The sequence below is a fragment of the Phocoena sinus genome, chromosome 5 (assembly GCF_008692025.1).
Source record: "Phocoena sinus isolate mPhoSin1 chromosome 5, mPhoSin1.pri, whole genome shotgun sequence".
NCBI classification, from domain to species: domain Eukaryota; kingdom Metazoa; phylum Chordata; class Mammalia; order Artiodactyla; family Phocoenidae; genus Phocoena; species Phocoena sinus.
In genome coordinates, this window is record NC_045767.1 from 11404829 (window position 1) to 11476917 (window position 72089).

Sequence of the window (72089 nt, forward strand, 5' to 3'; positions counted from 1 at the left end):
TTTTACAAATAAAATAAGACAGAGTTATGAACTTTCTATTTTATTCTCAGTGCAATAATCCCTGCAGAACTTGGTCTACAGTAAAGACCAAGTCTCTGAATACAATGGGGTGGAGTATCCTATGTCTCCTGCAATTTCCTCAGGCCTCCAGACACTCTTCTGTTTTTGAAATTAAGCAATTAATTTTTCAGAATCTCACTGAATTCTTATTTCATAAAAGGAATTATATGGTGACTCTGTTCATTTTACTCCACTTGCAAATTAGGTGTTAATTGGAGGATGTCTCAGAATATTTTCTAGTGATTTTCTATAGCATTGAATTTCAAAGGTATTCAAGAAATTAGAGGGACTTCCCTGGTGGCACAGTGGTTAAGAATCTTCCTGCCAATGCAGGGGACACAGGTTCAGTCCCTGGTCCTGGAAGATCCCATGTGCCACGGAGCAACTAAGCCCGTGCGCCACAACTACTTAAGCCCACGTGCCTAGAGCCCATGCTCCACAACAAGAGAAGCCACCGCAGTGAGAAGCCCGTGCACCACAACAAAGAGTAGCCCCCGCTCACCACAACTAGAGAAAGCCCACGTGCAGCAACAAAGACCCAGTGCAGCCAAAAATAAAAATAAATAAAAAATAAATAAAATAAAAGAAGAAATTGGAGGTGTGAGAAATTAGAAATATAATAAAAGAACATTTAAAAAAAACTTGCCATAACATTATTGCCCAACTCTCCCTGAACTCCCAATATAATGGAGTTTTCTCATTACACTGGATTATTAGTTTATACAGAGACTTCAAATGCTACAAATCTCTGAGTTGTTTTTATATAATTGGAAACATAATAGTTATTCAGAGCAATTTAGAAATAATCAATGTTGCACCCTGTGACATTCCTGTTCACATTTACAAATTTAGATTTGCTATCTCAAAAGTGAAATATCTCATTTATTTCCTCTAAAAAATTCACTTTGTCTTTAAATATGGTACCACTGAATGAATGGCAACATTCTCCTATGGTCTTCTGGTGAAATATACTAAACTTGACCACTATGTTATCATTTACTGTCTAAAATGTTAAAACCAATAACAAAAATATTAAAAAGAAATAAAAGAAAATGCATGCATTGAAACATATAATGCAAATAGCCAGCTTTCTGAATTTTTTCATAATATTTTACAAACATTCTTTCACTTATTCTTCTCAGGTTTAGGAAAAATTCATAATCTTTGATCCTGTTCTCTTAGAAATAGGCTCTGAGATAGAGACTTGCTTGTAGGAAGTTTATTGGTGTGTGTGTCTGGAAACAGCCCTTGTGAAGAAATAAAGAAATCTGAATTGGGCATAAGGAGAAGTTGAACAGCAATGAAGTTGCCAAAACAAAAAAACCCTCAGTCTATCCAGTGCAGAACTCTGGAACTAGGATGGTGCTTCTGAATTGTCTGTAATCGTGTCATGGAGAATAACATTTGTATCATTCAACTGGATGAGTGCCCACCATGGGGAAGGGCAAAACTTGGATGAGACAACTCTGGCTTAAAGAAATGCATGAGAAGTTACACAGTCACAAGCAGTTACCATCTGGGGCAATGCGTACCTTGGTCTTAAAGTTAGGACTTGACAGCTGACCATACTATACCTAGCTTCATCTGCTTTCTAATCAGAATTTAAAAGTCCAATTTTTGATCTCCTTTTAAATTGTATCATTCTAAGTATTAAAATGTCTTTTACGTTAAACGTAAGAAAACAATGTGACTTGTTGATATTTGTCTTAACAATTTTCTTTCAACTTTGAAACAGGTTCAGAATTAGAGCCATAGAGGAGGTAAAAAGCAAAGACAGAGTAGGAATTCAGTGCAAGACTGATCTGTTTAGGTCCCATTCCTCAGTTCTTCTTATATCTCCAGTATCAGAGGTTTTGGTATGTAACACCCCATCTCAAGGATGCCAAACAAGGTAGACTTTCATGTCAATGATTTGTGGGCAAAAGCTGCTATTTCAATTTCCAACATTGGGTCTGAATAGATCTATTATAAACCTTAGAATGAAAGAAGTACTCATTCCACAACCACCCACCTGTGCAGATGACATTATTCTTTCTCTTCTGTAAGACTTTGTCTTACCTCTGATATTTTCTTTTGTCATTTATTCTGCTGTTCTTTCAATATAGGGTTCACAGTTTCATAAAACTTTTCAGCTTTATTGCAACTTGACTGATTTTCTTCCTCCTTGAAAGCATCATCTGCATCTTCCTTCACCACTCCTCTTTGCCTCGGAAGAGTCATCATTACTTTTCTCAAGAACTAAGGCAGTCATCCTTCCTTTCCATGCTCTCCTCTACTGTGTTCCCTTCTATTTTGCTTCAACAATTATACCTGCTTTTTTACATCTCAAATAGATCAACCAGATACCATCTTTCCCTTTATATACAATCACGATTAAGTCTCCTTCATCCTACTACATGTTTTTAAAGTCATTTCTTAAGCTATCATCTTTTCAGGATACTGTTCCCTTTAATTTTCTTACTTTGACTGTCAAGTTCCCAGAAAACATAATTTTCACTTGATACCTGTTTTAACCCACCAAATAACTCTTCTACTTAATGCAATTATACATGATAAATTGTATTTCATTTTCTTAAAACTACTATTTCAAGTTTAGTCAAAGGATCAATCCAACGGTCTCTTTCCAGACACTATTTGAAAGCTCTATTTGAAAACTTTTCCAGGGATGAGATACTCACTATATCAAGAAGAAGCCCCATTTCACCATTTATTAAGCCACAATATGCCCTTCTCTGAGGCATATTGCCTCAGAGAAAGGCATATTGCCTCAGAGAAAGGCATATTGCCTCAGAGAAAGGCATATTGCCTCAGAGAAAGGCATATTGCCCTTGTCTGAGCAGGAGTTACAATGCTCTGTGGAGATATATAAACCACAATTACTCCTTTGCCTCCTGTCCTTGATAAAGGATCACTCTCTTATGCCATCTTGATTGTTTAAAACAATATAAGCACCTTAAATAATTTTAGGGATTTTACGAGTCCATCTCTTTCTAGGATTCTTCTATGAATCTACTCTACTGATCGTGTCGATTCAGTTTTAAGCATTGTACCAGACCAGAGTGTCTCAATCTTGGTACTATTAACATTTTAGGTTGCATAATTCTTTTTTATGGGTGTCTGTCCTGGGTATAGCAGGATGTTTAGGCAGCATTTTCGGCCTCTACCGACTAGATGACAGCAGCGTCCTGTCTCCAACCAAGTTGTGAAGCCCAAAAATGTCTCCAGATATTGCAGTATTTCCTCCCGGGAGCAAAATGTCCCTCTCTTAAGAACCACTATAGAGACAAGTAAAGAGAGGCTATAGAAGTCAGAGAAGGATTTATATACAATAATATTAACAATTTTTAGGACATTTGCCATGTGCCAATTACTATTGTAATACATTTATAATTTAACTGCCTTTATTTAATCTTTACACACACACACACACAAAAACACTATTAGGTAAATACTATGAAAATCCACATTTCACACATGAGGAAACTGAGGTGCAGACTGAGTATGTAACTTACTTAATATGTCATAGCTTATAAGAGGTAGAGCCTGGTTTTAAACCCATTTTGTCAGACCTCAGCACCCATGCTGTTAACCAACATAACAACTTGCCTCTAACCCAAATTCCACATAAAAGCCAAAAAGAAAGAGAATCTAAAAAAGAGTATATAGGATTGCTAGAAGGACAGACTTTTTCAAACTCGAAGGCAATTTAAAGTAAAACAAGAAAGAGGACAGGAGAGAGAAAGAGACGATAAAATGTTTGGTTAAAAGGATAAGAAGTAAAAGAGGCATAGATACACATCTCTAAGGAGTTAGAGAAGGAAGGGAAGAAAATTGGGCCACATCCAAATAAACATCAAAGTTAAAGCTACAATGTAAGAGGGTAATTTTTTTACTTTTTAAAATATCGTAGTTGTCTTTATTACAAATCCATTATTTCTGATCAATAATTTTCTCAAGAATACTGCTTTTTTGTGAATACAGATTGGAATTAGTGGTATGGAGAATGATAAGGGAACCACAGAATTATGTAGCTATATTTACAATTAGGAATCTAGCAAATGCTACTGTGTAAAGCATATATTTTTTATGGTGTCATGGAGTTATGTTTTGCATAATTTTACTAATGTTATAAGTGAATTAGGTTCTCATGAACATAAACTGGAAAGCAACATTATTGTTTGGGGTTATACTAAGTTTACAGTATTTTTTATTGTAGGAATTATCACAAGTTCGTAGCTGCAAGATGCAAGAAAAAAATATACTAAGATATCAGCAGTAGAACATTGTACAGAAAGGTCCCACAGTCCAATTCCCAGAGAATACAACAAGCAGGGGTGGCAATATGCAACCAGTCAGATGGAGAAGGCAACAATGTGCTAGAATGAAGTAAGGTCTTAGAAAGACTCAGCTGATTGCACTAGACAAAAGACTGGTAAGTCTGTGTACAGTTGTTCAAAGTGTCGAGAATATTTTAAATTGGGTTTAGAAGGAGAATAAAGGTAAACTCTGGCTCCGCTAAACCAGATGAAAGCTCACATCAGGCTGTCCCATCCAGTGCACACTCTACACAATTGCTGAGGGTGATGACACACCTAACCAAGGGAGAAAAGGTTTGCAGATGGACTTAAAAATAATAGAAAGTATTGCTCTGCTGCTCATTACAGGGTAGAGTACAATAGTTAAGATAAGAACTGTCTTTCAAAGCCAAGTCACAGTTTTATGCACCGAAATACTAATCTTCCAAGGTATGAATGAACATGTTTTATAAATATCCTTGTTCTAGTCTCAAAATACAGGCTACTGTATATTTCACTAGTAAGGAAAAAACTCATCAAGAATCCCACTAATTTTTTTTAAAACTCTCTTTTGACCATCTAAATATTTTTGTGTGTCCTTCATATAGTATCAGTGGGGACAGTGGTTTCTGGGATTGTATGAAGATAAGTGAGGAAAACAAAGCATGAAATATTGATGCTAGCTCATGAAATGGTTGAGAATAGTTTACTGTTAAATATCGTTGAGGTCATAGTTGGTAGCAAAGACCAAAATGGGTGATTTAGCTTATTTATGATAGTTGCTACCTATTTATAATAAAATATAAAGATTTTAATGATAGACACCTCAACATTAAACACTTATAACCACATAAAATAAGTATTGGTATTCGATTTCTGTATTATTATACTCATATTAACATAGTGACAAAAAATTATAGTTTGCAAGTATAAAATAGTAATTATATTTTGAAAAAAGCTAAACTTGATGTGTTCTAACAAATGCCTAAGAACATAGTTCTTTAAACTAACTAACTATTTATTTGTCATTGCCATAATCTCAGTGTACTTAATTTGAAAAATGTGCCGTAGCTTAGGGCTTCATTTCCAAATTGTGGTGATATTTTGATTCAAAATTATCTCCTTTCCTGTTTATTACAAGGTAGTTTTTAACAGATGACCTCTGGAAAGTTTTACAAAAACAATTTCAGTGTACAATTTTCAATTGACCTCCAGGAATACATTCTCAAATGGAATTTGAGATTGGATTGTAGATTCTGTCACATAGCCAGGTGAATTATATGTGAAAAAAAATGCCTCTGTGTGCCTATAAAATATGCATTTGTATCTGTAAATGGATTGTCAAGAGAATTTTACCCATTACCATTTTCTGTGATACTTTTTTTTTTTAAGAATTAAGTCCAGACGCTTTATTTATTGATTTATTTTTGGCCGCGTGGCATATGGGATCTTAGTTCCCCAACCAGGGATCAAACCCGCGCTCCTTGCAGTGGAGGCAAGGAGTCTTAACCACTGGACTGCCAGGGAAGCCCCTCTGTGATTTTAACAAGAAAAAATATATATACAAGATAAAGACAATGTCGGTTCAAGTTGGGTCAACTTTTTCAGTCAATGCAAAAACCTAGGGCATAATTTAACCCTACATTGTGTGAATATTTCTTCTTTTTTAATTTGGAAGATATGATTCCACGTCACATTTTTCTGTATTCCAGAAACTCAATTAAAAATTATATTCACATCTTCAAATTTCCTCCTTTTTTGAGACCATTTTAGTTGCAAAGTTTACAAAGTAACAGGCTGGATTAGAATTTGATGTTTGTCTTTCTCCTTCAGCATGACCTTTAAAATATCTTCTGAAAGGAAAGGAAGAACTATTCCCTGCAAAATGGGTTGCCTTGTCTTATATGACCACAAAGCAAAATCACTGTCATTGGTGAATTTAGAAGTTGTTCATTGATATTGCATTGAGAAGAGCCTATTGGTTTCTAAACACATTTCTATAGCTGTTTAAAGAGGATATGTCAGTAGAAACATGAAACCACTGTGACTTCTGAAAATATTGATAGTCTATGTTCTCAGTATGGAGCAAAGGAGTAACATTTAAAAAAAATCAGAACCAACATACATACTAAACTTTCAATCAAGCAAAAGTCATTTTTCAAGATCTCATTCTAGAATGTAAGTTCACAACAGCAGAGAAGGTATACCTTGTTCACTGCTGTATCTTCAGATTCTGGAAGATGTGCCTGTCAAATGCTAAAAACACAAAAAACATATGTTGCTTTATTTATAAGTGTTTATTTATAAAAACTCAGCTAAGCCACCAAATTAAAAGGTCTCTAAGGAAATTATCTTAAACACAGAAACAGCATAGGGATTAGTAAATAACTTTACCAGTGATATAATTGGAGTATTTTATAATTTTGTGGACTTATTTCTCAAAACTTAAATCCAGTTGCATGAGAAGAAGAAAGATAAAATGTCCACTGGTTTTGAAGAAGGAAAACACGTAACAAACAAGAAAATATAAACTTCAAATCCAGCCCTGCACTTGCCAGTTTAAATCACTTCATTAATCGTCCCCTTTGAATGTATAACAGCTTTTAAGTTATTAAAAATATTTTGGGGAGATGTTACTCCTCCATCCTTTCTTCAGGCTTCTCCCCAACTTCCTCTTTTTATTCACATAACACAATCCAGCCATTTTAACATTCACCCTATTCCCTGTCTAAGCGTGGGGTTCTCTCTTGCCAGGATACTCTGTTGTCTACTCCTATCTAATTTGCATATATATATACTTTTGCTGGGCTTGAAGCCTCCAAACTTGGTTTAAGTCCTTCTCTAAGTGTGGCCGCCAGCCACCACTGTCCTATCACTTATTCACCATATTAAAATTACCTGGTTAGTCCTGTATTTTCTGACCTTGACTATAAACTCCAGGAATATATATTTCATGGGAATGTCTCTTGGAAATATCTGGTGCCTAGTTGGTTTTTGGTACATAGCAGGTGTTCTGTAACTTTTTATGTAATCCTTTCATTAATGTATATATAATTAAAGAATTGAACAAATTCCAAGCAAATGATTGCTTTGCTGAACTGTTGCTCTTATAGTGAAAAGAATGATCTTACATTTTCATTTATCGCCTAGCATATACTACATAACCACATACAATATACTTCAAAAACACATTTTTTTAGACAAGTGTGAGGGGATCAACATCTGTATGATAAACTCCTTTATAGAAGGGGTTTTGGACAATTTTAGTAGCAAACTTAGCCAACAAATGTAATAATTGGAATGAACGATATAAGGCAGGGGTCCCCAATCCCCAGGCCGCGGACCGGTACCCATCTGTGGCCTGTTAGGAACCAGGCCACACAGCAGGAGGTGAGTGGCGGTCGAGCGAGCAAATCTTCAGCTCCCCATCGCCCCCCATCGCCCGCCATCGCCCCCCATCGCCCGCCAACGCTCACCATCGCTTGCATTACCACCTGAACCATCCCCCACCCACCCCCCGTACGGGGAAAAATTGTCTTCCATGAAACTCGTCCCTGGTGCCAGAAAGGTTGGGGACCTCTGTATAAGGTGTTTATTTCAACCTTACAAATATTTTTAAGTAATGAAAAATATATTTCCTCAATCCTGTTTAAATTCACAATGTTATCCTCCTGTTTTGAACGCCTTTTTTAAAGGGACTATATTCATGTTACATAAAGAAGCGATTTGTGTCTACAATATATTTCTCAGTAACTCAGCTCTCCCAGAAAACTTTTGAAAATGGAATGTATCAAGTTAATAAAATCAGCTTTACTTGTGGTATAATGTACAGAAGATAAATTTCATATACTGTTCAATGAGTTTTAACAAATGAATACACTTTAACACCAGGATACTAAAGGGTTAATATATTTTCATCACCACATCTGTTGTGCCCCTTCTTGCTTGATCCTACTCTTTAGACAAATACAGATTTACTTTCTATTTACTATCAGTTAAATTACTATTCGAATTTCATATAAATGGAATCACAAAATATGTATTATTTGTATAGCATTTTTCATTCAGCGTGATGCTTTTGAGATTCATATATGTAGTTCTCTTTATCAGTATATTCCTTTATACTGCAAAGTGGCATTCCATTGTTTATCCATTTCCCAGATGAGAGGCATATGGGTCATAGCCAATCTGGGACTATTATGAAAAAGCTGCTAAAAATATTTATGTCTCTATGTAGACATTCCTGTTTATTGTTTAGTTGAGTAAATACCTAGGAATAAAATTGCTGGGCTACACGGTAAAGAGAAACTAACAGTTTACTGAAATGATTGTATTATCTATATTCCCACCAGCAGCGTTCGTCCGTATCCCGGCCAGCACTTGGTGCTGTGAGGCCTTTATAACACAGCTATTCTAATTGCTATGTCAGAGGCATCTCAGTGTGCTCTCAGGTGCGTGCCCCTGATTAACAGTAGCATTCAGCATCTTTTCATGGGATTTGTGGCCATTTGAATATCTTCTTTTGTGAAGTTCTGCTCAAATATTTTCCCCACTTAAAAATTTTGATTACCTTGTCTTCTTTGTGAGTTGTAAAAGCTCTTCACACATTCTGGATAAAGTTTTCCTTCACACTTATGTATAATAAGTCTTTTTTCTCTTGTCATTTTCTTAATGGTGTTTTTAGGGGAGCAGACGTTTAATTTTCATAAAGTCCAATTAACCAGTTGTTTATGGTTTATGCATTTTGTGTCTTATTTAAGAACTACCCCAAGGTCACAAATATTTTCTCACCTCTTCGTGACTGGAAGAGTTTTTATATTGATTTCTGTGACCCATTGTAAGGTGATGTTCATGCATGGTGTACGTTAAGGTGTAGGGCTCAGAACAGGCCTCCACAAAATCTGCTAATTTGGAATGAGGGTTATTTTGAGCTAAAGGCAATGGAGACCCTGTGGACTCAAGAGAAATGACTGTTCCTCCTTTAAATACCTTGAAGAATTTAAACTAGGGATTTATTTTTAGAAAAAGTGTTATTACCAGAGATAAATTTTATCTAAGTGGCCCCATCTATATGGCAGGGCAAACATCTAATTTCCAAACATCTGCTCTTCTTATTGTCCTGTGAATGAACCCCCTGCCCAGAGGACCCTAGAAGGATAGAGGAAAGTTTTCTTCCTTTTTAACAAGGGTCAAGATTCACTGTTTGTTTTTCTTAATTTATTCATTGAATAACCTTGGAACATTTGTCAAATTTAATTATATATATTTGTTTGAGTTTCATTCTGGACTATTTTCTTCCACTAATCCATGTGTCTATCCTTATATCCATAGTACATTGTCTTGATTATTGTAGTTTTAGAGTAAATATTGATATTAGGTAGTAAAAGTTATTAAATCTTGTATTATTTTGGCTGTTCTAAGACCTTTGAATCCCTATGTATATTTTAGAATCAGATTATCAATTTCTACCAAAAAAGTCTGTTCAAGTTTTGACTGAGCTTGACTTATAGTCATATTAATTTGGAGAAAACTAGTACCTTAAAAATACTGAGTCTTCCAATCAGTTAACCTGGTTTATTTCTGTATTTATTTTGGTCATTTAATTTCAGTTTTTTCTGCAATTTGGGAGGGGTGGAGATTTCTAAGAGTAACACACAGACACACAAACACACACACACTTATCATTGAGCTTTTAATGGTGCCTTTTTTTCTATTTTAAATAGCAATGTTTCTTTTAATTTCAATTTCTAACTTTTTTACTAGTGTGTAAAGTTACAATTGATTTTGAATCTCGGCCCCTGTATCCTGTACCATTGTTAAAGTCACATATTACTTTTAGTAGAATTTTCTATTTGGACATTCTATGCATACATGACCATGTTGCCTGTGAACAAGACAAATTTGCATCTCTTCAGTATGTAGGATTTTATTATTTGCCTTGCCATTTTACATAATATAGAATCTCCTGTACGCCGTTGAATAGAATTAGTCAAAACAGCTTGTGCATTTCCTGATTTTAAGAGAAAAGAAAACAGTTAAAAAATTAGTCTTTAATAAGTACAATGTTATTTATAATTTTTAATAGATGCCTTGTATCAGGATGAGAAAGCTACTTTCTATATCAAACTTTTGAGTTTTTCTTTTCTTTATTATTAGAAATGGTTTGTATATTTCATCAAATTATTTCTCTCCAGGTAGTACAGTGATTTTTAAATGTAAGTCTATGTTTATTCTATCATCATAGTGACTTACATTTATTTTCAGATGTTGATCCAACATTTTTTGCATTCCACTTAGTCTTGGTGCATTTACCTTTTAACATTTTCTTAGATTTGATTTGCTAGTATTTACTAAGGATTATTTCATCTATATTGAGGAGGGATATTGGTTTATAGTTTTGTCTTCTTATAATGTTTTTCTCTCTAGTTTTAATGTCAGGGTAAAGGCTTCATAAAACAACGTGTTCCACTAAAGAATGTTCCCTCCATTCTATATTATAATGGAGTTTTACAGAATTGAAATTATTTATTTCGGTGAACAGTTTAGACCTAGAATTTTCTTTGTGTGAAGGAGTTTTTTTTTAACAGTTCGGATTAAAATCGATATAAGGATATGGAGATTGTAATATTTTGTGAATCGGTTTTGATGACTTGTGCCTTCCAAGGAATCCATCCATTTCATCCAAATTATCAAATTTATATACATAAACTGGCTCAACATTCTCTTACTTTCTTTTAATCTTTTTAAGATTGTTACATATTTATCCAGATTAAGAAGCTGAGGTGGGGTTTGGCATTTCAGGATATTTATTAGAAGTGAACATCTATGGAAGGAAAGGGAGAGGGAATCAGGATTGAAAAGGGAGAAGTTGGATTGTCATCTCTATTCCGAGGTGGATGTTCTTTGGTGGGAATCAACGTGTGGTTCAAAGATCTTCACACTTTATTCCAAATTCCATACATCTGTCTATTTGCCTCTACTTGGGATCTTCTTGTCTCCCATATTTCATTTTTCTGTTTCTGGGCCCCTGACCATCCAACCAAACTGTTTAACTCAGCTCATGAATCCACATATCTTCTAATCTTGGTTCACTTCCTGTTCCACGTAAAATGGATGACTAGATGTACCACAGGAAGCTTCACCCCTGAGGAGATTGTCCTACCCTGTACTTTTCAAAGGTACTGCCTGGTGGTGTCCGGGTACAGTTGCTTACACCTTCAGTCTGCATCCACATACTTGCCTACCTTTCTGTAAACCAAGCCTAGGCTTTTTCCTTCTCTATCAGCTGTCAGAAACGACGAACCATCTGGTCATTTGGGGAGAAGCAGCCATCCAGTGAGCTGTTGCCTTCTTAGAGGTTGCCCAATTAGTGCCCACAGTCTGGAACATTCTCCCATATCAGCAGTCCCCAACATTTTTGGCACCCGGGACTGGTTTCATGGAAGACAATTTTTCCATGGATGGTGGGGAGAGATGGGATGGTTCAGGCAGTAATGCGAGCGATGGGGCAGATGAAGCTTTGCTCACTCGCCGGCCCATGCTCACCTCCTGCTGTGCAGCCTGGTTCCTAACAGGCCACAGACCGGTACCGGTCCACTTACCGGGGGTTGGCAACCCCTGTCCTTTATGGAAGCCAGTGCAGAGCTGTAACTTGGCCCCAAATTCTTCTTCCTTACTAGAAAAAATCTTTTCTTCGGTCCTGGGTACTCAGTGAACTTTCTTGTATTACTTGAGCATATGCATCATATGGTAGCTGGTCAGCCCCACCAGTATATCTGCCCAGCAAACCCCCACCCAGAGCCATGAAACAGGGTCTCTGCCTGCAGCACCAGAGGGGTGCACACGGTCCATCACCCTCATCAGCTATTGAGAGAGACCTGCTGGCCGGGGAAACTGGTGCACATTATAGATGCTGATCGTGCTGTGTCTTCTCCTTTCTGTGAGTAAGGCCATTATTCTAACCAGTGCCTTGTGTATTGAGTCCTTCTTGGTGACTCCGAACCCATACACATGCAGTGGGTGCAGCTTTATAGGCTCCTAATTCCGGTGGTTGGTATTGTTATGATCTTTGCTACTCTCCATACAGTGGGAAGTGTTTTCCTGCTCCATAGGCATGGATGTGAGGGAGGATTTGGGTGATACTGAAACACTAGTGATGGCAAAGTTTCAGGGAATCAAGCTCACACACCTTGATTTGTCACCTGCTGATTATAGATGTGCAATGGCCAACATGTTATGGATTTCTTCTGAGTCTGCCTGATCTTATGATTTGAGGCCAGGACAGAATCCAGTCTGTGATTGTCATTTCCAGATACATAGTCACTTGATGTCCAGGTTTAAGTGCTTAATGTCTTCCAGATCAGCTGGGAGTTGTTTTTCAAGTAGTATTTAATCCTGTGCTACAGATGGTCTAGATGTACTTCAGATCCTCAAAAGCCAATGTTTTGATTCTCCTCCTGGGACTTGCCATAACCTACATGCAGCAGTTTTTCCAGTTACTGATACCTCTAATAATAAAGTCTACTGAGTCAGTATTTCCAAAGGGACAGAGCTGCTTATATCACACACTGAGCACTTTCCTGCTTCAGAACCCACTGGATAATGTATTTTATTGGGCTTATAATCTGGAGTGTGTCCAAGTGTGTGATAAGTATGTCCAAGTGTTCAGTAAATTGCCTCTGGAACTCAAAAGGCCCAGCAGGTATTTTGCTTTCTTCTTCATAGTGAGAGGGCAAGATTCAATCATTTTTGCCCCATCTGGGGTGATATCAATCCACCAAAAATATGCTTTACAAGATTAATAGTGTCAGCTCTAAAGATTAAGAAACTGATAATTTGGCCAAAAACTTCTGATGTCACTTTATACTTACAGTTAAGATTAAAATACACCTAAAATGTATCTTACAAAATATCTATCTTTCATAAATATAAAATTATTTTACTTATACTTTTCTTATGTTTTTATGTGTTTTTTTTTTTTTTTTTTTTTTTTTTTTTTTTATTTTTGCGGTACGCGGGCCTCTCACTGCCGTGGCCTCCCCCGTTGCGGAGCACAGGCTCCGGACGCGCAGGCTCAGCAGCCATGGCGCACAAGCCTAGCCGCTCTGTGGCATGTGGCATCCCCCCAGACCGGGGCACGAACCCGTGTCCCCTGCATCGGCAGGCGGACTCTCAACCACTGTGCCACTAAGGAAGCCCCCTTATGTTTTTATTTATGCAATGATATTTGACCCTATATGTTATGAGAAATAAATGGATATTATTCTGAAAGGGCAAACTATTTTCTGGTAGGCTACTTTTATAAGATAGTTGTTGACTCATGGATTTAAAATGCCTGTTGATGATACAATATATAAATTTTGAATATATTTTGTTAAATATAATCTGATATGATTAATAGTTTTGAGTAAACAGATATTAAAATTAGAGCTTTAAAATATAAATGAACATATTTCACATACGGTAAAGACCCAAAATGGTTTTACATAAATTAAACTTAGTGTGAAAAGCTTCCGGATTTGATAGGTGACTTCTCCAATCAGAAGTTAGTTGAGAAAGAGGCTATCTCAGCTCTGGTGGAGCAGTGTTGCTGACCATTCCCTTGTCCAGTGCCAGCTGCACTCTACATACTTCTAGGGAAACAAATGGAGATCATTCTTTCCCATCAGTGTACTAAACAATGTATCAGATGTAGTGCAATTGACATTGGACACCATCTGTTAAAAAAATCATAACTCCCTGAGCAAATTCCTCCCTGCCAAGAGCAACTGCAGACTTCGTTTTTGAAATAATTATAGCATTGTGTGGTCCGATGAACAAGCAACTGGAAAACATTTTCCAAAATCTTGCTTCAGGTCAGTTTTCCTTAAGATAGGAAAGAAAACAACACATAAATATCCAATAGGATTTTTGCTGTACAAAAGTAACCATTGATTTAGAAGAGCCACATTACGCTATTTAAGCAGAAACCTACTTTATTCTTTGTACTCATTATCTATTCAAACTCACTGCTTATTCTAGGATATTTAAAAGTTCTTAGCCTTCTCTAGTCCCTAGAACCCATTACAGATAGATAGTTATTTATTATATAAAATGTCCAATCATATGCAATCTTCCCAAATCATTTAAAATAAAATCTTGCTTACTACCAGCTGGTGGCTTACACTGGGACATGGGGAGATAGTCATCTTCATCACTACCCTTTCCCTATCTTTCTAGCTGTGCGTCCTAACAATCACTCCTTAGGCAAGTATTCCATAGGAAGAAAAGAAAAGAAAAAAAAAAAAACTATTAGCAAACTTTGGGAAATGTGGCATAAAATATTCCCCTTTCGAAAATTATTGATGAGTCTTCTAACAAGAGCATGGAGAAATGTCAATTTCATTTAACTATGTGCATTTCCATCCCTTTTAAGATATATCCAATGGTCAACATCTTATGGGAAAATACCCCTCTGCTTTGAGTTTGACTTCTCTGTGTTTCTTTATAAATTTTTCCAGTCACATTCAGTGACAGACAGATCTTTCTATAATTGTTCTTGCACTAATTATCTATACTTGTAGATAATTGATTCCTATTTAATTAGGAATCAATTTACTACAATATTGTATTGTTCTTTAATAGGCTTTTATTTTCTTTATTGCTCTTCAACTACTGGCCTATATACTTCTTTAAAAAGAGTTTCACTCAAAGAAATTGTCTCAAAATTATTTCATAATTTCTTTATTTCCTCTAATTTGCTTTTTTCTCACCATTTGTTTGAGTTTTTAATTTTTCTTGTTACAAGCTATTTCTGACAAATGTTATATTTCTTGGTATCTGTCTATGATTAGGAATGAGGGATTGGGGACTTCCCTGGTGGTCCAGTGGTTAAGACTCTGCGCTTCCACTGCAGGGGGCGTGGGTTTGATCCCTGGTCCGGCAACTAAGATCCCGCATGCCATACAGAGTGGCCAGAAAAAAAAAAAGAAAAAGAATGAGGGACTGATATATATATATATACACACACACACATATATATGTGTATATATATGCGTATATATCAAAACTCAAAGGGTATGTATTGGACTTGTTGACTTTGAGTTTTCCTGGAGTGATTTCAATGGATTGCTTTGGGGTTACACCAAGATAAGAGGCCAGTATCTAACTGTTTGCTCTTGAATTTTTCAGAAGAGTCTTTTAGCATCCTTCTCAAAGTGTTCTGGAGAGTAAATAGAGGAAGACTGTTCAGGTTTCTACATTCATACCATTAATTTACGTCTTCTCCCAATTTTTAGTAAATTACTCATGCCTTCAACTCTTTATATTTCACCAGTTCAAACACTGTCCATTTTACCCTCTCTAGAGAATAACTGTCCAGATCTCTTTCTTGGTGGAAGAAAGGTACCTGTCCAACGGTTTAGATTTAGAGAGGGAATCTAGGTATATAACCACTTCTCATGTTTTCATCCAGTCTTCCTTATTTTACCTTTATTCCTTTTACTTTGCATTGAAGCAGAACATGGTACACCCAGTTTGGGGGAATTTTTAAGAATTCTGTCATTAGAACTTGTTTGTTTCTCCATTGATGTATTATATCCAGGTTTCTTGAGTTTGGAAGTCAGATACCAGACTCTCATATAATTTCATGGTAAAAAAAAAATTCCTACAGTTTTCATGGATTTAGTGGGTATTTTGGAATATAAAATTAGATGCATTATTTAATCTGATAATTTCCCAGGGGATCAGAATGTAATATTTTAATGTGCAAATATGTCATCCTCTATATAGCCAGTCCCATAGTATTGGACATTTTATTGTTATTATTATTAAAAATTGTACAGACATTTCTGTGTGCATGTTTTGTCCTTCCTAGAATTAATTCCCTAAAAAAAGGATTACTGTGTTAAATATCATGATTATTTTAAAGATTGTTAATACATATCATCAGATGGCTTTTCAAATAATTTAACCAATTAACATTTTTCCCTATAAATGTTAGTACAGAATCCGTTAGCCCTATTCAATTATTTTTTCAATACATGTAAAGGATTGAAACTCTGACCTGCTGTTAAGTTAGACATAAACATGTGACTTACTTTGACCCAGTTAAATGTATGTTTAAATGCCTTGCAGTAATTCTAGACTGTATCTTTGAGACCCAGTGTGTAATCCAGCATACTCTCTTCGTATTATCTAGGTGATTGTGAAAGCAGTTGTCAAATTAGAGCTCCCACTGACATTGTGCACGACTAGGATTCAATTAGCAAAGAGCCCTGCTAATGTAGCGTAAATGGCAAATAATCATTAATTAATTTGTTGAGATTGTTTTCTATAGCGACAAAACCTAGCCTATCCTGACTGATTCAGTATGAATATGTGTTTTCCAAATATTTGCCTAGAATTTAGTCTTATTTTGTAGTTTCTTAAAATTGCCACAGTAACTTTTTAATAAAAAATACTATATAACAGATATAGGCCACGTTTGATTTCAGGTTCCAATATAGCCTTTAAAAAGTATGCATATACTATTTCTCAGTAAAGCATAACTGCTATTTGGATGTTAAATATTTCCTGCCATTGTATGCTTTATCTACAAAATATAGCATGACATGAATTTTTGAGAGAATGTGACATTCAAAAGCATTGTAGTTTGTAAAAATTCTTCTAAAACAATGTTAACATAAGGTTAATGATAAAAGAACTGATTGTTCTTTTGTCAGTAGTCGATCTTCAAAACAAGATATCTTAGAAAACTTCAGCAATGCTCATATATAAACTGTATTTTTATCTTCCATTGGAAAAAGAGTGGCTACTAAGATGTAAGCAGAAAACTAGGTTAGGATAATACAGATGGAAGGTGATCCCTTTAACATCGGACACTTTCTCCTTTCTACCACTTGGACATTAGGTGTGATCACAGGAGCTGCCATAGCTCCTGTGAAGAGCTATGGAGAATGAAGAAGAATACACAGGATTACAGAAACATAGTGAGAAGTGTGGAGCAAGAGAGATAAAGATAGCATAGGGCTCTCATGTACCAGAAGTTCCTATGGTAATCCTGGACATCTCACATTCAGTATACTTCTGAGAAAGCTAAAAGATAACCTCTACATTTTAAGTCACTATTTTATTTTTGTCTTTTTGTTATATGTGGCCAAAATTAATCCAAGTTGACGTACATATTTATTCATAATAAAAAACATGTTTTAAAGTAATCTTTTTTTTTTTTTTTTTTTTTTTTTGTGGTACGCGGGCCTCTCACTGTTGTGGCCTCTCCCATTGCGGAGCACAGGCTCCGGACGTATAGGCTCAGCGGCCATGGCTCACGGGCCCAGCTGCTCCGCGGCATGTGGGATCCTCCTGGACTGGAGCACGAACCCGCGTCCCCTGCATCGGCAGGAGGACTCCCAACCACTGCGCCACCAGGGAAGCCCCTAAAGTAATCTTTTTAATTAAAATTTCTGTAATATAATTTAACGTATGTTTATGCATTTTTCATTCTCTTGTAAATCATGAGCAAATCACTTGTGTGTGTATATATATACACATATACACATACACATATATGTCATATTCTGTTAATTTCTAGATATATCAATTATAAATATTTTAATATTTATTTTTTCCATTAATTCTTTTTTTTTAAGATTTTTTTTTTTTGATGTGGACCATTTTTAAGGTGTTTATTGAATTTGTTACAGTAATCCTTCTGTTTTATGTTTTGGTTTTTTTAGCCGCGAGGCATGTGGAATCTTAGCTCCCCGACCGGGGATCAAACCTGCACCCCCTGAACTGGAAGGTGAAGTCTTAACCACTGGACCACCAGGGAAGTTCCTCCATTAGTTCTTTTATCAGGCTTAATTTCTTCCACCTGTTGAGTTTCTGTTATCTTATTTTCTAATACTTAGTGATTCTTGAATATGTGGTCAGCTTTGAAGCTGGATTCAATCATCTGCTCTTCTGTTTGTTATCCTAATTGGGCATGCAAGAGGCATGCGAGTTTAAGAGGGATACTGTTTTAGTTTTCTATTTCTGCTATAACAAATCACTATAAATTTAACAGTGGCAAATAGCATAAATTTATTATCTCACAAATCTGTAACTCTGAAATCCAGTGGGCTTGGGAGGTTTCTTTGCTCTGAGTCTCACAAATCAATGTGTAAGCAGTTCTGTGTTTTTTTCTGGAAGTCCACAGGAGAATCTGTTTTAAGACCCTTCAGATTATTGCCAGAATTCAGTACCGATCTGTTGTAAGATTGAGGTCCCTGATATATTGCTGGCTGTTGGCCAAGGGGCATTCTCAGCTTCTAGATACCATTTGCATTCTATGGCTTATAGAACTCTTTCTCCGTCTTCAAAGTAGGCAATGGTGGATCAAGCCCTTCTCACTCACACAATGAATGTCTTTGACCCCTACTTCTGCTTCATCTCTCCTGCCTCTTCTGCTGCTGCATCTCTGAATAACTCTTCCACCTTTCTCTTCCCTTTTCAAGGTCCATGTGATTACATTGGGCTCACCTGGATATTACAGGATAATTTCCCAATTTTAAGATCAAGTGATTAGTAATCTTACCTCCATCTACGAAGTCCATTCGCACCACAGTACATTAATGTTTGATTGAATAACCAGGCTAGAGGAATCTTGGGGGACATCGTTATCATTCTGCCTACGACACATACTATCCACTTATCGTTTGAAGGTGCCTCAGCAGCTGCCCTTCTGATTATAATGCTTCTCTTTGCTCTATGATCAGACACATGGAGCACTGCTCTTACTCCCAGACCAAAGCTCTCCCTTTCTTGGCACACTTCCTGGAGGCAGATCCCTGCAAGTTGCTCTCTGACTCAAAGCGGTTGGATGCATAAACCTTTGGACTGCTGCTGCCTCTGCACATCAATTAATCATCCTAAATTGTCCCTGGATCATCACCTGCTACTCACTCCACCAACTTAAGCATGTTATAGGTCAGTGCTTCTTCTCTTAAGCTGGAATTTTTTTTTTTTTTTTTTTTTTTTTTTTGGCGGTACACAGGCCTCTCACTGCTGTGGCCTCTCCCGTTGCGGAGCACAGGCTCCGGACGCGCAGGCTCAGCGGCCATGGCTCACGGGCCCAGCCACTCCGCGGCATGTGGGATCTTCCCGGACCGGGGCACAAACCCATGTCCCCTGCATCGGCAGGTGGACTCTCAACACTGCGTCACCAGGGAAGCCCCTAAGCTGCAATTTTTATTTCAAATATGAGTCAACCGGTTTGCTTGCATAGTGGATTGCTCATGATTTTTTGATCCTCCATCAATCTCTTTTCTCATTTCTGGTGTGGCTGTAATTATATATGTATGTTTTCTGTAAGTTCCAAAATTTGGTGTAGAGTTGGATATAGCAGTAGGTACTACATATACCATCTAGAAATTGAAGTTCAATCTATAAAAAGCTAATAAAAATTGTTATATTATGAATTATGGAAATCTCCCTCCTTATATATTTTAAAATATGTGTGTATGCATACAGGCATATATTCATAAGCAACATTTCCTAGTTTTATAGTACCTTAAAATAGCAAACAAGAAGCATTTATTTCATGAAATATGTCACGATTGCCACCTTATGTTTTTTTTTTCAATGAATAATTTTTATTGACCTAGGTAGTTGAATTTCAACTGATTTCCTTTCCATTGTTGCCACCTTATGTTTTAAGTTATCTTTTTATTTATGTTTTATATAGAGTGATTAGCTCTAATTGCCATTTTACAAGACTGATATTCATTTACAAAACCCCAATCATTCATTCAGTGTTTGTGTGTGTGTGTGTGTATATATATATATATATATATATCTTCATTTTTAGATAAAATATAAATAGAAGTTGTAATATTTTGTTCCTGCAGTTTAGCAGATTTTTATAAATGCATGCGTATTTGAGTCTAAACTGGTTTCGGAAAATCTGGCCATGAAGTAGAGTCATTGCTATTCATTCTCTGCTTTCAGTCCAACCTAGGTCAGTGAAGACATCTGGTGTTTTAACGTCTGGCAGCTGCTCAGTAGGCTATGACATATGAAATAGTTTGGTGGTCTGACTTCACTTTTCAATGAATCATTGTCAGGTAGTGATTAGCAGCCTATGAGGAACTTGGCAAACAGTAAGGGCTGTTCCATATTGGAATTCTTTTCTATCCATACACACTCTGCTTTTCATATCAGCAGTAAAGTTTATTGGCAGGAATCTCTGTCTGTGTCACCCTTTCCTACCGTTCAATAAATTAAAGACTTTAACTGCCCGTGCAGATAATATATCTCAAGAGGTTCAAGTATTTGAAGTATAAAAAAACTAATTATATAGTGCTAAGAATATATAAAATTACAGTAGATGTTTTAGAAGTGATTAATAATGGCATTTCTCTATTTTCATAAAAAAGAAAAATATTTTCCTAGCTTAAACACTTACAATAATTAAGCATTAAGTAAATATTTATTGTTGGTTGATTGATTGTTAACTACTTTCACTGGATTCAAATAATTTTCTAGTTTAATAAAAATAATTATACCAGTTATGCATATGGTCAGAACTTTAGTACTGCAGTGGAACACTTAGAATGAGTCCTCTTCCCCCAGCTTTACTGAGATACAATTGACATATAACATTGTTTAAGTCAAAGGTGTACAAAGGGATGATTTGATACACTATATATTGCAAAATGATTACAAAAATAAGGTTAGTTAATACCTCATCATCTCATAATTACTATCTGTGTGTGTGTGGTGAGAACATTTAAAATCTACTGTCATAGCAACTTTTCCATGAGTTTGGCTTTTTAAAAATTCCATATATAAGTGATCACACAGTATCTGTCTCTGTCTGACTTATTTCACCTAGCATAATGTCCTCAAGGTCCATCCCTGTTGTTGAAAATGGCAGGATTTCCTACCTTTTTATGGCTGAATAATATTCCATTGTATATACGTATATATCATATTTTCTGTATCTATTCATCTGTTGATGGTCACTTAGATAGACAGCTTCCATGTCTTGACTATTGTGAATGAGGTTGCTGTGTACATGGTGATGCAGAATAAAGATGATTGCAAATATACAGACAGGAAAGTATACGCGATACAACTGGAAATCTTGGTTCAAAGCATATCTTTGAAAAATAGTGCTTGATCTGAAGCAAACTAACTATATTATTTTTGAGTTTGAGTTTTCTTACTTTTTAAAAGAATTTATTAATTAAAAAGCTATATTATCATAAATACTTCAGTGAACTAATATTTATGGTGTCTGGTACATAAATGCTTAAATGCCTTTGTTCAACAAATAATTATTAACTATTTACTACCATTGCAAGCCAGTTATTTTGTTCTGTTCTTTTGATCCAATAAATGGGGTATTGTGCATTTTCTCTCAGAAGCCTACAGTCATGAACATGGTCCCTGTAGTGGAAAATATTCTTTGCCAACTATTTTGTAAGAATTTTTCTTATGACACGGGTGCAGAACGTTAAACTTTCTATCTACATTTTGATAAACAGATTAAATCCTATTTGATCTGTATGTTATATGATCACCTCTAACATGCAATATACTAGTGATCCTAAGAAAGTTGTGGGTATTTAATGTATAAATTCATAAACAAACTCATTATGTTTTAGAATATTGTAAGATAATACATCTTTTGTGAACTTGATTAAATGAATTCAAATTTATATTATTTTTTCATTATATTTATGGTAACACTCACAAAATGACAAAATATATTTACAAAGAAAAATCCATATAAAGACAATACTAAGTCAAGCAGAAGTGTACATAAGAAAGGGGTAAAGTTGACTTTTTCTAATAAAAGTACATAATTTAAGAAGATAAAAATAGCAAAAGTCTAACAGAATTAAAAAAAAATTTAGAGTTTAGAATTATAATAGACTATTAAAAACAGGTCTTCATACAGTTTTATATTATAATGATGGAAGCATGCCCTAAGTCCCAATGTGGCTTGAGATAATAGATAATGATTAAGCGTCATTATTAGCAAGACACTTAAAAATTGTGTCCAACATATGAAGAGTAAATTCTGTAATTACGATACTTTTCAACAAGTCAGTCTATGTTTAACACAATTTTCTGTAAAAATACCCTTAATGGTAGAGATGGTTCTTCTGAAATTTCTTATTTAAAAGTGAAATTCTAATACCCCATACCATCAAAGTAACACTTGTTCTTCTTGCAATGGTAAAGTAGCTCAAATAAAACCTACAAAACAATGTGGGATTGAGATAGAGTTAATTCTGTTGTCAGAAATGTTGTCAGAGGATGCTTGGAAAACATTGCTGAAGATCTGAAAACAAACATGCTTTATAACATATTTCAACGTTCGGGAAGATTGCTGTAAAATCGTATGAAAGTACGCAGGTTTCTACTATGTCTTATATTGTGGTTTTTGCAATATTCTGTTTCAAAAATGAGATGTAAGAAAAAGGACTACTTTTTGAACCAGTGAAGAAAGATATACTAGCCAGATATAATGAAATTAATATGTCTTAAAAAGCATGTCTTATATTAAGAAAAACTACATAATTTTAACCACAAAAGGAATAGCCATTTTGCTAGTCTTTAAAAATTCTGAAAAAAGGTCACAGGGTTTTGGCTGAACTGTTAAAATAAACTGATTGATTCTTTAAACAAGAACTGATGTACTGCCCACCACCTTTCAAGGAACTGGAAGTCTGGGATACAGCAGTGGACAAAGGAGACAGAAATTCCTACCTTCATGGGACTTAACACCACGTAGGGGAGACAGAAAATATGCCATTAAATAAACAACATGTGGAGTATGTCAGAGATTAATGAGTGCCATAGAATAAAAGTAAGCAAGAACAAGGGATAGAGAGCACTAGTGGGGGTGAGGGCAGATGTATACTCTTTCTTAAGTCGTGAGATATATATATATATATATAATTTATTTATTTATTTTTCCTTTCATTTTTTTTTTTTTGAGAATGTAGCACTTGAACAAAGACCCAAAAGAAGTGAAAGAATTAAACCCGAGTACATGACTGTTTTCCAGGAAAAGGGAACACCAAATTCAAAGGCTGTGGCCGTGTTCTGTGCAGGGCATGTTTGAGTAATGGCACGAAGCCAGTGTAGCCTTAGAAAATCTGCTGGGGAAAGAGATACCATAGGAGGGACTCTAGGGTTCAGAATGTGTAGTGCCTTTAGACCCTTCTACAAACTTTGATTTTATTTTGAGTGATACAGTCTTTTGAAGGGTTTTTTTCTCTTGAACAGAAGAGAAGCGTCACCCTACTCAGTTTTTCAAGGGCTGTCGATATGGTGATACAGTGTTGAGAATAGACTTTAGGAGGAAAGTTTGGGGAGTAGGGAGACTCAGGAGTAATCTACACAGGACATAAAGCCAGCTTGGGCCACAGCAATAGTGGCAAAAATGGTAAGATTCTAGATTACAAATATGTTTTGGAAGACTTTTCTTACAGATTGTGGCTTATGAGACAGTAAAAGGAGTCAAGAATGAATCCTTTTGGTTTTGGGGTTTTTTTTTTGAAGAATAAGCTAGATAATCTACAGTAGCAAACAAACACCCAAATTGTTATAACTATGATGTGGTTAATTTTAAAAAGGAAAATTTTCAACATATAGTATATTCTCTACTTTTTTATGAAATGTGAAGTTTGTGAATATATCTTCTAACATAAATTTCACTGTTTATGTTATGGAAAACATGTGAAGTTAAATTATACATTTATTGTGTACTGCTTTTGCACAAAGACAATAGATCCAAACTTACTAACTTCTGAAAATATGTCAGTGATTTGTATACTACCCATGGTTACTTTTGAAAAAAAACAATCTTACATATAACCTGTTTCTTCAAAGTGAAATGATGTTTTTACAATTAATGAAAAAGGTAACTGCTTTTGTCAAGTTATCTTCATCCTATGGAAAACACCTTTTGAACATTAATATTTGGAATATTTCCATTGTTATGTAATTTTGCTGTTGGAACCAATGTTACTATATCACCTATTAAAACTCTTCCCACATTACAAAAAAAGGAAACAATTTCCTAACATACACATACACATATATGTATATAAATGTGCATATATATATATTTATGTATGAAATACATTCTTTTTGGTGGATAGGCACAAATGATCCATATTTGAGAGTATAAAAATGTACTTGCTGAATTAGAAAAAAAATCACCCAAATTGATTGATAAAATTGGAAAATAAAAATCATGTGTTTTTTTTTTTAAAAACAGAGTCAAGGACATACCTTTTAAATTTGGGGATATATATATATATATGTGTGTATATATATATATCTTGGTGAAATACTTTTTTAGCTATGATAGCCACTAAAATCAAATACCAAAATATGGTGCTCTTCTCCTACTTTACATGAAGATAAGAATTGGGTATGCCCCGTAGCTTGTACACTTCAGGGTGGCCGGCAAGCCAAGATCTCTAACCAGTCCTGTGTCCAGCTTTGAATTCAGGGGAATTTGTTTGTCTGAATGGTGCTTCTAGAATATTATTAAGTTGGCCTTAATGTCAAGTTCAAACAAGATGTGGTCAGAACACCTAAAAGAACAAAAATTTGAGATTTTTGTACCCTTTTTGTGCCTGCTTGCTAATAATGTAATGTGTCAGAAAAAAAAAATGCAGCGCTATGTAACCAGACATTCAAAATATGGAATGTCACACATGTTAAAAGAAAAATGATTTACAAAAACAATAAATTATCTCATAAAATTATTATTGTTAATAAATCAGAAAAATTATTTAAATAATTCCATATTTTTCTCATTCTTTTACTTTTTTTGGTTTTATTTCTTTGCTCATACAAATTACTACAGTAGCACATGAATATAATTTTTTCATAAATAGACACTGGAAATACAGAAAGAAATTTTAATGATGGAATGTATCATCAAACAGTTTGAAGAGCACTAATCTAGAGGACAATGTACACGGGTAAACACTTTGAAAATAGGGTATTTACTTACAAAAGACACTAGCACAGGTAAGTTGTGTGTGTTTGTGGTGTATGTGTATGTGTGAGTATGTGGGAGATGTTCAACAGATGCTTTCTAAAATTATTTGTTTAGATGTTCAGAGGAAACAAAACACAAATTATGTCTAGCGAAATTTAATTCTACAACTTCAATTCCTTGTGTACTGATTAAGATCCTACTTTATAATTGGCACTGGCTTCATTGTTCTTCTTTTTCCTCATAAAGAAATGTTCTTAATAGGTACTAAAAACTTATGTAATCTGCCTTTGTCTGTAGGGTTGCCAGTATTTCCAAGCCAGTGTTACTGATAAATTCTTAGGACTTTTTAGTTTTGCTCACATTTCTTAATGCTCATTTACATAACAGATCGTAGAGAACAGGCACTGACATTAGTATTAGTAATAGTAATAATAATAGCAATGAGATAGCACACATTGTGTGCCGCTATGTGCCAATCCCTTTTTCAATAGTTTTGTACCTATTGACTCACTTATTTCTATAATTCAACCCTACAACAAGTGAAGTAATTGTTATCCTATTTTATAGATGAAGAGACTGAAACACAGAGAAATTAAGTTACTTGACTAAAGTCACACTGCACTAAGGAGGGAGAGCCAATATTTGAATTCGGATACACTTTTGCTAAGGGTAGATTTGTGTGTGTGTGTGTATTTCACTTTGCAAAAATCCACATGAAACCTCTGCATTTTCATGCTTCCCATAGTCCGTTAAATATCCCTGAGACAAATATTTCTTTCCAATGCATCTTTGTTAAGTTTTAATAATTTTCTTTAAGTTTGTTGCTTGAATACTTTAAATTCTCGAGACCTGTTCAATTTCCACTTGAAATTTTGATGAAGTGTAACCATAGCCTTGAGGCATTCCTTTTTTTCCGTATTGTTTCCAAGTTTAACTACTCTGGAAGTACCAATGTTGGCTTTGAGATGTGCTTCTGTGGTGTTAATGACTGGTGTAATTGTTTGTTTGTTGGTTTTTACATCTTTATTGGACTATAATTGCTTTACAATGGTGTGTTAGTTTCTGCTTTATAACAAAGTGAATCAATTACACATATACATATATTCCCATATCTCTTCCCTCTTGCGTCTCCCTCCCTCCCACCCTCCCTATCCCACCCCTCTAGGTGGTCACAAAGCACCGAGCTGATCTCCCTGTGCTATGCGGCTGCTTCCCACTAGCTAGCTATTTTACGTTTGGTAGTGTATATATGTCCAAAGAAACATCACTGCTTGGAATAATTGCAGAGGGTAACTTAGAGATAGAATTTGCAGAATGAGAAGGTTGGTGACTGGCAATTATGCACAAACTCATTTCCCAATACCTCAAGCTTTGATCTAGTATTAGTCCCGAAGCTAACAGTCCTGATGGATATTTTTAGTAGAGGTTAAGGATTCCTTCAGTGACTTTTATTGGGAAGTAGGTAATATGCCTCTAGTCTTTTAGCTACATCCAGTTATTCAATTAAAATAATGGCATTCTGTGTTTTATCTATAGTGTAACAAAAATGCATACACTTAAAAATTACTAAATTTTATTCTTAAAAGAATCAGAATCCATCCACATCCAAAGGTAATCTAAACCCTTGACAGTAGAGCTGGAGTTCTTTTCTCCATGATTCTCAAGAAAATCATTACAATAAGATTAACTTACATTGAGGTGCAAGTTTCTATTAAGAAATGAAAATGTCTTCTTGTTTCCAAGAGTATTCCCTTTTTATTTTCTGAGCTATATAAATCTGGCTAGGAGGACGAGATTCATTAATAATATTTTGATTGTGCTGTAATGCAGCATGTTTGTGCAGGTCCAGGTGTCTCTTGCAAAAAGTAATGTCCCAGGAATTGTGTCTAGATGACAACCAGACACTGTATTAATATAACAATATAATCAACTTATAAATATGTTTTTCCCTAAATTCTAACACAAGTATGGCTAGCTCCATTATAGCATTGTTTTAACAGATTCTTTTTTTTTTTTTTTTTTTTTTTGCGGTACGCGGGCCTCTCACTGCTGTGGCTTCTCCCGTTGCGGAGCACAAGGCTCCGGGCGTGCAGGCTCAGCGGCCATGGCTCACGGGACCAGCCGCTCCACAGCACGTGGGATCTTCCCGGACCGCGGCACAAACCCATGTCCCCTGCATCGGCAGGCGGACTCTCAACCACTGCGCCACCAGGGAAGCCCCTTAACAGATTCTTAAAGTAGTATACGGTGAGAATGTTTTTTTCATGAGCAAGGCAATGGCAATAATGACTTCTGACATTCACGATACTGTTATATGGATTAATGGCTTTGAGTACATTTGTTTCTGTTATATTGTTAATTCAAGGTTGCAGGACCCTATTTTATAAAGTTGCTAAAATTAAAATTTTTCACATTTTAAGGTTGCAGGACCCTTCTTTTCAGTCCTGTAATTTTTTTAATATTATGAAAAAATATATATTTAATAAATACCCAAATAGTATCTTCCGTGTCTACTATGGGGGGAAAAAAAATCCATATAGATATAACTGTTTCTTCAAAATAAATGCACAGCCTTCCAAGTATTATGATGCACAATATTTGAATAATTTCTTATTCCCTGTTTGTTATTAAATGCTATTCTGGAAAAAATCTTATTTGTATATCTTTATACACCTCTGTAAGTATATTTATACAATAAAATGTTAGAAAGTTGCTAAAATTAAAATTTTTCACATTTTAGTATTTACCTATATGGCCAAGTCACCTTCCAAGTTTTTCATCAATTCATAACCATATAGGGGAAAATATTACATTTATTGATATTTTAGTTTTTTCTATAATGAGTGTATAGCACATTTTCATATATTTCATGTATATTTTTCTATAATACGTGCATAAGCTATTTATATTTCTGACTGCTCATACGCTTTGCCTTTCTTTTTCCATTTGCTTTCTTGGATTTTCCTTTTAGTTTTTAGAACATGTATTAAGACAATTATCCTTGTTTGTGATAATATAATCTTTCAAAATATATCATCTCTTTTTAACTTTGTGTAAGGTATAGCAATATTTATTGCTATGTATTCATGAATTTGTGGCTGCCCTCGTAATGTTTCCTCACTTCCTATCTTTTAATTAAAATATCACACTTTCCAATAATGAACTTCCTTTTATATTTAAATTTAGTAGAAAATCAACTGTCCATCTCCCAACAAAATGGCTAGTGTTTTATATGTACAAAAATATATTGACTGTTTTATATTAATTTATTGTAAATGATAGCACCTATTTCTATGTGTTCTATTATTCTAAATCCATAATATATTTCAGTGTCTTGTAATATGACTAATTCATCCTTCATCTTCTTTTCAGAAATTCCTGTCTACTCTTGAATGCTTAATTTCTATATGAATATTCATTCTTCATAACTATAAATGCATATTCTGTAAAATAAGCAATACATTTCTACAATCACATCTTTTTTCTGATTAAGATAACCTTCCACTTAACATGTTATAGTCAACATTTAGTGAAAAAGGAGAGGAAAAAAGATGTAGTCAAGTTTACTATATTTGATTTTTTTTCCTAAGTAAGATACATTTCTTTTTTTCACTTCTTCAAGACTAGTTTTATACTTCTTAGAAGACATATCACATATTTTTCTAGGTCAGACCACTCCTTTGTATATTTTACTTTTTCTCCATATTTTGTTTTGTAAGTGGCCAAAGGAGCCAGAACCTTCATCGCTGGTCCCAGGTAATTAGGGCACATTTACTAGACTCCAGCTGAAACTTTGAAACATGGGGCAACAAAAGGAATACTGCTAAGATGCTTGAAAAGGAATGACTTCAGTGTTGATGCCCGGCATGTTGGCTGGCATCGTGTAGCAGCAGCGGTGTCCTGAAGCAGTGTTGTCTGCTTCTTGGCCCTCCAAAGTCACCGTAGTTCCTGTCTATTAACCAGGATTGGCAGTTCAGTCTCCTGTCAAAACACTTATCACAATAAACTCTCTTTTTTTACTTGTGAGGGTCAATAACTGTTCCTGCAACAAACAATCTATCTATGTGCTGGAGATTCTTCGAGGCCTTGGGCATAGATAAGAGAAAGGGAATAATGAATGGTGTCCTCTTTTAGGCAGGTCAGTCAAAAAAAATTACTCTCTGGGAGCCTATAGTTTATCAGAGACCTGAAAGAAGTGATTTAACCCTGACACATATGGAAGAAAGCTATCTGGCTAACAGGAGGTAAGCTTTTTGTAGGATGGGGTGCAGGACTTCAGACTATAATGTGGAATTGGAACCAGAAATAATTTATGGAGCTGTTACGCCCATGAAGAAAATACTGTTGCCTATTAACCAAGTGGTAGAAGTAGAATGGCACCTTTCATAATGAATATTTGGATTGTCAAGGAAAACAATGTGCTTATCAGCATAATTCTAGGCTCTACAGGTTTAGGATTCTTTCCATTTAAGAAAAGTAATGGTTCCAGAAAATTATAAGCTGGATCTGCTACCAGGCCACTTAAGGCTCTTTATTATAATTGGTGAACAGACAAAAATGAGATGTGTATATTGGTGGATATGAGTGTTCTGGATAATCAAGGAGATAACGCTGAGTACTACGTGGTAGCCCTCCTATTATCAACATGTCCAATGACAAATATTAATGCAACACAAGGGCACCTCAAAGAGGCATCACCACCATGAACACACATCCTCAGAAATGAACGTGTGGCTCACCCCAATGAATAAAGACCTCTTAACAGCTTATCAACAGAGTTGCAGGCTTAATGAATAGGTAGTAAAAAAGGACAATCATAAACATAAATTATTCCATTTACCATTTGCAGAAAAATAAATTTTACTTAGTGTGCTTCCACCTTTCTTTCCTCCTCATAACAAAATTAGAAGGGGAATAGATGCCCCCCAGAAATAATGGCACTGGGTCATATGCAGTAATGAAGGGATTTAGGGATGTATTCCTATGGGAAAGTACGGACTCCTTTGTTTTCTTAATTGTAAGAAGAAGAGTTGCATTATTTAGGCAGAAAAAGTTTTGGAAGTCTAACTATGGAAAGATGAATAAGTGTCAGTGTTAGGAAACCAACAAGATTCTCAGTATGTTTGGGCTCTTTATCATCCAACATCCACTTTTTAATTTTTGGAGATGACCAGTTGTGTGTAGCCTGGTGGGAGTCATTGTTCTACCTTTTGTTATGGAAGATGAATATCCCAAATATTTCTCTCAGTTTCACAGAACATGGAGCACCTGTATCTTGTCCAAATATAAACTGCTGCCTTATATTTTAAACTTAGCGCTAGCGATGCAACCAGAGAAAACAAAAAAGCACAGTGAAAATTTGTTTCTGCAGTTGCTGCAGTAAAGGTATTCAGTGGTAGCTACCACCTTATCCAGGCGAGGCAGCTGCAGTGTCTAGTGTTGGCCCTGACAGCCCTTTCTGACGATTTACACTAAAGATCCCAGGTGCATTTTATTCTCTGTAGCAGAACAGTTTTACTGTCTGACTTTTCGTCTAGGCAAAAACGTCCAACCCTAAGTATAATCAGTAAGACCTTGGTATCTGTCCAATAAATTTCCCTTTTGTTTAAACTAGATAGAATATACTTATCTCCCTTGAAGCCAAGATCCTGAGTACTCTGGTATTTAAGAAAAAAGACCCTGAATTTGAAGTTATAATTATGTGGTACTGTGTATTATATTTGAATTTATTTCCGGTTTTTTTGTTGTCGTTTGTTTAACTTTTAGGTTCCTATAGTAAAGGGGGATATTATCTTCTGTTAAATGTTCTAACTTAAGTCCTAATTTTACACGTGGAATCTAATTACTTATTCATTTTGTCTATACTGTCTATGCATTTTGTAACAAGCCACCATAAATAAAAAATTATCTCATTATTTCAAAATTTTAAGTGCATTTTCTGAAGTGTTTTAGGTATACAGTATCATCTAAAACAATGATAATTATGCTTCTCTCTTTGTCTACAACTAGTTGGATAGTACTTTTAGAGTGTTGTTAAATATTAATGTTTATAATGGACAATCCTATATTGTTCTTAAAACTGATGCTTCTTATGAGACAACATTATGCATGATGCTGGCTTTTACCTTATGATATATATTTTCATTTATATCAAGAAGTAATATTTTCTTTCTATCTTATTGAGTTTTTATGAGAAATACATGTTGTATTTTATCAAATGACTTTTTGACACTTGAGGTGTTCATATTTTTTCCCATTAACTTTCTAACACCATGAATTATAATAAATATGTTCTGAAAATGAGTTACTATTGAATTCTTGGAATAAATTTCATTTGATTCCATTAATTATTAATCTTATAGTATGTAGCTGAAATTTATTTGATATTTTATCTCAAAATATATTGTAATCTCAATATGTGAGACCGAAGAGTGGTTTTCATTTTATTGGGTATTACTTTTATGAGTTGCTATCAAACTCACTTTCTATGATCATGAAAAATATAAATGGCATTAAATCCTTGAAAGCATAATTTGCTTGTGGATTATTTTGGACATTATGGGGGTGTGTATGTGTATGTGTACGTGCATATGTTGGTAGAGAGCAGGAAATGGTTGAGGAAAAGCATATGACAGCTTGTTTACCTTTTCTTGATTCCTCCATATGCTATTATAATTCTCCTCTATGACATCTGGTTTGAATGACCAAAATTATATTTTTCCAGAAAATCATGATTTTAATCTAGATTTTAAAATCCATTTGAATACAACAACTACTATGTTGTAATATTTTAAATGTCACATACGTATACAATTAACGTTTTTCAATTTTTTTTAACATCTTTATTGGGGTATAATTGCTTTACAATGGTGTGTTAGTTTCTGCTTTATAACAAAGTGAATCAGTTATACATATACATATGTTCCCATATGTCTTCCCTCTTGCATCTCCCTCCCTCCCACTCTCCCGATCCCACCCCTCCAGGCTGTCACAAAGCACCGAGCTAATATCCCTGTGCCATGCGGCTGCTTCCCACTAGCTATCTACCTTACTACATTTGTTAGTGTGTATATGTCCATAACTCTCTCTCTCCCTGTCAAAGCACACCCTTCCCCCTCTCCATATCCTCAAGTCCGTTCTCCAGTAGGTCTGCGTCTTTATTCCTGTCTTACCCCTAGGTTCTTCATGACATTTTTTTCCCTTAAATTCCATATATATATGTTAGCATACGGTATTTGTCTTTTTCTTTCTGACTTACTTCACTCTGTATGACAGACTCTAGGTCTATCCATCTCATTACAAATAGCTCAATTTCGTTTCTTTTTAAGGCTGAGTAATATTCCATTGTATATATGTGCCACATCTTCTTTATCCATTCATCCGATGATGGGCACTTAGGTTGTTTTCATCTCCGGGCTATTGTAAATAGAGCTGCAATGAACATTTTGGTACATGACTCTTTTTGAATTTTGGTTTTCTCAGGGTATATGCCCAGTAGTGGGATTGCTGGGTCATATGGTAATTCTATTTGTAGTTTTTTAAGGAACCTCCATACTGTTCTCCATAGTGTCTGAAACAATTCACATTCCCACCAGCAGTGCAAGAGTGTTCCCTTTTCTCCACACCCTCTCCAGCATTTATTGTTTCTAGATTTTTTGATGATGGCCATTCTGACTGGTGTGAGATGATATCTCATTGTAGTTTTGATTTGCATTTCTCTAATGATTAATGATGTTGAGCATTCTTTCATGTGTTTGTTGGCATTCTATATATCTTCTTTGGAGAAATGTCAATTTAGGTCTTCTGCCCATTTTTGGATTGGGTTGTTTATTTTTTTGTTATTGGCCTGCATGAGCTGCTTGTAAATTTTGGAGATTAATCCTTTGTCAGTTGCTTCATTTGCAAATATTTTCTCCCATTCTGAGGGTTGTCTTTTCATCTTGTTTATGGTTTCCTTTGCTGTGCAAAAGCTTTGAAGTTTCATTAGGTCCCATTTGTTTATTTTTGTTTTTATTTCCATTATTCTAGGAGGTGGGTCAGAAAGTATCTTGCTGTGATTTATGTCATAGAGTGTTCTGCCTATGTTTTCCTCTAAGAGTTTGATAGTTTCTGGCCTTACATTTAGGTCTTTAATCCATTTTGAGCTTATTTTTGTGTATGGTGTTAGGGAGTGATCTAATCTCATACTTTTACATGTACCTGTCCAGTTTTCCCAGCACCATTTATTGAAGAGGCTGTCCTTTCTCCACTATACTTTCCTGCCACCTTTATCAAAGATAAGGTGTCCATATGTGTGTGGGTTTATCTCTGGGCTTTCTATCCTGTTCCATTGATCTATCTTTCTGTTTTTGTGCCAGTACCATACTGTCTTGATTACTGTAGCTTTGTAGTATAGTCTGAAGTCAGGGAGCCTGATTCCTCCAGCTCCTTTTTCCGTTCTCAAGATTGCTTTGGCTATTTGGGGTCTTTTGTGTTTCCACACAAATTGCAAAATTTTTTGTTCTAGTTCTGTGAAAAATGCCAGTGGTAGTTTGATAGGGATTGCATTGAATCTGTAGATTGCTTTGGGTAGTAGAGTCATTTTCACAATATTGATTCTTCCCATCCAAGAACATGGTATATTTCTCCATCCGTTTGTATCATCTTTAATTTCTTTCATCAGTGTCTTATAATTTTCTGCATACAGGTCTTTTGTCTCCTTAGGTAGGTTTATTCCTAGATATTTTATTCTTTTTGTTGCAATGGTGAATGGGAGTGTTTTCTTGATTTCACTTTCAGATTTTTCATCATTAGTATATAGGAATGCCAGAGATTTCTGTGCATTAATTTTGTATCCTACTACTTTACCAAATTCATTGATTAGCTCTAGTAGTTTTCTGGTAGCATCTTTAGGATTCTCTATGTATAGTATCATGTCATCTGCAAACAGTGACAGCTTTACTTCTTTTCCAATTTGGATTCCTTTTATTTCCTTTTCTTCTCTGATTGCTGTGGCTAAAACTTCCAAAACTATGTTGAATAAGAGTGGTGAGAGTGGGCAACCTTGTCTTGTTCCTGATCTTAGTGGAAATGCTTTCAGTTTTTCACCATTGAGGATGATGTTGGCTGTGGGCTTGTCATATATGGCCTTTATTATGTTGAGGAAAGTTCCCTCTATGCCTACTTTCTGCAGGGTTTTTATCATAAATGGGTGTTGAATTTTGTCGAAAGCTTTCTCTGCATCTATTGAGATGATCATATGGTTTTTCTCCTTCAATTTGTTAATATGGTTTATCACATTGATAGATTTGCATATATTGAAGAATCCTTGCATTCCTGGAATAAACCCCACTTGATCATCGTGTATGATCCTTTTAATGTGCTGTTGGATTCTGTTTGCTAGTATTTTGTTGAGGATTTTTGCATCTATGTTCATCAGTGATACTGGCCTGTAGTTTTCTTTCTTTGTGACATCCTTGTCTGGTTTTGGTATCAAGGTGATGGTGACCTTGTAGAAGGAATTTAGTAGTGTTCCTTCCTCTGCTATATTTTGGAAGAGTTTGAGAAGGATAGGTGTTAGCTCTTCTCTAAACGTTTGATAGAATTCACCTGTGAAGCCATCTGGTCCTGGGCTTTTGTTTGTTGGAAGATTTTTAATCACAGTTTCAATTTCAGTGCTTGTGATTGGTCTGTTCATATTTTCTATTTCTTCCTGATTCAGTCTTGGCAGGTTGTGCATTTCTAAGAATTTGTCCATTTCTTCCAGATTGTCCATTTTATTGGCATAGAGTTGCTTGTAGTAATCTCTCTTGATTTTTTTTATTTCTGCAGTGTCAGTTGTTACTTCTCCTTTTTCATTTCTAATTCTATTGATTTGAGTCTTCTCCCTTTTTTTCTTGATGAGTCTGGCTAGTGGTTTATCTATTTTGTTTATCTTCTCAAAGAACCAGCTTTTACTTTTATTGATCTTTGCTATTGTTTCCTTCATTTCTTTTTCATTTATTTCTGATCTGATTTTTATGATTTCTTTCCTTCTGCTTGCTTTGGGGTTTTTTTGTTCTTCTTTCTCTAATTGCTTGAGGTGCAAGGTTAGGTTGTTTATTCGAGATGTTTCCTGCTTCTTAAGGTGGGCTTGTATTGCTATAAACTTCCCCCTTAGAACTGCTTTTGCTGCATCCCATAGGTTTTGGATCGTTGTGTCTCCATTGTCATTTGTTTCTAGGTATTTTTTTATTTCCTCTTTGATTTCTTCAGTGATCACTTCATTATTAAGTAGTGTATTGTTTAGCCCCCATGAGTTTGTATTTTTTACAGATCTTCTCCTGTAATTGATATCTAGTCTCATGGCGTTGTGGTCAGATAAGATACTTGATACAATTTCAATTTTCTTAAATTTACCAAGGCTTGATTTGTGACCCAAGGTATGATCTATCCTGGAGAATGTTTCATGAGCACTTGAGAAAAATGTGTATTCTGTTGTTTTTGGATGGAGTGTCCTATAAATATCAATTAAGTCCACCTTGTTTAATGTATCACTTAAAGCTTGTGTTTCCTTATTTATTTTCATTTTGGATGATCTGTCCATGGGTGAAAGTGCGGTGTTAAAAGTCCCCTACTATGAATGTGTTACTGTCGATCTCCCCTTTTATGGCTGTTAGTATTTGCCTTATGTATTGAGGTGCTCCTATGTTGGGTGCATAAATATTTACAATTGTTATATCTTCTTCTTGGATCGATCCCTTGATCATTATGTAGTGTCCTTCTTTGCCTCTTTTAATAGTCCTTATTTTAAAGTCTATTTTGTCTGATATGAGAATTGCTACTCCAGCTTTCTTTTGGTTTCCATTTGCATGGAATATCTTTTTCCATCCCCTTACTTTCAGTCTGTATGTGTCTCTAGGTCTGAAGTGGGTCTCTTGTAGACAGCATATATATGGGTCTTGTTTTTGTATCCATTCAGCCAATCTGTGTCTTTTGGTGGAAGCATTTAGTCCATTTACATTTAGGGTATTTATCGATATGTATGTTCCTATCCCATTATCTAAATTGTTTTGGGTTCGTTATTATAGGTCTTTTCCTTCTCTTGTGTTTCTTGTCTGGAGAAGTTTCTTTAGCATTTGTTGTAAAGCTGGTTTGGTGGTGCTGAACTCTCTCAGCTTTTGCTTGTCTGTAAAGGTTGTAATTTCTCCATCAAATCTGAATGAGATCCTTGCTGGGTAGAGTAGTCTTGGTTGCAGGTTTTTCTCCTTCATCACTTTCAGTATGTCCTGCCACTCCCTTCTGGCTTGTAGGGTTTCTGCTGAGAGATCAGCTGTTAACCTTATGGGGATTCCCTTGTGTGTTATTTGTTGTTTGTCCCTTGCTGCTTTTAATATGCTTTCTTTGTATTTAATTTTTGACAGTTCGATTAATATGTGTCTTGGTGTATTTCTCCTTGTATTTATCCTGTATGGGACTCTCTGTGCTTCCTGGAATTGATTAACTATTTCCTTTCCCATATTAGGGAAGTTTTCAACTATAATCTCTTCAAATATTTTCTCAGTCCCTTTCTTTTTCTCTTCTTCTTCTGGAACCCTTATAATTCGAATGTTGGTGCGTTTAATGTTGTCCCAGAGGTCTCTGAGACTGTCCTCAATTCTTTTCATTCTTTTTTTCTTTATTCTGCTCTGCAGTAGTTATTTCCACTATTTTATCTTCCAGGTCACTTATCCGTTCTTCTGCCTCAGTTATTCTGCTATTGATCCCTTCTAGAGTATTTTTAATTTCATTTATTGCGTTGTTCATCGTTGCTTGTTTCATCTTTATTTCTTCTAGGTCCTTGTTAACTGTTTATTGCATTTTGTCCATTCTACTTCCAAGATTTCGGATCATCCTTACTATCATTATTCTGAATTCTTTTTCAGGTAGACTGCCTATTTCCTCTTCATTTGTTAGGTCTGGTGCATTTTTATCTTGCTCCTTCATCTGCTGTGTGTTTTTCTGTCTTCTCATTTTGCTTATCTTACTGTGTTTGGGGTCTCCTTTTTGCTGGCTGCAGGTTCGTAGTTCCCGTTGTTTTTGATGTCTGTCTCCAGTGGCTAAGGATGTTTCAGTGGGTTGTGTAGGCTTCCTGGTGGAGGGGACTAGTGCCTGTGTTGTGGTGGATGAGGCTGGATCTTGTCTCTCTAGTGGGCAGATTCACATCTGGTGGTATGTTTTGGGGTGTCTGTGGCCTTATTATGATTTTAGGCAGCCTCTCTGCTAATGGGTAGGGTTGTGTTCCTGTTTTGCTAATTGTTTGGCATAGGTTGTCCAGCACTGTGGCTTGCTGGTCGTTGAGTGAAGCTGGGTGCTGGTGTTAAGATGGAGGTCTCTGGGAGATTTCCGTTGTTTAATATTATGTGGAGCTGGGAAGTCTCTTGTTGACCAGTGTCCTGAAGTTGGCTCTCCTACCTCAGAGGCCAGACTCCTGGCTGGAGCACCAAGAGCCTTTCATCCACACGGCTCAGAATAAAAGGGAGAAAAAGTAGAGAGAATTAGTAGATGTATGAGGAAAGAAAGAACGAAAGGAAGGAAAGAAGAAAGAAGCAAAGAAGGAAAGAAAGGGAGGGAGGGAGGAAGGAAGAAGGAGGGAGGGAAAGAAGGAAAAAAGAAAGAAAGAAGATACAGTAAAAATAAAGTATAATATAGTTATTGAATTTAAATATATTTAGAAAAAAAAAAGGGGACGGATAGAACCTTAAGACAAAGTTGGAAGCAAAGCTATACAGAGAAAATCTTACACAGAAGCATACACATACACCCTCACAAAAAGAGGTAAAGGGGGGAAAATCATAAATCTTGCTCTCAGAGACCACCTCCTCAATTTGGGGTGATTCGTTGTCTAAAGGAGGAAAGGAAAGAAAGAAAGAACGAAGGTAAAGTATAATAAAGTTATTACAATTAAAATTAATTATTAAGAAAAAAGATTATAAAAAAAAAACCATGGACGGATAGAGCCCTAGGACAAATGGTGGAAGCAAGACTATACAGACAAGATCTCACACAGAAGCATACACGTACACATTCACAAAAAGAGGAAAAGGGAAAAAAATCATAGATCTAGCTCCTAAAGTCCACCTCTTCAATTTGGGATCATTCTTTGTCTGTTCAGGTATTCCACAGATGCAGGGTATATCAGGTTGATTGTGGAGCTTTAATTCGCTGCTTCTGAGGCTGCTGGGAGAGATTTCCCTTTCTCTTCTTTGTTCTCACAGCTCACAGGAGCTCAGCTTTGGATTTGGCCCCGCCTCTGCGTGTAGGTCGCTGGAGGGCGTCTGTTTTTTTGCTCAGACAGGACGGGGTTAAAGGAGCTGCTGATTCGGGGGCTCCGGCTCATTCAGGCTGGGATGTGGGGGGAAGGGAGGGGCACTGCGTGCGGGAGGGGCACTGCGTGCGGGGCGGGCCTGCGGCGGCAGAGGCCGGCGTGAGGTTGCTCCAGCCTGAGGCCCGCCGTGCGTTCTCCCGGGGAAGTTGTCCCTGGATCCCGGGAACCTGGCAGTGGCGGGCTGCACAGTCTCCGCGGAAAAGGGGTACGGAGAGTGACCTGTGCTCGCCCACAGGCCCCTTGGTGGCGGCAGCAGCAGCCTTAGCGTCTCCCGCCCGTCTCTGGGGTCCGAGCTTTTAGCCGCGGCTCGCGCCCGTCTCTGGAGATCCTTTAAGCAGCGCTCTTAAACCCCTCTCCTCGCGCACCAGGAAACAAAGAGGGAAGAAAAAGTCTCTTGCCTCTTCGGCAGGTGCAGACTTTTCCCCGGACTCCCTCCCGGCTAGCCGTGGTGCACTAACCCCTCAGGCTATGTTCAAGCCGCCAACCCCAGTCCTCTCCCTGCGCTCCGTCCGAAATCTAAACCCGAGCCTCAGCTCGCAGCCCCACCCGCCCCGGCGGGCGAGCAGACAAGCCTCTCGGGCTGGTGAGTGCCGGTTGGCACCAATCCTCTGTGCGGGAATCTCCCCGCTTTGCCCTCCGCACCCGTCGCTGTGCACTCCTCTGCGGTCCCGAAGCTCCCCTCTCCACTTCCCGCAGTCTCCGCCTGCAAAGGGGCTTCCTAGTTTGTGGAAACTTTTCCTCCTTCACCGCTCCCTCCCACTGGTGCAGGTGCCGTCCTTATTCTTTTGTCTCTGTTTTTTCTTTTTTTCTTTTGCCCTACCCAGGTACGTGGAGAGTTTCTTGCCTTTTGGGAGGTCTGAGGTCTTCTGCCAGCCTTCAGTAGGTGTTCTGTAGGAGTTGTTCCACGTGTAGATGTATTTCTGGTGTATCTGTGGGGAGGAAGGCGATCTCCGCGTCTTACTCTTCCGCCGTCTTCAAGGTCCCCCCTCAACATTTTTCAATTTTTATTATTTTTACAAAGTAATTTTGTACCAGTTTTTCTTAATTAATTTATCTCACTGCACCTGTTTTGTTGATTTCTTTTTAAAAACAGATGTTTTCTTCTGTTTTACTAAATTTGCTTTTTCTTTTTTTTCTGCTTTCTTCTTTGATTTTTATAAGTTATTGGAAAATATTCATTAAAGCATTCATTTTATTCCTCCTTGTTTTGCACTATATGTGTTTAAATTAGTTTTATACTTATTCATTGTATCTGTCAGGGTTCTCCAGAGAAATATATACATTTTATATAATAGACAATTAACAAATAAGCTCATACAGCTATGGAACTGGCAAGTCCAGATTTGCAGGGTGGAGACCCACATAGATGGCTGAAAATCTTGCCCTATAATGCTGTAGTCTGGGGGGACAAAGAAAGAATTCTATATTAATATTCTATTACATGCATTTTATATGTAAATATTTAATGTATATTAAAGAAGACTGAATACACAAAGAAATTTAAGGTTTTTTATAGTTACATTTATAAATTTATATATTATATTTGATCTTAACTTATCACTAATATTAATTATTACACCCTCATTATGGGATGGTAAGAAAATTATCACATTTACAATGCTTTCTACATATTCTTCCTCTAATTCTTCTTCTTGTTAATTATTTTAGTAACTACACATCTAGTAGTGGGTGAATAATTGGTTTGTCAGCATTAAGTATTATGTATTTGAAATCATGCTAAATAAAGATGAGGAAAACTGAAATTTCACTTCCTCACCCCTTCTCTCCCCAATTTTTTAACATTAGTAATTTTTGTTATTTCCACCCTGTTGAGGTTCATTTTATTGAAAATATGTTTCATGAAATCAACTATACTTCTCTTTCTATATACATATATGTGTGTTTGTATATATATGTACACACACACAGAGGGTGAGATAGGTTAATATCTTTCTGTATATATATCTCATGAAATGATTCCCAGATAATAGTGATGTTTAGCACTATTACTTTCCTAAATATCTTAATTTTTCTCTTGGTTTCTGGACTTGGTCACCATATTTTTTTAAGAAAAACAAAAACATGAATTTTAAAAATATTTATCTGCTGTTAGCGTCACATACTTTGTAGAATTTTTTCTCTGTGACTTCAAAGAAAGAATTTCACTGTCATTGGATCTTCTAACACTGACTTCCCATCCTAATTTCCCCTCACCGTAAAACACACACACTTAAGTTCACACACACACACACCCCCACACACACACACTCATACATATATTCATATGCACACCATTGTAAGAGGCTTGATTCTTTTTTCTGATGCCTCCATATATATTTATCCTTGTGATTCAGAATGCCTCACATAAACATGAGCTTTTCTTTTTTTTTTTTTTGGCTGCCTCGTGTCTTCGTTGCTGTGTGTGGGCTTCCTCTAGTTGCAGCAAGTGGGGGCTACTCTTCATTGCAGTGCGCGGGCTTCTCATTGCGGTGGCTTCTCTTGTTGCAGAGCACGGGCTCTAGGCGCACAGGCTCTAGGCGCGCAGGCTTCAGTAGTTGCAGCACGCGGGCTCAGTAGTTGTGGTATGCAGGCCCTAGAGGGCGCGGCTTCAGTAGTTGTAGCGCGTAGGCTCAGTAGTTTTGGCTTGCGGGCTCTAGGGCACGTCTTCACTAGTTGTGGCTCACACACTCTAGAGTGCAAGCTCAGTAGTTGTGGCAAACGGGCTTAGTTGCTCCGCAGCATGTGGGATCTTCCCAGACCAGGGATTGAACCCGTGTCCCCTGCATCGGCAGGCGGATTCTTAACCACCGCGCCACCAGGGAAGTCCCTAACCATGTCTTTATGTCAGTTGTTTTGTTATTTTTTTCTCTGTCTACATAAATACAAATTACATGTGTTCAGGACTTTTCTGTCTTTAACAGAACTTTCTGTCTTTGTCAGAACTTTTTTCTAAGAAAAAGTTTTCTCAAAATTCTGTTTCTTACTGTGCAGTCTGCCCTGACAGTACACCTGTGAGTGTGACTCTCAGCATTTAGTATGTGCTCCATCAGGAAACAACAAAGCTCTGCATGTCCCATGTTTTCTGTTTTGTTTCTGGTTTTGCCTTTGAGTGGCAATTTATTTAGCTTGCTTTATTTTCCTTCTTCAGCTGGCTATAATTGGCAGCTGCTCTTCTCCACACTGTCACCAGCCACACTGAGAACCTACCTGCTTCTTGTAAAGAGGTTGTATAACATACTTCCTTATCTGGTTGAACCAAAGGCTTTCCCCAATTTCACCATTGAAAATAAAGGCCAACATTATTTAAGTGGAAAAATTCACATCTGTCCAAAGACCATTAGGAGCTTGTTCCTTTGCTCAGCATCATCTCTTTTTTTTTTTTTTTGTGGTTCGCGGGCCTCTCACTGTTGTGGCCTCTCCCATTGTGGAGCACAGGCTCCAGACGCGCAGGCTCAGTAGCCATGGCTCATGGGCCCAGCCGCTCCGCGGCACGTGGGATATTCCCGGACCGGGGCACGAACCCGTGTCCCCTGCATCGGCAGGCAGACTCTCAACAACTGTGCCACCAGGGAAGCCCAGCATCATCTCTTGACTGGATCCATACACCATTAAACTCATTCTGAATAATGATTCAGAGTTGCTGTAAATCCCAATTTCATGTACAGTTATTTTTCTCTGTTTTTTGTTCTTTGTGTTTTTAAAGAAATGCACCAAACAGTGTGTCAATAAGTGCAATTTTGTAATAAGGTAGAAGTTACAATCAGATCTCATTTGATTAAGGTTATTTTTGTAGTACAACGTAGAAATGTTCAGAATGGGAGAAAATTTAAGCTCAACCATTTTGTAATAAAATATGAATAACCTTTTAAGAAGAGAGACATTCTTTATCTGTAAACATAAGTTCTGTAAGGACTGTGGTTTTATCTATGCTGCTCACTGCTCTAACCTCCAGCACCAAAACATAGAAGGACTTTGATAAACTTATGTTAAATGATTTAATGCATTTGTTTTAATTTTTCACATGTAAGTTGGAACCCTTTACTATTTTCAGAAAATAATCATTTAATCATTATGGAGTCTGGAATTCATTGCATAATAATGTCATGATTTCATATGACCTTCAAAGGGAGTTTCTAAAAAAGCTGTACATGTAAATAATCAGAGGGTTCCTAATAGAGATAATACACTGACCCAACATCCACTCTTCACTGGAGTTTTCAGCCCTGTTAGCGCTCTCCTTAAGGCTTTCTTGGAAATGACCAGAGGTTTGTTTTGGAGAGGGTGTTGTGCTCTTCATTTTATTGTCAGTTTTTTTTGTTCTTAAATGCTATCTAGTTACTATTTTTACTTTTAATTGTCTTTTAAAATTCATTTTTTATTTTCCCCATTGGAAAAAAATGATTTGGGGTATACAAAGCCATCAGCTTCCAATAGTATCAGAGTCTGAATTAAGTTTTTGTTTTGTTCATCATACATCTTGCACCAGTAATGCACTACAACAAAATGCACTTGAAAAATCCAGTCCATGTGTCTCTGTTCATCATTGTAATAATTTGGGGGGAGTAAGATATAGTAAATACTACTTGCAAAGAGGTAGAAATATGTGTATTCAAACAAAGAAATTTCCCCCCGCCGCCAGGGGCAGAGTAAAGGCGATTGCCCTCTATTAAAACAAACAAAAAATATTTTTTTTTTTTTTTTTTTTTTTTTTTTTTTTTTTTTTGCGGTACGCGGGCCTCTCGTTTGTGGCCTCTCCCGTTGCGGAGCACAGGCTCCGGACGCGCAGGCTCAGCGGCCATGGCTCACGGGCCCAGCCGCTCCGCGGCACGTGGGATCCTCCCGGACCGGGGCACGAACCCGCGTCCCCTGCATCGGCAGGCGGACTCTCAACCACTGCGCCACCAGGGAAGCCCCAAAAAATATTTTTAATTGAGAGAGAAATGCGTCAGTTTTCTGACCATGCATACAAATTTACCTGCAGGATTAGTTTCCTTTGAGGCCTCTCTCCTTGGCTTGTTGCTGGCCACTTTCTCGCTACCTCTTACACGTGCCGCTAGTGTATCTCTGTTATGTCCTAATCTCCTGTTCTTATAAGTACACCAATCATACTGTATTAGGACCCCCCCCCCCCAATGGCCTCATTTGAACTTAATTATCTTTTTAAAGGCCTTATCTCCAAATACAATTACCTCTGAGGTACTGGGTGTTAGAGCTTCAGCATATGAATTTGGAGGGGTATGCAATTCAGCCCATAACAATGTATAAGATTATTTTTAGGGAATCTTCTTGAAATCAGCATCTGTGGAAAGGAGGGGAACGAGCAGGATCGGGCAGAGGGAATATGAGTTCTGCATTAAAGGCCTGAATGATAGCCTTGCACCACCCAGTGAGTGTCTTTGAAGCATCTTGCTTCACCCATTGGAGTTGTGTATTGAGTCAAAGTGACCAGGCTTTATAACCTGATTTGATTAGTCTTGAGATATTTTGACCTTAGCAATCGCATGACCATCTGCAGCTTAGACGTTATCTGAAGGGTTAAGAGCTGGATTCTGTCTACTGACAGGACTGCCATCAATTGAGGCAAGAAATCCCACCTTGAAGCAAAATGTATAAGTGGCGTGTCACCTTGCCCGTCACAGTACTCATTGCGCTAGGCTCATTCGCATTTATGTTTAAGCAGATTATACTTACAAGTAAAATTTTCCATGGAAAAATCAAACCTATGAAAATTTTTTTCACAAATACTTAACATTCTTGCTAAATTTATAATATTTTAACTGGTGGGGAGAATGCATAAAACCTCGGGTTATTTCAGGTCATTAAAAAAATAATGGAGATGTAATTTTAATAAACTTTCTAGACTAAAGCTTTTTAGTCTAGAAAGTTTATTAAAATTGTTTACAGAAGTATCTTTAGCAAGTCAATAGTTTTGGTACTAGAGAGGATCAAAATCAAGATTTAGTTGAAATACCTGATATTTAATCATGTAATCAGCATAGTTAGAGCTAAAGAATTTTCTGCCAATACACAGTACTCACACATTCTGAAATAGAGCCTCAAATAGTATGAAGAATTGTTTTCATATCCCCTTAAATCATTTCTTATTATCTCTTGGAAGTTCTTACAAGACCTGTCAGGATTGAGTTCTCAATTCTGAAAGCAGCAGGAACTTTGCTTGGAATTTCTAGCACATAATTAATGGGTCAGTTATAAACACAAAGCACCATGTTTGTATTATATAAAGACAGTTTGCAATGGCAGGTGTTTTACTACTTCCTAACATCTGTAATCATTCTTGGCTTGATGCTTTAATGCCTGAAACTACAAATAATGGCAATTCCTGTTGTGAAAATGCCACAGAGACATTAGAAGGCAAAGGCATATTTGCAAAGACAGCAGAAAATAGTGGGAAAAGTTAGTATATTTCTGAATGATTTGTCTGAACTATGATTTTGTAGCAAGATGAACAAACTGGGAAGTTCTAAAGAGAAATCTATTTTCTTATCCTATAATTAATAGAGAAAAGGATTAAGTTGCCTCTTTCAACGTCAGATTTCTTTTTTTTTTTTTTTTTTTTTTTGCGGTACACAGGCCTCTCACTGTTGTGGCCTCTCCTGTTGCAGAGCGCAGGCTCAGCGGCCATGGCTCACGGGCCCAGCCACTCCGCGGCACGTGGGATCTTCCCGGACCGGGGCACGAACCCGTGTCCCCAGCATCGGCAGGCGGACCCTCAACCACTAAGCTACCAGGGAAGCCCCAACCTCAGATTTCTAATGATGTACATTTTGAATTATGGAGGATAAGGCAATATGTTCCTTTTCATTGTAATAAGTTGAATGCTCAATAGTGGTGAATTTGATTAGTGTAGTCATGAGTAGATGTGCTGTATACTGTCAGGTCGATTCCTCAGGCTATTAATTCTCTCATATTATTTCTTTAATTCCTCTCTTTTGAAACTTAATCCGTCAGTTTCTAAATGACATCTCCATTTCACTTTCTAAGGTACTTTAATGTATTGCTGGAAGGATTGCTCTATTATAGCCCCTTAAAATGCTAATTAAGTAAGATGAACAAAAGTTTATAGACCCATGTATAAAAAAGAGTTATTCAGTCAGTAAAATTCAACATTTATTGTTATAACGATTTATATAATGCTTATCTGTAAAATATTTGGTTGCTTTTTCTATATGGTGAAAATTATTACAAACTTAAGAGTTGAATTCTTTCAAAGTGAAGAACAGAAGACATTTGCTTCAGGTCAACATTCATAAACATAAATGTGGAATTTAACAATACTTGATACAGTATTTAATAATGAGTTGTGGACATATTTACTAGGGTTGGCTTAGACCTAATACTGATAAAGTCACACTGACTTCACAAACAGAAAATAAAATAACCAGTAATTTACAGAATAGCACTGCATGGCCCATTAGTTGTGATATAAAAGTAAATATATAAGATATAAAAGTAAATATAGAAATATATAAAAGTAAATATAGAAATTATAATTTCTATATTTAAAAGATATAAAAGTAAATATAGAAATTATAATTTGAAAGAGTTTGTAAAAAGCACTAAAATATCCTTCCACTTTAGAGATAGTAAAATACACCATTTATATAAAAGTGAAAAATGTTCTCCATACCAAGAAGAAACATGCATAGAACTTTGATCCTGATTATGTAAATTATCCTCTGCCAACATAACCTCCAAATAAAAACACAAACCCTGTATAAATATGTCCTTACTTGTTCCATTAAAAGTTCTTCTATACCCTATGATGTTTCTCTATGCATGGAACCCTAATTTCCTTTAATGATATCTTGTCTAGAACTTTGAAAAAATCCAAGTCTAATTTGATTCCATTCTATTTACTTCAAAAGTTTAATAAAGAATCATCTCATTTGCTTAATCTTTGCATGAAATTGCAAATGTTGAAAACTATACTATTTTGATTAAATGTTCTACACAGTGTCTTGGGAATTTACATTCTACTAACTGAGCAAGGATCAGTGAGAGAGAGAAAAATATAACCTTTACTAACATGTAACCAAATGATCAAAAGTATAGGTTTGAGCAATAATAAAGACCTATAGATTCAGGTGTATCTTAGGCATTAAACTTGACTGAGGAAATAACTCTCTTTGGTTTCCCACTTGAGTGCTTAAGACACTAATTCTCAGCTCTGAAGATTATCTCACTCTCCAGTGGCCATCATGCCATAGTATAATCATCTGCTGTGAACTTTTCTGCACTTCACAGATACGCTGTAAGGAATAGAGCAGTCATGAAGAATAAAAACCTATAAAAGACTACGGCTGGTTTCATCATAATAGCTTCTATTTAGATTTCAAAAAAACTCTCAGAAATTGTATTTTAAGTAGAATTCAAAAAGAATGCAGATTTGCAATCTAGGGATTCCTCATCCCTTCCCAACTCTGTTCTTTCAAGATAAGTTCAGTGGTTATTGTGCTGTCAGATGTTGTGAGTAAAGATGTCAAGTGCCTTCTTCTTTCTTCAATGTTGACAAATGTAATTTTAATTAAAATGTGATAAAGAGGCTTGAAATTTATATTAGAAAATAACATGCAAATATAATTCCCTACAAAATATTCTAAATTAATACAGATGAAGATATTCAAACAAATATATCACTATTATTCTCAAATAAATTTATAGTTCACCAATAATCAAAATCTTAAACAAAATCATGTTCTTAAGTATTACTTGATAGGTTTCTAAACTTAATTCATATTTGTGGGTAATAAAAATAGATGTTTAATTTCACTCTTTCTTGAGCACTTTAATGATTTTAAGCTATAGACCAACTATTTATATCAATAAGCGTGCAAATAATGTATACTACCAAATTATACAATTAGAGACATTTCAGGAGAATCAACCGTAGAATTATTAAAAGTGATGAAACAGTACAGTGATGTGCTATATATAGCAATTTGTGTATACAGTACATAATTTAAACAACGAAAAAGAAAACAATAATAAGAAAAATATATTTTATTTTATCAATAATATGCATTAATATCTAAGGAATGTGTAAACCAATTGAAGTAAGCTTTAAAATTGCACCAAAAGGAATAACAGGATACCTGAATGAATGAAGAGATCTACTGCTTCATTGGAATGAAGTACTTTATATCATAATACATGTCCCCCAAATTATATCTAATACCATCCTAATTAAAACTTCCAAATATGTTTCAATGAAAAATTAAAAGTTAATTCTAAAATCCATGTGAAATATAAATTCTCAATAATATATAAGAACATATTTTAAAAGAATACAAAGAAAAATGATAATCTGTAAGACAAAAATATATTATTAAATCATAAGCATTAAAACATAATTAAATTACTTAATGCATATACAAATATACCTCCAATAAGAAATAGAAAGTGCAAAACAAACTTGTTCATCTTGATTTATCAGGTTTACATTAGTGGAGAAAGAATGCATCAATTTGTAATTCATAAGTTAGATCTCATCCTTTTATTATACACACAAAAATAAATTCAGGTGGATTAAAATGCTGATAATTTTTCCACGGAAGAATACAGGTGAAGTTTTCTAATTTTGAGTTAGGGAAAAACTTCTTGAACAAATAACGAAGAGCAAATTTTAAAACTATGAAAACTAGTAGGAGTTTATGGTGGCAAATTAAAGGACAAATGATAAACTTTGAGAGGTATCTGAAAAGTATATGATACACAAGAATAACAATCCAAATTATATAAAGAACTCTTGTCAAACAAATAGAAGACAAAGTAATGAAAATTGGGCAGAGGATATGAATAATATTCTACAGAAAAATAAAAAGAAGTGGCTAATCAATTTATTAAAAACCTAGTGAATAACCCTACTAGCATTCGGGGAGATATCCATTAAAACAGTGAGGTATAATTATGTTTCTCAGAAGGTTGGCAACATTCTTAAAGATATAATATTCAGTGTTGGGAAGATTGCAAAGGCATAGGTATTCAAAGAAACTGTAAAAATAAGAATTATTGTTGCTTTTTGGAAGGATCACTTGGAAGTGTCTATCTAATTTTTTTAAGGAAATGTTTTTTCTTTAGAAGTTTTGGATTTACAGAAAAGTTGTGAAGATAGTAGAGTCCCCACTATTCCTTATTCAGTTTACCTTATTACTAACTTGTTATATTAGTACATTTCATCAGTCACAACTAATGAACCAATATCGACATTATCATTAACTAGAGTCTCTACCTTATTCGAAGTGTATTAGTTTTTACCTAAAATGTCTTTTTTTAATTTCTGGGAACCCATACATGATGCCACATTACATGTAGTCATCATGTCTCCTTAGGTTTCTCTAGACTGTGACAGTTATTTAAATGTTACTATTTGTGATATTCTTGACAGTTTTGAGAAACACTTGTCAGGTATTTTGTAAAAAGTCTTCAGTTGGGGTTTGTCTGCTGTGTTTTATGATTAGACTAGGATTATGGGTCTGGGGAAGACTACGGAGTTCAAGTGCCATTCTCATCACACTTCTCAGGGGTACATGCTAACAGCATGATTATTGCTATTAATGATGACTTTTATCACCTGGGTTAAGTATTTTTGTCAATTTTCTCCGTAAAGCTACTCCATTTTTACCTTTAGTTTTTAAAACAAAGTCATTGTGTGCAGTCCACACATAAGGGATGGAAAGTTTTGTTCCTTTTTCTTGAGAGGGCATTATCTATATAAACTTTTAGGGTTTGTTTTCTGTGTGAAAGATTTTTCTATTCTACCCTACTTTTTCATTTATTTATGTTAACATTATGTTATTTTTATCATTTCTCAAATTCTTCCAATAATAGGAAAGTTCTTCATTTAGGGTCCCGTATCCCTTTGACATTCCCCCTTTACTGTAGATTTTGTTTTTAGTACTTTCTTTCCTCTGGCTCATCTTATATATTCCCTTTCCCAGCGCTAGAATCAATCATTTCTCCAAGAAATTCTTGTTCCTGTTATAGGAAGATACTATTAAAAAATAAGACCTGACCACAAGAGTTAGCTGCTAAGGGGGTGTCTTGTATCTAGACCCTCTTTGCTGACAAAGCAAGAAAACATACATTTATATACTAAATCATGTACGCACACATATCCAGAAATATTTTTGGATGTGTACATCTATATGTATATTAAGTTAAACACAAATTTGTACTTATGTTTTCACCTGCAAGCAAGTACTGCACTGATTATTCTACCTTCCCCCCAACTTGTCAGTAACCTCATGCACCAACAGTGAAAAATCTAGCCCCTTCACATGCCACATATCTCCTAATTATTTAAACCCAGTATATATATGTAATGTTTGAGAATTGCTAACATTATGGGAAACAATTTTATCAACTACAGGATAACGTTTTTCTATAGCCTTTTTTTTTTGCCTTTAGTCTTACAATATTAACTCATTTTCAGAATTACTTAATTCACCATCATTTTCTCCCAACCATTTAGCTAGGCTATTTCATATATATGTAATGCAGTCAAATTATTTTTTGAATGTTTTTATTCCATCCCAAGATATCCTGATTTCCTAAAGGATTTTTATAAAAATTTGTATGCCTTGAGGTTCACTCTTTGTGTTGTAAAGTTCTATGGGTTTGAAAAATGTATAGGATCATGTACAGTAATCATACCGAATAGCTTAACCACCATAAAACATCACCTTCCACCTCTCCAAACTCCTAGCAATCACAGATCAACTTACCATCTCTATAGTTTTGCCATTTCAAAATTTTAATGGAATTATGTATATGTCATCTTTTCCCTACTGTCATCTTTAACTTACCAATATGCAATTAAGATTTATCTCTTTGAACAGGTTGGTAGCTCATTTCTTTTTATAAACAAATAATAGTCTATCGAATGGATGTACCAGTTTGTTTATCCATTCAACTATTGAAAGTCAGCTTGGTTCCATCTGTTTTCTGGCAATTATGAATAAAACTGCTATAAGTATTCAAGTGTAAGATTTTGTATTTGAAAATCAGTTGGATATACCTAGGAGCATAATTGTTAGATCCTATGGTAAGACTATACTTAGTTATGAAAGAAAATGGCAAACTGTCTTCTATCTTTCACAATTTACATCCCCACCATCAATGAATGAAAGTTCCCTCAGCTACATGTCTTCACCAGTAATATTGGTGTGGTTTTTTGTTTTTTGGTGGGAAGAGGGCTTTTAGGCATTCTAATAGCTATGTAGTGGTATCTCATTATAGTTTTAATTTACATTTCCCTAATGCCAAATGATGAACATCTATTCATACGTTCATTTGCCATCTGTATATCCTCTTGGTGAAGTTTCTGTTCAGATTAACTGCCCATTTTTTATTGGCTTGTTTGTTTATGTTTGAGTTTGAAGTGTTTGTATATTTTTGGATACAAGTTCTCTGTAAGAAAAATTATTTTTAAATATTTTCTACCAGCTTATGACATGTATTTTTTTTCTTTTTTTTAATGGGGGTATAGTTGCTTTACAACGTTGTGTTAGTTTCTGCTGTATGGCGAAGTGAATCAGCTATATGTATACATATATCTCTCTTTTTTCGATTTCCTTTCCATTTAGGTCACCACAGAGCATTAAGTAGAGTTCCCTGTGCTATACCTCAGGTTCTCATTAGTTATCTATTTTATGCTAATAGATATAAGTATATGTAGTAGTGTATATATATCAATCTCAATATCCAAATTCATCCCAACCCCCCTCCCCACCTTGGTGTCCATACATTTGTTCTGTACATCTGTGTCTCTATTTCTGCTTTGCAAATAGGTTCATCTGTACCATTTTTCTAGATTCCACGTATATGTGCTAATATGTGATATTTGTTTACTCTCTTAACAGTATCTACATCAGAGCAAAGTTTTAATTTTAATAAATTCCATCTTAGAAATATTTTTCTTTATAGGTATTCTCGTGGTGTTGTATCTAAAAACTCATCACCAAAGCCAAGGTTATATAGGCGTTATTCTATTTTCTTTCAGTAGTTTCATAATTTTTCACTTTACATTTAGATCCCTACTATAAGTTAATTTTTGTGTAAGATTGTCAGAATCCTTTTTTGAAAAGACTCTCCTTTTTCACTGAGTTTCCTTTGTTCCTTTGTCAAAAATTAGTTGACTATACCTATGTGGGTTATTTCTGGACAATTTTGTTACATTAATATATGAGTCTATTCTTTCATCAATACCATACTTTCTTGAATGTTGTTGACTTACAGTAAACCTTAAAATTGCATGGTGAGTGTTACAACTTTGTTCTTCAGTCTCATGTTGGTACTTTGTCCTTTGCCTTTTCTTATAAATTTTCAGGTCAGTTTGTCAATATGTAGAAAATACCTTGCTGGTATTTTGAATGGGATCATATTGAATTTGTACATCAAATTGGACAGAATTGACATTTAACATTATTGGTTCTTCCAATCTACAAGTACAAAATACTTCACCATTTTTTAATGTCTTCATTTCATCAAAGTTTTATAGTTGTTAACATACAGAGTCTGTAAATATTTTGTTACATTTGTATGTAAGCATTTTACTTTTGGTTGTGTTTTTAAATAGTATTGCTTTTCTTTTAATTTAAAATTCTAATTGTTTCTTTCATATGGGAAATTGACTAACTTTTATATATTGAGTTTTTATCCCGTGACCTTGCTATACTCTCTTACTAGATTCAGGATTTTTGGTTTGGGTTTTTTTTTTTTTGTAGATTCTTTGGGAATTTTATGCAGAAAATTGTATCATCTGTGAATAGTGTTTTAGTTCTTCATTTACACTGTGTATACTTTTTATATCATTTTAAATTTCTTTTGCACTAACTAGATATTCCAGTAAAATGTTGAGTAAGAGTGATAAGAGAGTACATCATTGCCTTGTTCTTGGTCTTAAGCGGAAGGAGTTTCATTTCTTAACATTAAATTTCATGTTATCTGTAAGCTTTTCATATATTTCTTTCATTAGGCTGAGGACATGCACTTCTACTGCTAACATTTCAAGAGTATTTAACATGAGAGCATGATGAATATTGAGGTTTTCTGCATTCTTGATATGAACATACTTTTTCTTATTCAGTCTGTTGATATGATGAATCGTTTTAATTGTTTTATGAGTGTTGATCCAACCCTGCATTGATGGAATGAACACCACTTGACGTTGATGTACTCTCCTTTATACCACTGGATTTATTTTCTAACATTTTGTTAAGAGTGTGTTATGTGTGTTTTTATGAGGATCTTACTTTTTAATCCATTTTAATATTGTGTTTTAGTGGGTGTTTCTAGACAATTTACATTTTAAGTGATTATTGATATAGTTAGATTAATATTTACCTCTTTGTAACTACGTATTTCGTATTCATTGTATTTTCCTTTTTTTCTCCCCCCTTTCTTCTCATCTCTGATTTACATTGAGTATTTTATACAGTTCCATTTTATCTCCCTCCTTCACTTATAATCCATTCATGTTTAAATGGCACATTTTTATTGTGAAAAGTTATTTTAATATTCATATCATATCATAAAGCTAGTTGTTTACAGTGGTAAAAAGGCCTGAGTTTTGATCTTCTTTACCGTGTACAACAAGGATACTTTTAAGAGGTGACTTAAATTCTCTGAGCTTGCTTGCTTTATTTATTTATTTATTTATTTATGGAAAGAGGTCATGGTCCTATGGGTTTTTTTAAAAAATTATTGAGTGTTACAAATATAAAAAGTGCCTGACATATCTCTGACATATAATATGAACAAAAAATAATATTTATTACCATCACAATCTCCATCAGAATATATATATTTTTTAATATTGCAGGGAGGCAGGTCTTCTAGAAGTCAATGTAGAGAGTATATTGACAGTGCATTCCTGCTTTGAGTTAAGGTAAGTTACATATTTTTTCTCAGTCACAACCTAGTAAAATAAAAAGTTTAAAATATCACTTCAATGGCCACCATCAGCAAACACATAGAAAATCTGCCAGAAAATGGTGTTTAAGTAAAGAGAGATAAGACTTCAGGTTTGTTCACACATAATACCACTCCAGCAGATAAAGCAAACAGACAGAACATGTATTTATTTGAATACAACTGGTAAATTTATCTACATAAATGAAGACATTAAAATTACTGAAAAGGGACCAAAAAACTGGCAGAAGACTCTATGAATAACTTATTTTGATAGCTAAACTATGACATTCATTAATAAAACTACTGGCTATATTTATTTTTAAGACTAACTTTTTGCTTCAGTAACTATTCTAAAAAAACAAACTTATCCAATACTCTAAGTTGAAATAAGAATATTTTTTAAATCATAATGACATTACATTAATGGTTTATAGCATGTAATTTCCTTACATTATTCTATTGGTTTCTCAATCACTCAGTGTTGAGAATTCAATTTTAAGAATATTTATAAATAATATTTATTAATGATATTTATAAAAAGAGGAAACCAATGATTAAGAAGATTCCATAGTTTTGCAGTTAGTTTGAATTAGAGCCACTAATAATATCTAGGTCTTTGTTTATTTTTTAATTCAGGGCTCTTTGTCATAGAAATCCTGCTGACTTCTTAGAAAATCAATGAATCAACAATCATTTGTTGAATTTCTCCAATGAATTAGATACAAATAAATTCCATAGCAGCTACAAAGTTGAGGAAGTGAATAATCTCTAATTTAGTTAGGAAAACAAAAAGGTGTACACGAAATGCTAAACAAAAGAGTATCCATGAAGAGCCATGAATGATTACAAAGCAAATATTATAGAAGGAAAGTGCCTTAGCATTTGAAAATAATGAAAAATTTTATTGAATTGATATGTGATTGATAACCAGTGTGACTGAAGGAGACATTTTGTGTACTGTCTCTTAAGTGTTAGCTAAGACTGCCTCCAGAAAATGCTTTAATGTGGAACTTAAAAATGTGATTCTCTTTAAAATAATTTTAAAACAGATACTGATTGTGAATTTACACGTCAACTAGAACAGGATAAAGAATGAAAACTGGCATATTGAATACTTATACAATATGCTCACAAATATAAAATGCTACCAGATATTGGTCTTACTTTCAACACTCTGTAACATTTTTTCCTGGAGCATAAAATCTAAAATTGAACAGTAGATCTCTATGCAAACTATAATAATAAAGACAGAGTATGCTAAATTTTATGAGAAGCACACAGTGTAAGAATTCAGTACATGGACAAGTGGCATCTGCACAGAGTTCAGAAAAGGCTTTTGTGGGTACTAATTTTTTTTTAAATTTAAGTTGATTGGAACAGATATTGTATTTTATAAAGAGGAAAAGAACAGGAGTAAACTGAGTAATGCTTATTGTGAGATAACGTATAACTTTAATAATTTTAAAATACAAATGTGAAAAGCAGCAGACTGAACCAATGAGTTATAAACTCTGAGATTTAACTAAGTGAATTAAAATTCACTATTTGATAAAAAATATATTACAAACAAATTATAAAAGTTTCAAAATAGCCCACACTGATATCTTCTGCACTTGGAAAAGATTACAAAAAAGCTATTTTTGTAATTTATATGAACACCCCAAGAGCCCACACTTCATTTTATGTCTGATTGTAATAATATCTGCATGTATAATTCTCCATTGGCAGTAACAGATTGGTTTCAGAAAGCAAGAAATTAACAGCAAACAAAGAAAATACATTCAGATCCCTCACCACTAAAATCAATAAACTGACCAATTTTAAAGCTGAGCTGTTTTATTATGTAGTAATGAAGTTTATTTAGATTTTTGGCAACCACATAATAGCTCAGGGATTTATCAACCACTCTAAAACAAGGACATTTACATACTTCTTTAACTAACCCAATTATTCTTCAGACAGAAATGTCGACTTTTTTCCTTTGAATATTTAGTTTTTTAAATCTTAAGTCTGCTCACTCTTCTCAGTCTGATTGAATAATTAGGGCTTTTATTTTAGTGTTTGATAGCATTAAAAAAACTGGCATAACTTTTCTAGTATGCATTTTCTTAAGAAAAATTAACATCATTAAATTTCTGGATTCAGTACTATTAAATTAGCACCATTAAATTTCACTTTATGATCATCAAAAGCATACATTACTGCCAACTGCTAGAAAACAGATAAAAAAAGAATTTTACAGTTTGAATCAAAACCAAGAGTTCCAATTCCAGCTTATATTGTAAGGATGTCATATACATTTAATACCCTATTCCATCATGATTTTATGGTACATAATTAGGGGGCTGGGAGAATGCAAAATCTAAAATTATTTTTCAAGTAATATTATCAAAAGACAAATTTAATCATTCAAGCAGGATCACTAAATATGGATGTACTGCGTAGTACAAAGTATGTAGCTAAGCATGTAGCTACTGCATAGAGGATCTGATTTCCATCAGTGAAGTCTTTATTGACACTCCTCATTATCATACATTTGGAAAGAGGAAAGTTTTTTCTACTCTAGTCAACCATGCCAATAGTCCATAATTATTCTCTCATCTCTCCTTTTTGTCATTGCCACATTTTAAACACTTAGCAACTCACAGGTTTGCTGTTGTCATGTATTTTACCTGTGTATTTTATCTACCTTTCCACCTGGTGGCCAGCCAGAGAATTTTGTGTTGCCAACTGAAATGGATTCTGGAGCCCAACCTCTGCCAATTTTGGCCAAACAAGAATCTGTTGGGTTTTTTTTAACATCTTTATTGGAGTATAATTGCTTTACAATGTTGTGTTAGTTTCTCCTGTATAGCCAAGTGAATCAGCTATACATATACATATATCGCTATATGCACTCCCACTTGCATCTCCCTCCCACCCTCCCTATCCCACCCCTCTAAGTGTTCACAAAGCACGGAGCTGATCTCCCTGTGCTATGTGGCTGCTTCCCACTAGCTATCTATTTTACAATTGATAGTGTATATATGTCCATGCCACTTTCTCACTTCGTCCCAGCTTACCCTTCCGCCTCCCCATGTCCTCAAGTCCATTCTCTAAGTCTGCGTCTTTATTTCTCTCCTGCCTCTAGGTTCTTCAAAACCATTTTTTTTTTTTTACATTCCATATATATCTGTTAGCATACGATATTTGTTTTTTTGATTATTTTTTGTTTTGTTTTTTGTGTGGGCCTCTCACTGTTGTGGCCTCTCCTGTTGCGCAGCAAAGTCTCCGGATGCGCAGGCTCAGCGGCCATGGCTCACAGACCCAGCCGCTCCACGGCATGTGAGATCTTCCCAGACCGGGGCATGAACCCGTGTCCCCTGCATCGGCAGGCGGACTCTCAATGACTGCGCCACCAGGGAAGCCACACGGTATTTGTTTTTCTCTTTCCAACTTCCTTCATTCTGTATGACAGACTCTAGGTCCATCCACCTCACTACAAATAACTCAATTTCGTTTCTTTTTCTGGCTGAGTAATATTCCATTGTATATATGTGCCACATCTTCTTTATCCATTAATCTTTCAATGGACATTTAGGTTGCTTCTATGTCCTGGCTATTGTAAATAGAGCTGCAATGATCATTGTGGTACATGACTTTTTTAGAATTATGGTTTTCTCAGGGCACATGCCCAGTAGTGGGATTGCTGGGTCATATGGTAGTTCTATTTTTAGTTTTTTAAGGAACCTCCATACTGTTCTCCATAGTGGCTGTATCAACTGACATTCCCACCAAGAATGCAAGAGGGTTCCTTTTTCTCCACACCCTCTCCAGCATTTGTTTGTAGATTTTTGATGATGGCCATTCTGATTTGTGTGAAGTGAAACCTCACCGTAGTTTTAATTTGCATTTCTCTAATGATTAGTGTTGTTGAACATCCTATCATGTGTTTGTTGGCAATCTGGATATCTTCTTTGGACAAATGTCTATTTAGGTCTTCTGCCCATTTTTAGATTGGGTTGCTTGTTTTTTTGATATTGAGCTGCATGAGCTGCTTGTAAATTCTGGAGATTAATCCTTTGTCAGTTGCTTCGTTTGCAAATATTTTCTCTCATTCTGAGGGGTGTCTTTTCGTTTTGTTTAAATTTTCCTTTGCCGTGCAAAAGCTTTTAAGTTGCGTTAGGTCCCATTTGTTTATTTCTGTTGTTATTTCCATTTCTCTAGGGTCTAAAAGGATCTTGCTGGGATTTATGTCATAGAGTGTTCTACCTATGTTTTCCTCTGAGAGTTTTATAGTGTCTGACCTTACATTTAGGTCTTGAATCCATTTTGAGTTTATCTTTGTATATGGTGTTAGGGAGTGTTCTAATTTCATTCTTTTATATGTAGCTGTCCAGTTTTCCCAGCACCACTTATCGAAGAGGCTGTCTTTTTTCCATTGTATATTCTTGGCTCCTTTATCAAACGTAAAGTGACCATATGTGCATGGGTTTATCTCTGTGCCTTCTATCCTGTTCCACTGATCTATATTTCTGTTTCTGTGCCAGTACCATACTGTCTTGATTACTGTAGCTTTGTAGTATAGTCTGAATTCTGAGAGCCTGATTCCTCCAGCTCCGTTTTTCTTTCCCAGGACTGCTTGGCTATAGGAATCTTTTATGTCTCCATGCAAATTGTGAAATTTTTTCTTCTAGTTCTGTGAAAAATGCCATTGGGAGTTTGACAGGGATTGCATGGAATCTGTAGATTGCTTTGGGTAGTGTAGTCATTTTCACAATGTTAATTCTTCCAATCCAAAAACATGGTATACCTCTCCATCTGTTTGGATCATCTTTAACTTCTTTCATCAATGTCTTATAGTTTTCTTCATACAGGTCTTTCGTCTCCTTAGGTAGGTTTATTCCTAGGTATTTTATTCTTTCTGTTGCAATGGTAAATGGGAGTGTTTCCTTAATTTCTCTTTCAGATTTTTCATCATTAGTGTATAGGAATGCAAGAGACTTCTGTGCATTAATTTTGTATCCTGCTACTTTACCAAATTCATTGATTAGCTCTAGTAGTTTTCTGGTAGCATCTTTAGGATTCTCTATGTATAGTATCATGTCATCTGCAAACAGTGACAGCTTTACTTCTTCTTTTCCAATTTGGATTCCTTATATTTCCTTTTCTTCTCTGATTGCTGTGACTAAAACTTCCAAAACTATGTTTGAATAATAAGGGTGAGAGTGGGCAACCTTGTCTTGTTCCTGATCTTCGAGGAAATGGTTTCAGTTTTTCACCATTGAGAACGATGTTGGCTGTGGGTTTGTCATATATGGCCTTTATTTTGTAGAGGTAAGTTCCATCTATGCCTGCTTTCTGGAGGGATTTTATCATAAATGGGTGTTGAATATTGTCAGAAGCTTTTCTGCATCTCTTGAGTTGATCATATGGTTTTTCTGCCTCAATTTGTTAATATGGTTTATCACATTGATTGATATGTGTGTATTGAAGAATCCTTGCATTCCTGGGAGAAATCCCACTTGAGCATGGTGTATGTCCTTTTAATGTGCTGTTGGATTCTGTTTGCTAATATTTTGTTGAGGATTATTGGATCTATGTTCATCAGTGATATTGGCCTGTAGTTTTCTTTCTTTGTGACATCTTTGTCTGGTTTTGGTATCAGAGTGATGGTGGCCTCGTAGTATGAGTTTGGGAGTGTTCCTCCCTCTGCTATATTTTGGAAGAGTTTGAGAAGGATACATGTTAGTTGTTCTGTAAATGTTTGGTAGAATTCGCCTGTGAAGCCATCTGGTCCTGAGCTTTTGTTTGTTGGAAGATTTTTAATCACAATTTCAATTTCAGTGCTTGTGATCAGTCTGTTCATATTTTGTCTTTCTTCCTGGTTAAGTGTCGGAAGGTTGTGCTTTTCTAAGAGTTTGTCCATTTTTTACATGTTATCCATTTTATTGGCATATAGTTGCTTGTTTTAATCTCTCATGATCCTTTGTATTTCGGCAGTGTCTGTTGTTACTTCTCCTTTTTCATTTTTAATTCTATTGATTTGAGTCTTCTCCCTTTTTTTCTTGATAAGTCTGGCTAATGTTTTTTCAATTTTGTTTATCTTCTCAAAGAACCAGCTTTTAGTTTTATTGATCTTTGCTATTGTTTCCTTTATTTCTTTTTCATTTATTTCTGATCTGATCTTTATGATTTCTTTCCTTCTGATAACTTTGAGGGTTTTTTGTTCTTCTTTCCCTAATTGCTTTAGGTGCAAGTTTAGGTTGTTTATTTGAGATGTTTCTTAAGGTATGAATGTATTGTTATAAACTTCCCTCTTAAAACTGCTTTTGCTGCATCCCATAGGTTTTGGGTCATTGTGTTTTCATTGTCATTTGTTTCTAGGTATATTTGATATCCTCTTAGATTTCTTCATTTATCTCTTGGTCATTTAGTAGTGTATTGTTTAGCCTCCATGTGTTTGTATTTTTTACAGATTTTTTCCTGTAATTGATATCTAGTCTCATAGCACTATGTTCGGAAAAGATACTTGATACGATTTCAATTTTCTTAAATTTACCAAGGCTTGATTTGTGACCCAAGAAATGGTCTATCCTAAAATGTTCCATGTGCACTTCAGAAGAAAGTGTATTCTGTTGGTTTTGGATGGAATTTCCTATAAATATCAGTTAAGTCCATCTTCTTTAATGTGTCGTTTCAAGCTATGTTTCTTTATTTATTTTCATTTTGGATGATCTGTCCATTGGTGAAAGTGAGGTGTTAAAGTCTCCTAGTATGATTGTGTAACTGTCGATTTCCCCCTTTATGGCTGTTAGCATTTGCCTTATGTATTGAGGTGCTCCTATATGCACCTTATGTATTGAGGTGCATAAATATTTACAGTTGTTATATATTCTTCTTGGATTGATCCCTTGATCATTATGTAGTTTCCTTCTTTGTCTCTTGTAATAGTCTTTATTTTAAAGTCTATTTTGTCTGATATGAGAATTGCTACTCCAGCTTTCCTTTGATTTCCATTTGCATGGAATATCTTTTTCCATCCCTTCACTTTCAGTCTGTATGTGTTCCTAGGTATGTAGTGGATCCTTTTTAGACAGCATATATATGGGCCTTGGGTTAGTATCCATTCAGCCAGTCTATGTCTCTTGGTTGGAGAATTTAATCTATTTACATTTAAGGTAGTTATCAATATGTATGTTCCTATTACCATTTTCTTAATGGTTATGGGTTTGTTATTGTACGTCTTTTCCTTCTCTTGTGTTTCCTACCTAGAGAAGTTCCTTTAGCTTTTCTTGTAAAGCTGGTTTGGTGGTGCTGAATTCTCTTAGCTTTTTTTTGTCTGCAAAGGTGTTAGTTTCTCTATCGTATCTGAATGAGATCCTTGCTGGGTAGAGAAATGTTGGTTGTAGGTTTTTCCCTTTCATCACTTTAAATATATCCTGCCACTCCCTTCTGGCTTGCAGAGTTTCTGCAGAAAGATCAGCTGTTAACCTATGGGGATTCCCTTGTATATTTTTTGTTGTTTTTCCCTTGCTGCTTTTATTATTTTGTCTTTGTATTTAATTTTTGATAGCTTGATTAATATGTGTCTTGGCATGTTTCTCCTTGGATTTATCCTGTATGGGACTCTCAGTGCTTCCTGGACTTGATTGATTATTTCCCTTCCCATATTAAGGCAGTTTTCAACTATAATCTCTTCTAATATTTTCTCAGTCCCTTTTTTTATCTCTTCTTCTTCTCAGACCCCTATAATTCGAATGTTGCTGCATTTAATTTTGTCCCAGTGATCTCTGAGATTGTCCTCAATTCATTTCATTCTTTTTTCTTTATTCTGCTCTGCAGTAGTTATTTCCACTATTTTATCTTCCAGGTCACTTATCCATTCTTCTGCCCCAGTTATTCTGCTATTGATCCCTTCTAGAGAATTTTTAATTTCATTTATTGTTCTATTCACCATTGTTTGTTTGCTCTTTAGTTCTTCTAGGTCTCTGTGAAACATTTGTTGTATTTTCTCTATTCTATTTGCAAGATTTTGGATCATCTTTACTAACATTACTCTGAATTCTTTTTCAGGTAGACTGCCTATTTCCTCTTCATTTGTTTGGACTGGTTGGCTTTTACCTTGTTCCTTCATCTGCTGTGTGTTTCTCTGTCTTACCTTTTGCTTAACTTATTGTGTTTGGCGTCTCCTTTTCACCTGCTGCTGCTTAGTAGTTCCCATTGTTTTTGGTGTCTGCCCTCAGTGGCTAAGGTTGGTTCAGTGGGTTGTGTAGGCTTCCTTGTGGAGAGGACTGGTGCCTGTGTTCTGGTGGATGAGGCTGTATCTTTTCTTTCTGGTGGGCAGTACCAGGTCCGGTGGTGTGTTTTGGGGTGTCTGTGACCTTATTATGATTTTATGCCACCTCTCTGCTAATGGGTGGGGTTGTGTTCCTGTCTTGCTACTTGTTTGGCATAGGGTTTCCAGCACTGTAGCTTGCTGGTCATTGAGTGGAGCTGGGTCTTAGCTTTGAGGTGGAGATCTCTGGGAGAGCTTTCACCATTTGATATTAGGTGGAGCCAGGAGGTGTCTGTTAGACCAATGTCCTGAACTCGGCTCTCCCACCTCAGAGACACAGGCCTGACATCTGGCCAGGGCACCAAAACCCTGTAAGCCACACGACTCAGAAGAAAAGGGAGAAAGTAAATAAATAAATAAATAAAATTAATTTATTAAAATAAAAAATAAATTATTAAAAATAAGAAAAATTAAGTAGTTAAAGAAGAAAGGAAAAAAAAAGGACAGACAGTACCCTGAGATAAATGGTAGAGCAAAATTATACAGACTAAATCACACAAAGAAGCATACACATACACATTCACAAAAAGAGAAAAAGGAAAAAAATATATAAATCTGTATATATATTAAGAAAAGGAAGAGAGCAACCAAATCAATAAACAAATCTACCAATGATAATAAACCCTAAACACTAAACTAAGATAAACAAAAGCAGAAACAAATTAGATGCAGAAAGCAAATCCCAAGTCTGCAGTTGCTCCCAAAGTCCACAGCCTCAATTTTGGGATGATTTGTTATCTATTCAAGTATTCCAGAGATGCAGGGAACATCAAGTTGATTGTGGAGATTTAATCCGCTGCTCCTGAGGCTGCTGGGGGAAATTTCCCTTTCTCTTCTTTGTTCACACAGCTCCTGGGGTTCAACTTTGGATTTGGCCCTGCCTCTGCATGTAGGTAGCCAAGGGCCTCTGTTCTTTGCTCAGACAGGAAAGGGTTAAAGGAGCAGCTGATTAGGGGGCTCTGGCTCACTCAGGCCACAGGGGAGCAAGGGGTACAGAATGTGGGGCAAGCCTGTGGAGACAGAGGCCAGCATGACGTTGCAACAGCCTGAGGCGCTTCGTGTGTTCTCCCCGGGAGGTTGTCCCTGGATCACAGGACCCTGGCAGTGGCGGGCTGCACAGACTCCCAGGAGGGGAGGTGTGGATAGTGACCTGTGCTTGCACTTAGGCTTCTTGGTGGCTGCAGCAGCAGCCTTAGCGATTCATGCCCATCTTTGGTGTCTGCACTGATAGCCAAGGTTCACGCCCATCTCTGGAGCTCATTTAGGTGGTGCTCTGAATCCCGTCTCCTCAGGCACCCCAAAACAGTGGTCTCTTGCCTCTTAGGCAGCTCCAGATATTTTCCAAGACTCCCTTCCAGCTAGCTGTCGTGCGCTAACCCTCTTCAGATTGTGTTCACACAGCCAACCCTAGTCCTCTCCCTGCGCTCTGACCGAAGTCTGAGCCTCAGCTCCCAGCCCCCGCCCACCCCAGCTGGTGAGCAGACAAGCCTCGGGCTGGTGAATGCCGGTCAGCACCAATCCTCTGTGCGGGAATCTCTCTGCTTTACCCTCTGCACCTCTGTTGCTGTGCTGTCCTCTGTGGTATATATATATATATGCCTATGTACACAAATATAGATATACATATGTACATATATATACATACATATATATGTAGATATTTCCTCCTGTATATATATATATATATATATATATATATATATATGTTCTTATATGTATATGCCTGTATGTGTGTTTGTGTTCTTAAGGCTTCTCCTTCTACAACATGAGTGCCTAGAGTTGCACTGAATTGAGTAACTTAATAAATGACACATTGGTGCCCAAGAGAAAGACATTTCTTCAGAAGGGTAAGCATTTTTATTGCAAGTTTATAGTTAACATAATCTAACTCATCACAAGATGAGGTAAATTAATATATTTATCCATTGCCACTTCTACCAAGAGCACACAATGCCTTATGAACTATAATTAACTAAACATACACTCTTGCTGAACACAGAATTGTAAGTCAAGTGAAACTACATTTAAAGGTAACAAGGAATCACAACGAACCACAATTTCAAAATTGAAATGAAATACAACTTGGATACTAAACAACCTACTGATACACACAGTAGAAAGATGTCTATGGTTAATTAATTTTTAAAATTCTTACAAAAGCTATACATCAAAATGCAGTTTATCTATAACATCAATTAATATGAAATTAATTAGAAGCACATGAAGTTCTATTCAAATAATTAGAACTATTCACATGGATTGATTATATTTTATTCATTTACTTGGCTTTTAAAATGTGAACTTTTCCCCCCCAAAAATGGATTCAATTATTTCATATTTGAAACTGACAAACATTATGACAAACATTATTATGTAAAAATCATAAGGCTTAATTTTATTGCTTGTTCATTTCCATATAATACCACCATTTTAATATATTCTCAAATTTTTAATTTTTATTAAATCTTTTTCTTTATCAAATAGCAGATTTTTTCCAATCTCATTTTACAAGTAACATAAAAGATAGAAAAAATAAACTCTAGTGAATTTATTCAAGAGAACACTAATTTAAAAAACAAAAATAAAAACAAAATTATATATATACATGTGTATCTTCCTATCTAACATTCCTGGTTATCTTCAGTTATTCCTGTGGATTCAAGAAGTTGCCATATAGTGTCATTTCCTTAATCTGATTTATTGGACAACTCATTTCTTATCTTCCTGTACAGTGTAGTATATCTCTATATTATAGGCCGAAAAATACAACTTTGTGGATGCAGTTTTTGCAATATTTTATTGTTTTAAATTGGTTAAGAGAAGAAAAATTTTATTATACTGTCTTTTATAACTATCTACATAAATATACTATCTTTTATAACTATTTTAGATAAATGTCTTATTGCTCTCATTTAGTTTTTTCTGTTCTTTTTTTTTTTTTTTGGCCATTGCTCAATGTGAGATCTTAGTTCCTCAACCAGGGATCAAACCTGTGCCCTCTGAGCTGGAAGCGTGGAGTCTTAATTACTGGACTGCCAGGGAAGTTCCTGATTTAATTTTTAAATAATCGTAAACACAAAACTTCAACTCTCAAATATATTAGGTGACAATTTAAATATTAATTTGATAGGTAAGATTAATTTATGGTTCTCCTGACAATTTGAATATTTATACTTAATTTTTAATAATTCACAAAATCACCATTTCTTATTACTAATCAGTATAAATAAAACTCACTAATTTAAATTATATTTGCTTTCTTAATGCTTTAGGTACAAAAATAAGTGTTGGATATAAATTCTAAAGATCCTATCCAGCCATATTATTTAATGTATGTAACTGTAAATATAGAATCAAAGTTTTAATTTGCCAACTCTACCTAAAAAACAGACATTTTGCATATTTTTGTAGTAACTTTCACTCACCTAATCCCAAGATTGAATTTTAATTTATTTTGATTCTGAGAATTTTGAGCTATACATGGCTGTTTTATTCTTCTGGTTACAAATAAGTACCACTTTAAGTGGCACGTGAGCTTAAAATTTTGCTACAAGGCTCACAGCTTTACAAATATTTGCAGAGTTTGACAGCGACCTGTTTAAGTGCTGGTGAGGTTTGAAAAATTCAAGTAGCTGTGAAAGTCTGAGATTGAAAGAATTTCCTATGAACTGCTGTGGGAAAATGGGGCAGTTTCACACACCTCAGATACAAATATGCATTGTAAGCCTTTGGTCACAGGCAGTATTATTCAGATGCAAAATTTCTTTTATTTTTCAGCTGAGAGAGCTGATTTTTCAAGTTGTTTGTTTTTTCATATTGCTATTATGAACTAAGTTCCTTTTTTATGAAATGTGAATATAGTGATTAATAAATATTACAACCAATAATACTTTTATAGTTGTATATAAATCTGTTAATGTATTTTTTAATGGTGTGTAGGAAAATATTGTTTTTCTTTCCATTTTCAATTTTTGGTAAAGCACTGAAATTCAGCTCTGAAATAAGCAGCATGTATTATCACTTATCTCTTTACATCTGTTCTGCAGCATGCCTGCACATGCAAAATGTATTTTCCAGGGCACTCTGATGCATGAAGCACATAGGAAACTGCTATTTAGCCATTAGAAATGTTCTTTATGTTTTCTCTGAAGAAAGCAATTTATAGCATTTCAATTTTAAATGTTTGAGAGTGGCATAATAGTATCCTTCCTATTAAAATAAAAACTATTACTAAATAAATTCTCCTTTAAAAAGAAAACCTGACAAAAAAAAAACCATTTTACCAGAGTTTGGTGATTGTTTTTTGTACTCCTCATAGGTACAAATATGCTTATTTTATAGTTCTAATGCAAAATCTTACTCTACTTTCTATTCAGAATTTATATTATGAAGATGCTTGCATTTTAAGCAGTCTCTATAGCTAGAGGCTAAAATGTGTTCTTTGTAACTCAGTCTAAAATAAAGTTGTCGAGCAGTCTTTGAATGACTTCAAAATTTAATTTGTAAAAAGAAAATAAAAATTAACAAGGTGATGGACTGAACAACCAACCTGTAATGGCAGTGATCTGTAGTCCATGAAAACTTTTAAAAAATTTCTTACAGCTTTTACATATATATTAACACAGTACATAATCATGTGAACATTGGTGAGATCTACAGGCAATTATTTATAATACATGCATTGGTAGATCCCAAGTTCAACAAATACTATCAAAAGATACAAAAAATAATTTACAGCCAAACATAGTCTTGTGGTGGTTGTTGTCATTTGTCTTCAGTCATTAGAATTAGTAAAAGAGGAGCTACCAACTAGGAAAAAGTCTACAGAGATTTTATACTGGGTCATTTCTGTCTATTCTATATCAAATAGTACCACAGTACGAGCTCTAAGTATGGAGATCCAGGTGGTGTTTAAAGGGTTCAGTTTTTAGGGGATTGATTTGACATTATATACTTTTTTCTGGTGTTCTTTATTCCTACCTGTGGATCTCGGCTTTCTTCTACCATCATTCTTATTCATCCTGAAGAACTTCTTGTAGCTTCTTTGTAATGTAGGTCTTCTTATATCTAGGATGAGAGTACATAAAACCCTGCAATACTTACCAGAACCCTTCTGCCTTAGATAGAAGGCCCTTAGATGGCCCAGAATTCTAATCCCTGTCCCCCTGTACAATCCAGTTGTTGAAATATCTGCTCAAATATTTAAGATCTTTGTTAATTCTGTCTGCTCTTAGCCTTGGAAACTTGCCCTTTTCAACCCATTAGAATTCAGGGGAAAAATTTTTAGTTATTTACAGATTTTAAAATTATTTAAAGTAGTGCTCTCTAAAGGAAGGAGCATTTACCTCAAGGATTCTTCTAATCACCCATCCAACCCAAATGTTGAAGAAAATAACAGAACTTTATTATTTCATTGTCTTAAAATTTTCAACTTGGTGCTTATTTCAATGGATATAATATAATAGGTAAGACATATATATTTTATTAAAATTTTTTCTATTTAATAAAATAAGCCAAGTGATATATATAATAAGCTAAGAATTAAAAATTCAACACATATGGTATTAACAGATTAGAGGACTAGTATTCAAGAAGAAAACTTAACAGAACATATCCACATAGGATCATGGAAAGGAAATTTGTATGGAAAACATAGAAATGAGTCTAAGAGTTCTGTATGACCCTAAAGACTACCTGTTATGTAGTTGTCGATACAGAGGAGAGGATGAAAATAATAAGACATAAGCATCATTCGAAGAAATACTAAGAATTTTCCAAAATATAATAAAATATATCAAAATAGTGTTACAAGCAGTCCTACAAACTTCAAACAGAATTAATATTAAGAAAATAACATCTACGCACATCATAGTCAAACTGTTGAAAACTAAATTAAAAAAAAATAATATTAAAGACAGCAATAGAACATAAATACTACCTTCAAAGTCACAGAGTAAGATTGACAACATACTGTACAAAATAAGGGAAACCAGAATGGAAGTGAATGAAATGTTTAAAAGACTAAGAAAAAAGAATCCAATGTAGAATTCTTTACCAATAGGAATGAAAATTAAGCTATCTTATAGAAGTAAAGAAGAGAAAGCCAAGTGAATTGATTGCCAGTATACCTACACTAAAAGAAGCAAATTTGTCGGGCAGACAGAAAACAGTGGCCATCTGTATGTCTTTGAAGAAATATCTATTTAGTTCTTCTGCCCATTTTTTCATTGGGTTGTTTGTTTTTTTGGCATTGACCTGCATGAGCTGTTTGTATATTTTGGAGATTAATCCCTTGTTGGTTGCTTTGTTTGCAAATATTTTCTCCCATTCTGAGGGTTGTCTTTTTGTTTTGTTTATGGTTTCTTTTGCTGTGCAAAAGCTTTTAAGTTTAATTACGTCCCATTTGTTTGTTTTTGTTTTTATTTTCATTACTCTAGGAGGTGGGTCAAAAAAGATCTTGCTGCAATTTATGTTAAAGAGTGTTCTGCCTATGCTTTCCTCTAAGAGTTTTATACTGTCTGGCCTTACATTTAGGTCTTTAATCCATTTTGAGTTTATTTTTGTGTGTGGTGTTAGGGAGTGTTCTGCATTCTTTGACATGTAGCTGTTCCGTTTTCCCAGCACCACTTATTGAAGAGACTGTGTTTTCTCCATTGTATATTCTTGCTTCCTTTTTCATAGATTAGGTGACCCCAGGTGCATGGGTTTATCTCTAGCTTTCAATCTGTTCCATTGATCTATATTTCTGTTTTTGTGCCAGCATCATACTGTCTTGATGACTGAAGCTTTGTATACAGTGTAGTCTGAAATTAAGGAGTCTGATCTCTCCAGATCCGTTTTTCTTTCTCAATATTGCTTTGGCTATTTAGGGTCTTTTGCATTTCCATACAAATTGTAAATTTTTTTGTTCTAATTCTGTGAAAAATGCCATTGGTAATTGGATAGGTATTGCATTGAATCTGTAGATTGCTTTGGGTAGTATGGTCATTTTGACAATACTGATTCTTCCAATCCAAGAACATGGTATGTCTCTCCATCTGTTTGTGTGGTCTTTGATTTCCTTCATCAGTATCCTATAGTTTTCTGAGTACAGGTTTTTGGTAGGTTTATTCCTTAGGTATTTTATTATTTTTGTTGCAACAGTAAATGGGATTGTTTCCTTAATTTCTCTTTCTTATCTTTCATTGTTAGTGTATAAGAATGCAAGAGATTTCTGTGTACTAATTTTGTATCATACAAGAGAATACTGTCTTTTTAAATTACCAATTCTCCTCCACTATCATCTTTAAAACCACTTAAAGGAGTTGGGACTTAATCTGACAGATTATGCTGGTGCTGAAGGGGAAGCACTTACCTTGCCACAGTTCACCTGAAAATGAGGGGACAGTTGTACAAGGCTGGGACCTCAATGGATTGTCAGATACTATACTTTTCATTATAAAATCTCTAGAGAGTCATATTAGTGTTCAGTATCTTACAAGTTTTTCTGTTTCAGCCGCAGATACATGATTTTCTAAAGAAGAGCTGTCTCAGCTTGGGAAACCCGTGTTTAGTTAAACATTTTAAAAAATTCTTCATGCAAAATTAATTAGTAGGAAATTTATAACAATAAGAAATTGTCAAACTCCTTAGGCGTGGAGGTTGGCAGAGAAATGGGAAGTGAAGAACTCAAAACTGCCTTTGATTGTGCATGCACTAAGTTTTTATTAGTCATTTTATTCTGACAGCTATCCAGGAGGTTCAAATGCCTAACCACTGGAGACATCATAAATACGCAAAACAGCAAAATTTTCACATAATGAGCATAAATATCCTTTCAAAGAAAAAAATCATAATCTAGCTCATGCTAATCAAGTCTGTATTGTTGCATAAAGAATGCTAAGCAGCTGAGTATCAGGAAATGTTGTTGAAAGAAAACCAGAGATAAATTATTTTGAAATATTTTTCAAAAAACATTTCAATCCCTTGTTATTCAGCTAAAAGTAATTATGTTATAATTTATAATTAGGACAGAGTCTGTATTCTTACTAATAAAATTCTTAAATGAATTTTAAAATAACTAGAAATGTATCTTCTTTATAGTCAAATTTTTGTAAGATTTTTGTTTGTCTTAGAGTGTATTTATAACTGAAATTCCAAAAGTTTTAATAAGAATTGATGGGTATTCTTAAAATTTAGAATTTTAATTTATCATTAGTACAAAATTAAATATGGATATTTAATCTGAAGTAGACTTATTTTCTAAAATAAAATAAGCTTTGTAATCATGCTTCCTATTTTAAAACATCTAGTTGCACATGTTTTCAGGAACAGTGGAAACAATCTGAATAACATTTGAAGATGAGAAAGGACATTATAAAACTCCAGGAGACACTTAGTAGAATTTTATTTGTAAGCCTGGCCATTAGATGGGGACAAAAATCCTTCTTATAGTAAAATCCTCTTTCTACTTATTTTGTTTTATGTAAATAAAAATGTGAATTCTATGGTATGTATTTAGATATATATCAACATGGGCTTTTTCAAATAAGATTGATGCCTTTTTAAAAGAAGAAATAAAACAGAAAGCCTTAGGTTTTATACCTTGATTACATCCATATTATTCTTGTCAAGCACTTTTCAAGGAAATAGGTATTGCTAACATTTATCCTGTTTGGTTGATAAGTTAAATGAGACACAGGAATATTTTATTTTGTCATACATATTTATTAATCCAGTTAAGCATCTTTGACTTTAGGTCTCCAACTGTTTTCAATACACTAAAAGAGAACAAAATTTAAGAGAAGACAGAATCAAATATTATATGTTTCAAATCAGTTTTTTTTCTGGGACCTTGGTAATGATCATTCAAATATGCAATAATGTAGCTTCTTTCAGTAAAAAGACTGTAAAAAAACTGTCTTGAAGTTGTACCTTATGTAAGATTTCATTGTCTTTCATAATTAATTAAGTTAACAATATCATGTTTCTTAAGATTATTTGCAGGAAATATTTAAATTAGAGGTGAGATTTTGCTATCACTTTGTAAAACTATATTGTAAAGTCAGCCACAAACAATTATTTGTTCCTAGACATTGTAGTGACCTAAATAAAGTTGCATACCAAATGAAATGTACTCATGGGGTAATATATTTTTTTAAACATCTTTATTAGAGTTAATTGCTTTACAATGGTGTGTCAGTTTCTGCTTTATAACAAAGTGAATCAGTTATACATATACATATGTCCCCATATCTCTTCCCGCTTGCATCTCCCTCCCTTCCACCCTCCCTAGCCCATCCCTCTAGGTGGTCACAAAGCATCGAGCTGATCTCCCTGTGCTATGTGGCTGCTTCCCACTAGCTAGCTATTTTAAGTTTGGTAGTGTATATATGTCCATACCACTCTCTCACTTTGTCCCAGCTTACCCTTTCCCAGCCCCGTATCCTCAAGTCCATTCTCTGGTAGGTCTGCATCTTTATTCCTGTCTTGACCCTAGGTTCTTCTGACCACACTTTTTTCTTTTTTTAGATTCCATATATATGTGCTAGCATACGGTATTTTTTTTTTCTCTTTCGGACTTACTTCACTCTGTATGACAGTTTCTAGGTCCATCCACCTCACTACAAATAACTCAGTTTCGTTCCTTTTTATGGCTGACTAATATTCCATTGTATATATGTGCCACGTCTTCTTTATCCATTCAGCTGTTGATGGACACTTATGTTGCTTCCGTGTCCTGGCTATTGTAAATAGAGCTGCAATGAACATTTTGGTACATGACTCTTTTTGAATTATGGTTTTCTCTGGGTATATGCCCAATAGTGGGATTGCTGGGTCATATGTTAGTTCTAATTTTAATTTCTTAAGGAATATCCATACTGTCTCCATAGTGACTGTATCAATTTACATTCCCACCAACAGTGCAAGAGGGTTCCCTTTCCTCCACACCCTCTCCAGCATTTATTGTTTCTAGATTTTTTGAAGATGGCCATTCTGACCGGTGTGAGACGATGTCTCATTATAGTTTTGATTTGCATTTTGCTAATGATTAATGATGTTGAGCATTCTTTCATGTGTTTGTTGGCAATCTGTATATCTTCTTTGGAGAAATGTCAATTTAGGTCTTCTGCCCATTTTTGGATTGGGTTGTTTGTTTTTCTGATATTGAGCTGCATGAGTTGCTTG